Source organism: Astatotilapia calliptera, chromosome 20 (genome assembly GCF_964374335.1).
Source record: "Astatotilapia calliptera chromosome 20, fAstCal68.1, whole genome shotgun sequence".
NCBI classification, from domain to species: Eukaryota; Metazoa; Chordata; class Actinopteri; order Cichliformes; family Cichlidae; genus Astatotilapia; species Astatotilapia calliptera.
The window spans coordinates 1,418,294-1,489,708 of record NC_137441.1 but is presented as its reverse complement, the minus strand read 5'-3'; the positions used below and the strand labels follow the sequence as shown (position 1 = coordinate 1,489,708).

The 71,415-nt window shown below is 42.5% G+C and overlaps 3 protein-coding genes across 5 annotated transcripts; all 3 read right to left on the bottom strand.

Annotated features, from left to right (window-relative positions):
- Positions 1–4,651: 4,651 nt before the first annotated feature.
- Positions 4,652–17,544, bottom strand: LOC113013811 (L-rhamnose-binding lectin SML-like). Its single transcript, XM_026154991.2, has 12 exons — positions 17,443–17,544; positions 16,947–16,979; positions 12,303–12,404; positions 10,241–10,331; positions 10,032–10,135; positions 9,898–9,942; positions 9,672–9,807; positions 9,479–9,582; positions 5,729–5,814; positions 5,470–5,604; positions 5,068–5,179; positions 4,652–4,895 (listed from the first exon to the last, which is right to left on the bottom strand). Exons 1-12 carry the CDS (start codon positions 17,474–17,476, stop codon positions 4,804–4,806), a joined length of 1,074 nt encoding a protein of 357 aa, XP_026010776.2. The 5' UTR covers positions 17,477–17,544; the 3' UTR covers positions 4,652–4,803.
- A 10,096-nt stretch (positions 17,545–27,640) lies between these two features.
- On the bottom strand, positions 27,641–70,868 carry LOC113013813 (L-rhamnose-binding lectin SML-like). 2 transcript variants are annotated; one of them, XM_080294459.1, is made up of 12 exons: positions 70,649–70,855; positions 70,153–70,185; positions 68,885–68,986; positions 68,352–68,445; positions 68,093–68,187; positions 67,953–67,997; positions 67,725–67,863; positions 67,535–67,632; positions 61,674–61,759; positions 61,149–61,283; positions 60,744–60,858; positions 60,338–60,571 (listed from the first exon to the last, which is right to left on the bottom strand). In XM_080294459.1, the coding sequence occupies exons 1-12, from the start codon at positions 70,680–70,682 to the stop codon at positions 60,504–60,506; spliced, it is 1,044 nt and encodes a 347-aa protein (XP_080150585.1). In that variant the 5' UTR covers positions 70,683–70,855; the 3' UTR covers positions 60,338–60,503. The 2 variants fall into 2 exon arrangements, with proteins under 2 accessions (XP_080150586.1, XP_080150585.1); XM_080294460.1 differs by lacking the exons at positions 60,338–60,571; positions 60,744–60,858 and adding an exon at positions 27,641–28,898 and having other exon boundaries at positions 70,649–70,868.
- On the bottom strand, positions 29,586–39,887 carry LOC113013721 (L-rhamnose-binding lectin SML-like). 2 transcript variants are annotated; one of them, XM_080294467.1, is made up of 10 exons: positions 39,646–39,887; positions 38,785–38,846; positions 38,289–38,321; positions 35,603–35,704; positions 35,070–35,163; positions 34,811–34,905; positions 34,671–34,715; positions 34,447–34,582; positions 34,257–34,354; positions 29,586–29,994 (listed from the first exon to the last, which is right to left on the bottom strand). In XM_080294467.1, the coding sequence occupies exons 2-10, from the start codon at positions 38,816–38,818 to the stop codon at positions 29,984–29,986; spliced, it is 648 nt and encodes a 215-aa protein (XP_080150593.1). In that variant the 5' UTR covers positions 38,819–38,846; positions 39,646–39,887; the 3' UTR covers positions 29,586–29,983. The 2 variants fall into 2 exon arrangements, with proteins under 2 accessions (XP_080150593.1, XP_080150594.1); XM_080294468.1 differs by having other exon boundaries at positions 29,586–29,991.
- Positions 70,869–71,415: the final 547 nt, after the last annotated feature.

The window sequence follows — 71,415 nt, the reverse complement described above, 5'->3', positions numbered from 1 at the left end:
GTGTCCTGTGGGAGGTGTTGCGGGAATATGGGGTGTCTGGCCCATTGCTACGGGCCATTCGATCCCTATACAACCGTTGCAAGAGCTTGGTTCGCATTGCCGGCAATAAGTCGGACTCGTTCCTGGTGGGTGATGGGCTCCGCCAGGGCTGCCCTTTGTCTCCGGTTCTGTTCATAATTTTTATGGACAGAATTTCTAGGCGCAGCCAAGTGGCGGAGGGCTTTCGCTTTGGTGGCCTCAGAATCTCATCTCTGATTTTTGCAGATGATGTGGTTCTGTTGGCTTCCTGCCATAAAAGACATCTACAGGAAGTGGTATCTGAAAAGGGCTGGGAAAATCATCAAAGACCCCAGTCACCCATCACATGGACTCTTCACCCTCCTGCCCTCTAGGAAGCGCTACAGGAGCCTCCGGACTAAGACCACCAGGTACCGGAACAGCTTCTTCCCCACAGCTGTCAGACTCCTGAACTCTGCCTCCTGACATCTGACCCACGTTAAACTCATGGTCTGAACATACACACACCCACAACCACCTACACACCTTTCTCACTCACTGTATTAACAGACCTCTCTGCATTGAATCATATCTGTTATTAACCTCTGTCTCTCTTCCACAGCATGTCTTTATCCTGTCTTCCTTCTCTCACCCCAACCGGTCGCAGCAGATGGCCCCGCCCCTCCCTGAGCCTGGCTCTGCCAGAGGTTTCTTCCTGTTAAAATGGAGTTTTTCCTTCCCACTGTCGCCAATGTGCTTGCTCATAGGGGGTCATATGATTCTTGGGATTTTCTCTTTTTACCATAGGATCTACTTTACAATATAAATTGCCTTGAGACGACTGCTGTTGTGATTTGGCGCTGTATAAATAAAATGTATTCAAACTCAACTGAATTGAAAGCTGAAGGCTCTGCTTCCCATTGTATGGAGCAATCACATGTGAACCAGCAGTCTGAGAGCAAAGTGCTCTATTTGTCATACGGCACTGTAAGGTCATTAGGATAAGATGGGGCCTGATTATTCAGGACCCACAAAGTCACTTGGAGGGATTATTTTTCCTGGTTAAATGATGATCTTCTAAATGAGTGCATTTCCTGTGCAGCTTTTTCCAAGACTCCTTTTTTTGTCGTGCAGTGTTTGAATAAATCCTGTGATCTACATGCAAACCCATTGCCAGTTGACGGTAATAGACAGGGTGCGGCAGGAGTACAGCTGGGAACACATTTGTATGGAAAATATTCTGATTTGCATTGAAAATCTTTGTTCTAACTCACAAAGGAGAAAGTGTTTCAGTCCATGGGTCGAAAGCTGTAATGAAATCAGCTCGTTGGAAAAACATCTGTTAGAGAGTGGACTCAGGCGCAGAGCTTAGAAATAGAGACAGTGCGTTTATTTACAGTGCAGCAAGGTGACAACAGTTCAAATGTGTGTGACCAAGTGGTCGGCGGGGTTCTAAAAGAAATAATAAAATGACAACGCCACCTAGGGGAATTCCACCCCCAGGAAATATATGTTTAAGAAAAATAGATAAAAAGAGGCCGCACAGATTCAAGGATGCACACTGAGGCAGGTTGGCTCCAATATTAAAACAGTTTTATTTATAGTAAAAGAAATAAAGAATAAAATATTAGGAGAACAAAATGTTGACAGTGCCCTAGAAGTACAATAAAACAATGTTGGAACTTGGACTTACCAGCAGCCGTGGACCCAAAAGAAAATCACACAAAAAGAAAATCACTGCAGCCCACCCGGTGCTGTACAAAAGAAAGTGTGAAAGCGACCCACCACCTGAGGTCCCAGGGCCACTGGCACGTCCTCCGTTCACTGAAATAAAACAGAAAAATACGTTAAAGGAAGAAAAGGACGCTGAGCGTCTGGCTCGCTACACATCATAAAAAAACTAAAATACACTTTAATAACTTTAATAAAAGAAATCGCACACACACACACACACACACACACACACACACACACACACACACACACACACACACACACACACACACACACACAGATCTTCAGTCATGTATCCTGTGCTTCACAGTAACTGTAATTTTATTGGTTGTGTTTGTGTATATAACCCCCCACCCCCCACCCCTGTCCTGTATTTATTGTTCTTATTTGTCGCATCTGTGATTACAGCAAAAACATACACTCAACAAAAATATAAAGGCAACACCTTTGTTACTGCTCCCATTCCCCATGGGATGGACGTAGAGACCTAAAATTCATTTCAGATACACAATATAACCATCCCTCCCAAACAGTGGTCACAAATCAGTCCAAATGTGTGGTAGTGGGCACATCTGCTATATTGAGATAATCCATCCCACCTCACAGGTGTGCCACATCAGGATGCTGATCTGACATCATGAGTAGTGCACAGGTGTACCTCAGACTGCCCACAACAAAAGGCCACCCTGGAATGTGCAGTTTTTTGACCTGACTCCAGCTCGTCGCCGTAACAGACTTGTGTGGGCAAATGCTCACATTCGATGGCGTCTGGCACGTTGGAGAGGTGTGCGCTTCACGGATGAATCATGGTTCACATTGTTCAGGGCAGATGGCAGCTGAGAATGTCCCAGTTCTTGCATGGCCAGCATACTCACCGGACATGTCACCCATTGAGCATGTTCGGGATGTGCTTGACCGGCGTATACGACAGCGTGTACCAGTTCCCACGAATATCCAACAACCTCGCACAGCCATTGAAGTGGAGTGGACCAACATTCCACAGGCCACAATTGACAATCTGATAGACTCCATGCGACGATGTGTTGCACTGCATGAGGCAAATGGTGGTCACACCAGATACTGACCGGTTCTGGGTCCCCAGACCTCCAATAGCGCAAAAAACTGCACATTCCAGGGTGGCCTTTTGTTGTGGGCAGTCTGAGGTACACCTGTGCACTACTCATGATGTCAGATCAGCATCCTGATGTGGCACACCTGTGAGGTGGGATGGATTATCTCAATATAGCAGATGTGCCCACTACCACACATTTGGACTGATTTGTGACCACTGTTTGGGAGGGATGGTTATATTGTGTATCTGGAATGAATTTTAGGTCTCTACGTCCATCCCATGGGGAATGGGAGCAGTAACAAAGGTGTTGCGTTTATATTTTTGTTGAGTGTAGTTACAGGCTTTTTTTTACCTTTTAATTTTTAATGGTTTAATAAAGGTTCCATGAATTTTTCCCCCATCTGGTGGTACAAAGTGGTATTACAGCCCCATTTATGATGACCAGTACAGTACATGTGAGCATGACGTCACATTCTGTTAATGTTTGTTCATTTGGGAAAGTTTAGGTCACTGCTTTTGTAAGATCAAGTGGTTTGTAGCTTAAACCCACTCGCTGCAACGTTCAAGACAATTTACTACACAGCAAAAGCAAGATACAAGTAGGGAAAGTTCTTTGTGTTACTCATGCATGAGGGAGGCCTGCCTGGAAGTGTCGTTCCACCCACTTGACCTCCATCAGACTCTCGTCCGCTCCCCCGTAACACGGCTCTTTTATTGAGGTTACATGAATATACATAGGTTCATTAACATATCACGTATACATACACACACAGAGTACCTTGCCTGTGCGTTGTGTAAGTGTGTGTGTGTGGGGGGGGTACGACCTCTCCCATGCCCCCAGGGTGTGGGTGTGCATGACCAACATGACATTGATTATAAAACTCTGAGCATATATGAGAAGATATTTCTAAGCATAAATGACAATCCACTATATAAACCTGACATCAAGCTTCTTTCATCTGTGACAGCCAAAATAAAGCCCATCTTATCAAAGCAGCTTTTTGAGACTGTAATCCTGCCTTTGTTACATCTAGGCTGGATTACTGTAACGCACTTTACTGTGGGGTTAGTGATGCATCCATTAGATGTCTGCAGGTGGTGCAAACTGCTGCAGCGCGTCTTTTAACTGGGACAAAATAATCACATTACACCACTGGCTATGATGTTCACATCCTGGACAGGGAGGAACGCTGGTTTGAGGGCGGAGTCAAGGAGGCCATTTACATCTGTCACCATCTTACATGCTGTGATTGCAGCCATTCCTCAGCTCTCTGTGAATGGGACTCATGCTTATTGATCAGTGGTCATGAGAATTTGCATAATTAAGATTAAGGAACTGACCCCCCAGCCCATTGTTCCTCAGTGGGCTGGTTTCAGTCAGTAGATGCAGACGTGAGCGTGCATGTAAGACAGGCCTCTTCTCTTTCTGAGTTTAAAACTCTTCTTAAGACACATTTATTTGCTCTTGTAAGGGGCTGACTCAATATGACTTTTTAACATGTTGTATTATTTTATTTAATCATTTCATTTGTTGTTGTTGTTTGTATATGTGCAGCACTTTGTGATCTCTGGTTTTGTGTTAAAGTGCTTTATAAGTAAAGCTGGTAAAGTTGCAAAAAAAGATAAATATATAATTTTACACAAATACGATTAAGCTTATTCTTTTCTTCAGATTTAAACATAACTGCGTTATCAGCATCAGGTGATGAGATCCCAGCATCAGAAGTACTGATGGTGTATTTATGTCACACATGTTTTTCCATCACAGCTGCAGGGAGACAGAAAGCATTTTGAGGTTTATTAAAATGATCAGATGATGATTTGAAGCATGAATGACTCACTTTCAGGTCAACATTTCAGTTCCTTTAAATTTATTGAATTTATTTTCCTGTTTATTGTGATATGAAATCATATTTATCAACAGAATCCAGCAGTGATGTCATCGAGGCTTGACATCCTGCTGGAAGTGACATCAGCAGTGAGGCTGTGACATCATCATGTCAGACGTGTGAGGACACGAAGGAGCAGTTTGTGTCTCTGACACAAACAAACCCTCTCTGTGAGTTACATCCCACATCATTGACATAATCTCCTGTAAAGAATCAAAACAAAGAAATAAAATCAGAGGTCTGTGCAGTAAATGTTTTCTTCTTCTCTAATGTAAAAAGAACAAACACAGTTCTTATAAAGACCTAAGATCACATGACTTCAGTCAATATAAAAACCAAACACATTTCATCAACAGGCCCACTTTCAGTTTGTACCTTCACGGTTTATCTCCATACAATCTTCTCCTCCTCCAGAGTTGCTCGGTTGTCCATTACCCCAGTTTTTGAAGTCAAACTGGGAACCATCACTCCACTTCCACACAGTTTCCTGGAAGAATAAAGTTCAGTTTGTTCTGATGTACTTTGATGCATCTATGCTGAGAGTGCAGACATGAGACCTCTTACACCACTCGAACACAACGAAGGTTCATTTTGTTTGTGCAGGTAAAAAATGAAAAGAAAAGTCAAGTCAACAGCAACATCTGTCTCCAGGAACAAAGTCCTGATTAATCAGTCTGTCACATGTTGACCTTTGAATCAAACTGATGAATATGAAGAGAAACATATGAAATATCAGAAACAGCTGCAGCTCATCCTCTTTATCTGTGAAACACTTACAGTCTCTCTGTCGTTGCCTCCAACCCAAGCTCGTGTATATGACCCTGCTGCTGTGTAAATGAGCTTTCTGATGAAGGTGTACTCAGCTGTGCTGTGGAATGAGGCCAGATTTCCACCGAGTGTCTGACAGGAACTCTGAGGAGGAAGATGAGGTGCACAGAAGATGAAAAGTGTGAGAATGCATTTAAAATCAGTCAAAGACAGAAAGTCTTTATATCATCAGTGATGCAGCGACAGCTGCTGTTATTTCCTGATGTACCTCAGCATCAGTCCAGTTCTTCAAGCTGCTTTTAAAGATGAAACAGCGACCTCCAAACCAAGTCCAACCAGCAGGGCAGGAAGGAGCTGCAGCATGATTGTAAAGTTAAAAGGTCGGTGAACAGATTAATGGTTCCTCAAAAGAAAGTAATTTCTCCCCATAAACTTCAGAACAGAAGATGAAGAATTTCATAACAGACATCTGTTTCATTATTTTTCATGTGTTCCTAATAAACTGTCAGTTGAGTACACGCCAAAGCAAAGCAGTCGATCATCTCATGTTAGAAGAAGCTGAGCTTGAACAATGACTTTCATATTAACGGCTGGTTAATTATGTAACTGACTAACTACATCAGTACGACACTGCCTGGGTCTTTCTAAGGCCTCAGGTTTGTACAGCTTGTTGTACTTGTTAGGCGTCCCATCACACTTCTCTGCAGTTCTGATAGTTGGGTAACTTCCCTCCTTTCTGCCTCTAGTTTTCGTCTCCACTGAGGCTTCTGTTCTTGTGTTCATCTGATATTCAAGGATCCCTGTTGCTGTGTAGATCAGCTGGCTGTTTGCATTGATGGTCACAGAAGGAATTTTATTAGTGTGCGCTCAAATATAGGACTTTGTAGGAATGCTTCAGTGTTTTCACATTTAATTAGCAAATACAAGCACATTTTTGCTTTGCACACCGCAGAGTGAAGGCAAAGGACCAACAAGCGCTCAGCATCTCTGGGAACTCCTTCAAGACTGTTGGAAAACCATTTCAGGAGACGACCTCATGGAGCTCATGGAGACAAGGCCAAGAGTGTGCAAAGCAGAAATCAAAGCAAAGGGTGGCTGTTACCAAGAATCTAAAATATGAAACATATTTTGAGTTATAATTCTACATGTTCATTCATAGTTTTGATCCCTTCAGTGAGAATCTACAATGTAAATAGTCATGAAAATAAAAAAATAAATGAATAAGGTGTGTCCTGACTATGTTGATAAATCTTTCATGCTGAAATGAGCAAATGTAACAAGTTTTACATATTTTTATGTTTTTGTAAAATATATACAAGTATTACAAAAACAAAAAACATTGTTGTTTCTCAAACTGTATTTTGGGAAAGACATTCAAATTCATGTGTATTTTCAATTAAATACGCATAAATTTTCTAATTAAATATATTTTTAAATCATCCAAGCAGAAGGCTTGGATGATTTGACATGATATAACCTGTGTCTTTGTGCTTATCTAGTCTCTTTTTTCTGACTACCTAATTTTAATATTGTGTTGATCGGAGCTCCTGTCATTTTCTGTTTTGCATTTAACCTTTTTCTTTTAATTCTGTCTAGGGCTGTGTGATATGACCAAAATCTCATATCCCGATATAAAACATCTATCGTCCGATAACGATATAAATCACATAAATGTAACGTTTTCTGTAAATTCTGTGAATCTCGGGCAGCTCGACTTGCCTGAAGTGTTTCCAGCTGGGCGTCGTGTAGCTGGAGTCGAGTGTTTTAACCGATGCATGAAACGATAGATTTTTAGACACAAGTTGTAACGGCGCCGTTTTCTTTGTATTTATTACACGGCGTGCTGCGGGGAGAAGCCTGCTCTAACGTTTGAGTCTAAGGTTTATTTTTTAGCACCTGGCGGCTCTTTTTTAATTCTCATCCGTAAATAATCTGCATCTTTCACGTGATTCAGTTTATTTTGAAAAGTCTCAACAGGATCTTGAGCTTTATTGTGAAAGGTTTATGTGGAACAAGCGGACACACGGTGCTGTTACCGTCGTTGTTGCTAACGACAACGCATAAAAACAGGCGCTTGTCCGTCCGTAGTGTGGTGATATTAAATATAAGAGAAAGAGAGAACTTTAAGAAATGAATATAGCCACTACAGTGACCATCAAACCATGAACAAATATTGCCGTAAACCGTAACCAGGAAACAAACGACAGCGTAAAATGAAACGATCGACGTTTTTACATCGTCATCCGATATATATCGTTATATCGAACAGCCCTAATTCTGTCTGTTTGATTTTTACTTGTATGTGTCTTTAATTTGGTCAGAGGACTTTATAAACTCTCCCTTTTAATGTACTTTTATTGCAAAATGTGTTCATCTCTCAACTTCAGATTGTTATTAAAGAACTGTTACACTGATTTACTGCACCATCTTGTGGTATAAAGCGGTATCTCTGCCTTATCTTCAGTTGGTAAACACAACATACAGATGTTCTGTTCTCCACATTCTGTCGATGTTCAGGAAACATCAGCGAATAAAACAGAGACGTTTTTTATTTACGATGTCATTTTCATTAGCTTACTTGATAAGCTTATGAAAAAAAATTCAAATTCAAAATTTATTTGTATGGCACATTTAAGAACAACAGAGTTGACCAAAGTGCTTCACAATCAGTTAAAAACAAGAAAAAACTGTAGAGAAACAAATATACACATATGTGTGTGTGTGTGTGTGTGTGTGTGTGTGTGTGTGTGTGTGTGTGTGTGTGTGTGTGTGTGTATTCTTATATTTTGATTTGATCTGTATTATGGTTTTACTAGAAAGCACTTTGGTCTTTAAATGTGGTATACAAATAAATTTGATATGTTATGATATGAATTGTTGACAATGTAACAATGAAAGACTATTCGCCTCACAAATATAAACCTTACGTCACTCTAATTCATTGCTCACCAGTCTAAACAAAACATTCTTCGAGATTGTGGTTTGACTTTCAGAGCTCTTAGTGGACGATCAGTGAGCCTTTACAGCCATCAGCAGGTCCCTGAGGTCATGTGATCAAGAGCTACTTATTGAACATGACAGGAGGTTGAAAACTAAAGGAGACCGAGTTTTGACCACAGTGGTTCCCAGACTCTAAAACTCTCTCCCTCTGAGCCTGAGATCTCAGTCGTGTCTTTCAAGAACCAATAAAAACTCAGTATTTAGGCATGTGTTTGGATAACTTTTTTTTATGCTCTGTTATTTTTTGGTGAAGCACTTTTGATCTCTGTCTTGAAAGGTGTTTTATAAATAAACTTTTACTTACTTACTAAAGACGTTAGTAACAACAACTGAACAAAGTTTAAGCCACATGAATAATAAAATGTGGGATGAAGCTCAGTTCACATGAATTAGCCAATCCATGGTGCCCAGTCTTCCAAAAGTCCATACAGAGTCAGGCCTGTCATGTGTGAGAGCCTGGACCCTCTTCACTTTGTGTATAGAGGTTTTCCATGTGACATCATCACAGGGAGTCATATGATTGTTGAGATTTTCTCTGTTTTGTTTCTATTATTCTAAGGTCTCTACTTTTTTTATACAAAGCAACTTGAGGCAATCTGTTATTTGGATTTGGTGCTGTATAAATAAAACTGAATTGCAGCACTTTTAAAACTCAGAGGACTTTTCACACATCAAAGGAAAAACATCAGCTGTTGCAGTATTTTTTAAAGCAGGTCTAACACTGCAGCATTTAGGAGAAAACAGACTAATAGATTTTTACATTTTGTTTTGGAGTATCTATATATTGTGATCAGCATCACTGATTTCTTCATTAAATTACATTTTTCCATAATTAAGTTCTATAAAAATCACAGGATTCTGTTTTTTAAGACTTTCATAAACATCATTTCAATTTGTTCACTCAGGATCTGTAAAAATAAGCTGACAAGATATTCATGTCAGATTATTGAGTCTTTTTCAGCAATGACCTTTTTATGCGCACAGGAATGAATGCAGTCTAAAGGTTTCAGGTTCTTACCCTGACAAGTGTAAAACACCTCCAGGTACTTGTAGGTGCCGCCACAGGGGTCTCCAAACCCTGCGTTTGATGCTCCAACAGTACAGTTGTTCTGCCAGTTACACCTGTGAATGCAGGTCAAAGGTGAGTCAGCAGAGGACTGAAGTACGTCGTGTCATCTGAGAGAAGATGGAAAGAGAGTCAGCATCTCTACCTGTTAGTTACATATTCTGCACTACTGGGACTCGAACAGAGAACATTTTTGACGTGATCAGGATTTCCATCAGGGCACGTGGTGTTGTCACGGCGACCATAATTCGCCCAGGAGACGACTATAACCTGTCCTTCACCTGAGGAAGAGTTCATGAACTGTAACCATGTTTGTAGTTCTATCAAATGAATCCACTAAAGTTACAATAAATGAGAAAAATAAATCTGACCACACTGAAGGTTCGCCTGAGATCCTTCACATGTTACACTGTGGACTGACAAAGAAACGCATCACATTAGAAACTGTAATGATTCATGTACAGATGTGACTGATTGTTAGCTGATAATCACACATGTAACAGACTTGCAGGGACGCAGGTGTAGGTGGTGTCCAGGTAGGTGCAGACGCCGGGATCAGAAGCACTGATGATGTTCATATTTATGTCACACACTTTTCTTCCATCACAGCTGCAGGGACACAGAAAGCAGCTCGTTTTCAGCTTTGTTAAAGTGTTTCAGAGCTGCTGCTGTTTTTATTCAAACAGTCATTTGTTATTGAAGATCTTAAACTACCTGTTCTTGATGTGCTGAGTGCCAGTCTGAGAGCAGGTTTGTGTATCTGCACATCTGTACACAGCTGACTGCACAGTGATCACTCCCCTCTCTGTTATACACACACAGTATCAGAGAAAAGGAGAAACGACATGTAGTAAAGCAGGTTTGATGCACTTTGTGTTTTAGACCCAGCAGCTGCAGTCACATCCATAAATGTTAGTCCGACCTCTGTACACCACCACCGTGGATTTTACATCAAACCTTCTCTGATTGGTTGATTTATTTGTCATGTTAAGAGTTCCAGTGAACATCCAAGTACAAACTAAGATGTTTTATGTGCTAAAGTTTGAATGAACTGAGGGAACAGTGTCATGGTCCGGGTGAGTACAGCTGTTTTGCCTCTGAGCTGCTGTCTCCACCTTGGGGTGGAGTTACTGTACAGTGGCGTCTCCTCAGCTGTGAGCGACTGAGCTGTCAACATTTATGGACCAGCGCTCACTTCACTCTTCGCCACAAGTTCTGCTTCACCTAGTCAGTGTTGCTTCAGACAATTAACAGGTGATTGTGCAGACTGAGACTCACTGTGTTTTGCCCATAGCTCACTATCTGGGCCCACGTCCTCATGTTAGGTTTGACAGCGTTTAGTATTGAAAGTTGAATGCTTGGACATTAATTGTGCTGCGGTTTTGGGAAGGCCTGGAAGGGGACTGGCGACGGCTCCCGGGCCGGGCAGATCCCCATGCACTAAATAGGAGTGAATCTGCCCCTCACCCGGACCTAGTACTCCCTTTGTGTCCGCCCTCCGCCCGGCAACATTCGGTGATGTTTTCCTGGACACTTTCCCCCAGGCCTAGGCACTAAATCCACTCTCCTCCCGTTACAGCGCACTGAGACTCCCGGTGCATTTCCAGCGTCTCCCCTCTGTGCTCTCGAACAGAGTGTTTTTGTTTCCATGAAGGTTTCAATTACGCTGATTCATAGCAGCAGTCAAGCCCTTGTTCCATGTTAGGTTTATATGCTTAGAAGACAACGTTAGTTCATAGTACGTTGCAAATCATATCTTGACGTTTTTGCTTTTGAGAATAAATCCTTGTTCATGTTTTCGTGGGCGACTCTCACGGTTACCATGCAGGTTACCATGGAAATAAAAACTGAATTTAAATGTGTGGCTGTACTTTTTTAACCAGTAACATCTGGATTACTAGAGATTTGAATGGTAAAACTGATTTTCTGTGTATGCACTCAGACCTGTCTGAGGTCAAAGTTCAGCATCATGAAGATAAACTGCCATTTTTCTCCGCTGAGATAAGAAAGCAGGCGCAGCCCGAAGGAGGATCTAGATGCAGTTTTTACCCCGACAGAAAAACATGGCAGAAAAATGTTCTGTTTTCACAGTGAGTGGGAGGCAGAGCTCTTTGCTACAACGGCTAAAGAAACGTGTGTGTGTCTCACTTGTGGGACGACTGTGGCGACGAGAAAGTGACACAGTGGAGACACACTTCAGTGCATGTCACACAAGCCTCCGTGCTAACTACCCACCTGACACACAAGCAGAAAAAGTCTGTGAGGCAGCTTTGAGCAAACGTGAGTTTTTTGAGGGGCAAGAAAACCAACCATGGAGCTGTTATTGAACAATCTGTAACCTCAACATATCAAAAACCAAGGAACCAACTGTGGACTTCAGAAAAGCTCCCAACATGTCTGATGCCACAAACATTAAGGTGGAATATGTGCAACCCTATAAATATTTCGAGACGATTGTTGATTCAAGACTGTCTCCGTGTTTGTTTTACTTAAGGAAGCTGCCTTAGACTGTTTCTCTAACAGCATTAGAGAAACAGCTTTGTCCAGGCTGCTGCTGTTTATTGACTAATCTGTAGCAACTTGCACACGTTTATCTCTTTTTAGGTATTAATGTTTTAAACACTTTATTATTTAGTAAATGTAATTTTATTAACTCTCAGCTGGCCTGGTAACGCTTTGGTGTCCCCCAGACAAGCTAAAGGAGCTGGCTGGGGAGGAGGAGGTCTGGGCTTCTCTGCTTAGGCTGCTGGTTTTTGGAGACTATTTTCCATCTTACCACAGCTCAGGCGTTGAACACTGAGGCTGCTAAAGGTGATCACTCTTCCTCTGGATATGGCCGTCACAGCAGGAGGAACGGGAAGTTGTGCTCTGATAAAGCCTGAAATCAAAATATTAAAAAACGTAATATGAGGGTAAAGCAATGGAGGGAAATGTAAAAGTAACACAGAGAAGGCCGGCCGTCTTTTTTTCTCAAAAGGTTTGATGATGTAGTGAAAAGGCTATTTGGTTAGCTAACGTAGCTGTTTAACTGCTAACAGGCAGGAACACGCTGTGTGCATTTTTTTAAGTGATTAAAGTCAGTAAAAGATTACAGAAACACAGAAACTGCATTGAGCTGTAAGTTTATTCAAATATGGTCTCTAAGCAGATTCTTACTCTGGATGGCATTACCTCGGCCTCCAGTAACGCTGTGAGGAACCTTGGAGTCATTTTTGACCAGGACACGTCCTTCAACGCACATATTGTTAGGATGCCTGGGTCGTTGACCCGGGGTTTTTGAGTTTATTATATTATTTAGAATTTCTAGTCTTTGGTTTCTTTGAGTTCTGTCTTATGGTTTATGTCTGTCTTCTCTAGTTGCTCTGTCTCCCCTGTCAGCTGTATCCCCTTGTCTAGTTGGCGTCTCTGTGTATCCTTAGATGCTATATCCCCGTGTCCAGTGTGTCTGCCCTGGTCCCACGTCTCTGTTCCCTCTGTTGCAGTGCCTGCGAGTCTGTGTCTTTAGTTCAGACTGTGTCATGTTTCCTGTTTTATTTTGAAGGTCCTTGTCTGAGGTTAATGTATCTGGTTTCGCTTCCCCTGGTCTCGTTAGGCCTGATTTGCCCCAGCTGTGTTTCCCTCCTGTTACCCATTCCCTGATTGCTCCCTCTGTGTATTTAAGCCTTGTGTTTCTCTGTCTGTGTCGTGATCTACTGGTTTTCTAGCTGTGTGTTCTGTAAGTCCTCTGGTGTAAGTTTATTTTGATTTCCCCCCCCCCCTGTTATGTTATATTTGAGTTTAACATTAAAGCTGTTTTGAGTTCACATCTGTCTCCGGAGTCTGCACCTTGGGTCCTATTCCTGTCTGCACACAGCCGCTCATAACACATATTAAACAAATATGTAAGACTGCTTTCTTCCATTTGTGCAACATCTCTAAAATTAGAAATATCCTGTCTCAGAGTGACGCTGAAAAACTAGTTCATGCATTTATTACTTCCAGGCTGGACGACTGTAATTCATTATTATCAGGACGTCCTAAAAACTCCCTGAAAAGCCTTCAGCTGATCCAAAATGCTGCAGCAAGAGTCCTGACAGGGACTAGAAAGAGAGAGCAGATTTCTCCTGTAGTGGCTTCCTGTTAAATCCAGAATTCAAAATCCTGCTCCTCACATACAAGGTCTTAAATAATCAGGCCCCATCTTATCTTAATGACCTTGTAGTACCATATCACCCTATTAGAGCACTTCGCTCTCGCTCTGCAGGCCTACTTGTTGTTCCTAGAGTATTTAAAAGTAGAATGGGAGGCAGAGCCTTCAGTTTTCAGGCCCCTCTTCTGTGGAACCAGCTTCCAGTTTGGATTCGGGAGACAGACACTATCTCTACTTTCAAGATTAGGCTTCAAACTTTCCTTTTTGCTAAAGCACATTCACTAAACATTGAACGTTGGATAGATGTTAAGATCTTCTCAATATTTGGTCTGCCGGTCCATCATCTGAACTTAATCTACAATTTGGACGTCCAACCATGACCCAACCTGGACGTCAATATGACGTTTAACATTTGAACTTTGGACTTGGTAATTTTTTTGGACATCATGTGCACGTCTATGACAGGAGCAGGGAATTTACATGATTAAAAGATGTAATATATATATTTTTATTTACAAATAACATTGCTGTTATCAACATGATACACGTGAATATAAATATTTTTTTATTTTAAACTTAAACTTTGAAATAAAAACATTCTTATGTGTTAACCTGTTGATTTATTGAGAACATGTGGGGTTTTTATTTGTTATGTTACATTTTCCAGTTTTCATTTAACTGGTTCTGATTTAGTGCTCACAATGCATGCGCGTATCGAGGCTTGCTTCATTTATGGGAGGAGCTGAAAATGATGACGTCCGAAGCCTCGCTGCCCGGCTGTACCACGTGACTGGTTCATGAAGTGGTTTGAACTTTGCCGCGAGCTATGACAGCGATATAAACCCTCAGACTTCATTCAAAATGTGGGTGTTTGATGGAGAGTTGCGGTTAGTGAGAGTTTGGAGACAGTTTGGAGGTTTATGAGAGTGAGGAGAGAAAGTCAGGAGAGAATGGAGCCAGCTAAGAAGAGGAGGATGTCCTCCCCTGTGTGGGAACATTTTGATCTTATTCCTCCCAACAAGGTATGTAAATTTCTACAGAAGATGTATTTTCATAACACTGATGGTGCAATAAAACCTATGTTAAGCTGTCTGTACTTTTGTACAAGGTGAAGTGTTTGCTATGTGCCAGGGAGCTGGGATATAACAACAACACCTCATCCATGCTTAGGCACTACAGAGCTTTGCATGAGAATAAGGGGAACACCGATTGTGGAGCAAGACCAGGTGAGCCATCAAATGCAATGATAATATAGCATGCAGTAATGTTACTAAATGATATAACAATATTATACAACTGTTATAAGTTACGTGTGTGATATTTATATTTGTGCTTTGTCTTTATTGTCTTTCCTCAGGAGAACAATCTCAAATAGATGAAGACCTGGTCAGCATGGTGATTGAGGACTCCCAGCCATTTAGCATTGTGGAGGACAAAGGATTTAAAAGATTTGTTAAATCATTAAATTCTAGCTATGTTCTCCCCACTAAAAAGGCCATAAAAGCAGTGAAAATTTAGTTTTTACAGAATAAAATGTGAACAGGCAGGACTGAGGCTCAAAGCCTCAGTGTGTAGCTGTCCATACCTCAACGTTACAAAAGCACAACTACTGTCCACACCCCAACCACACCTCACCTCACAGTAAATGATCATTTCCATTTCAAGCATTTCTAAATGATCATTTCCCATACTGCCAGTATAAATATACACAGTATACTGCCATCACTACAATATACATGTTTTACACACTCCTTTTGTTGTTGACATTTACAGGCTGTGTGCAAAAGGCCACACTCTTCAAATTCATGCCAACTAATATTTTTACGTCCAGTAGGTGTCCTACTAGAGCAAATGAAGCTTCATGAAGCTTTGCGCTGGGGTGAACCAATTGGATGAAAAGCTTCAGTGCTTCATGAAGCTTCATCTGCCCATCACTACATTATAGGTCATGGATTTGCTGTGTGGCAGGCAGCATGTTGGACCAAAAAGCAGGACTCATAAGCAAAAGGGTTAACTAAAAGAGGCAGCTTTACTCTAGTGGCAAATAACTCACTTCAAATACAAAATTTAACTAGAAAAGAGAAAACAAACCAGGAACTGTGACTAGAAAATGGCTGGAAACACAGAGGGTGTAAGACAACAACAGACAGAGGAAAACACAGGGCTTAAATACACCAGGGAGTAACGAGGGAATGGAAAGAAGGAGGGAAGCACAGCCGGGACTAATCTGAAATAAAGAGATAAAGGAAGCAAAGCAGAACACACTGACATAGGACACAGACTGTCAAAGTAAAACAGGAAGTACGAGGCATCCACAAAGACGCAGACTAGACAGAGACGTGGAAACACGACAGACTCTGGAACAGAGACAACAAGAAACACAGAAACAAAAGTACCAAGATGTGGGACACAGGGAAGAGAGAAAAATAAGACTACACATACAACACACGGAGAACAGAATTAAACGTTCATCAAGAACATGGAGGAGGCACAGAAACAGAAGAGACACCTAGAAACCAGGAACTACAAATAATATACAAACAGGAAACCATAATTCAAAGAGTTTAACTTCAACCAAAAACACAAACACGGGGTCACCAGACTCAGTGCCGTGACAATATTAGACTCAGTGGGCTTCTGTCAAACTGTAAAAGAACCCACTTTAATCACACTCTAGATCTTGTGTTAACATATGGCAGAGAAACTGAACACGTAACAGAGTTTCCTGAAAACCCTCTGCTGTCTGATCATTTCCTGATAACATTTACATTTACACAGCAGTGGAGAGTAGACTTTATCACAGTAGATGTCTTTCTGAAAGCGCTGTAACTAAGTTTAAGAATATAATCCACCCACTGTTATCATCTTCAATGCCCTGTACCAACACAGAGCAGAGCAGCTATCTGAACGCTGCTCCAACAGAGGTCGATCATCTTGTTAATAATATTACGTCTTCACTGTGTACGACTGTAGACACTGTAGCATCTCTCAAAAGAAAACCTCAAATCAGAGGAAGGACTTGACTCCTTGCTGTCGCTCAAACGTGCATCTAGATAACTCGCAAGCTGGAGAGGACATGGCTCCTCTGATATAAAAGATCATCAGCCTGGAAAAGTTGTTTTTGCTTTATAAAAACCTCTCTGGTGGAGAGAAATAAAAACTAGTGATATGTGAAGGTTGTTCAGTAGTTGCACAAGCAGAAGAAGAGCTCAGGTTCAATGATTAGCATGATGGAAGTATAAAGTTAACAGCAAGGCTGAGAAATATAAGAAGCAGTAAAACAGCATTTACCTGAAGTGATGAGTGAACAGGTTGCTGCCAGCACTGAAAGAGACAGAAAGAAAGCTCAGTGTCAGACTGTGTGTTTGATATCAAGTTGAATTCACCTCAAAACATGAAACAGAAATGAAAAGCAAACAGGAGAAAGCTGCTGCTTTCATTCACACCTGGATTCTTTGGAAACTCTTTCTAAACAGCAGATTTCAATGACACATTTATTCTCTTCATCTTTCCAACTTTTGTCAATAAACTTATTTGTGTTGACAGTTTGACTTCAACTCTTCAAAGTAAATGATCAGCCATGAATTGCTCTCAGGACTCTGTGAAGCCTAACTGTCCTGCTGAGGTGATGCAAACATGTATTTAGGATGTTAGATGAACTGATCCAATAAAGCAGAAAGAAAAGCATGTCACAGTACAGCACAGTGAAAAGCTAGAAAAGGATTAGACTGAACATGTGCAGCTGATTTCATGTATAAATAAAGGATGATCAGTGTGTTGTACTCACACAGTGTGCTGCTGAGTCCGGAGCAGAGCATCATGTTAGGAGATCTGGATTACAGTGAAGAGCTGATGGAGGATCAAACAGCTGCTGTCCAGAATAAAACTGTGTATGCAAAACTGTAGCCAATGGAAAAATGGGAATGTCTCCACAGACCAAACAAGGAAGCAAACCTACTTGATAGATAGATAGATAGATAGATAGATAGATAGATAGATAGATAGATAGATAGATAGATAGATAGATAGATAGATAGATAGATAGATAGATAGATAGATAGATAGATAGATAGATAGATAGATAGATAGATAGATAGATAGATAGATAGATAGATAGATAGATAGATAGAACTTTATTAATCCCTCGGGTGGGTTCCTCTGGGAAATTCGATTTCCAAAAAAGCACAGCACCGACAGAAGTTACAGAGTTACAGAATATTATATATATACACACACACACACACACACACACACACACACACACACACACACACACACACACATATATATAAATACAGAGACAATATAAATAAAATATACGAAGGGGATAAATAGAATAAATAGGAATAAAAAATAAAAATACAAGTGAATTGCACATTTCAAGTATTGAGTCTATTGCACTGTTGACTATTTACAAAAGTATTGCACAAAAGGTATTGCACAGTGAGGTGAAGAGGCACTACAGCTTAGTTGTTCCCCCCTCCTTTGTCCTCCTGTTTCCCCTCCCTCTCCCCTCCAGAGAGGAGTTAAACAGTCTGATGGCGTGTGGGACAAAGATTATAGGTGCGCGGCTCAGCTCAGTTGGGGACAGCTGTGACCAGATCTGCCCTTTATCCTGAATTAGAAAAGTAGTTAAGAAATGAATGGATGGGAATCGAGTATCAAGCTGAAATAAACATCCATCCATCCATTCGCTTCTGCTTATCCTTTTCAGGGTCGCGGGGGGCGACCAGCTGTCATGGGGCGAGAGGCGGGGTACACCCTGGACAGGTCGCCAGTCTGTCGCAGGGCCAACACACAGGGACAGACAACCATTCGCACTCACATTCACACCTAGTGACAATTTGGATTATCCAATTAACCTATCCCCACAAGTTGCATGTCTTTGGACGGTGGGAGGAAGCCGGAGTACCCGGAGGGAACCCACACAAACACGGGGAGAACATGCAAACTCCACACAGAAAGACCCCGGCCTGATGTTGGAATTGAACTCAGGACCTTCTTGCTGGGCGGCAACAGAGCTAACCACCGTGCCACCGTGCTGCCCATCAAAATATGATAGTTTAATAAGAGAAGAAAATACTATCTTTAGGTTTTAAAATTTTAAATGTTGCCGGTCTTTCATTTTACTTTTGGCCTCTTCAGCCTTTGTAGGACAGTACAGAGACCATCCTAACGTCACTGTACAGCTCTTAGCCCTGCTGCTGTTCTTCACACAGCAGGTGGACAGTGCCAGGATTGTGTTGCCACAGTAAGGGAACTTTGCTTCCTCGTGCCTGATTTGCATGAAACACTACTGGAAATTCCAGGAATCGAGTTTCTCTGGGTTGCTGGATGCTATTCGAAACAATGAGCGGTTTGTAAATGTGACGCACACCAGCAACACACACACCAAGTTTTACACAAAATGCAAAATGTGGCTACAAAAATAGCAGCAGCAGAAAGTCAGAACTGAATGTTGCTGATCTCCAGGAACTACACACTGCAAAAACTCAAAATCTTACCAAGGATATTTGTCTAATTTCTAGTCAAAATATCTCATTACACTTAAAATAAGACACAATCAGCTACAAAGTAACAATTCAGTGAGATATAGGAACTTGTTTTTAGACAGTGCATCTTGGATCTGGAGAATTTTCACTTGTTGCATTGGCAGATTTTTCGCTTGATACAAGATTTTTTTTTTTTTTTTTTTTTTTAAACGATGATTTATTGATTTTGTCAGAACAACACGAACAGCAACAAGTCAGCACAGCCAAGCACAAAAAAAAAAAAAACAAAGCAAATGCAGGTATATGAGTTACCAGTACACACGCCTGGGACAGAATATGTAAAGCGTTTCACATTCGAAGTCAAGGGAAACAATAAATAAAAAAAAAAAAAAAAAAAACGGGGGGAAAACACAGACATTAATCAGTGTGTTTAAAAACAAACTGCGAGTCCCCTTTATGTAATAGCACAGTAAGGTCATGAGGTAGGTGATCAAGCAGAGGCTGCCATATGCTACAGAATGCATTACAATTGCCCTTTATGATGGCACTGAGGCGCTCCATCGGCAGCACCCTGAGCAGTTCTCTGTACCACTGTGTAACAGTAGGGGGCCGTCTCTGAATCCATTGAAACAGTACACATCGCCTCGCCAAATGTAAAAGTTTACTTAACAAAAGCATCTGTACAGAAGACAGAGAGAGCCCTTCTATAGATAGACCCAGAACAAACAGCATAGGGTTCAGTGGGATCGTTCGGTGGAAAATAGAGCAAAGCTCTATAGCAATATTCTTCCAAAATCTAGTAATTAAAGGACATTGCCATATGCAGTGGTAATAGGTCCCTACAGCCGTGTTGCACTTCACACAAAGAGCAGAAATCTGAGGGTGAATTTTATTTAGGAACTCCGGCGTACGCTGTAGTCTATGTAAGATTTTGTACTGGCTTTCCTTTAGTCTGTTACAGGGAAACAATTTCATGGCAGATCTGAAAGTTTTGGACCATGCTTCCGCACCAACCTGAGCTTCGAGGTCGGTTTCCCACCGAACCCTGGCCTTATCAGTGGTTATAAAGTTCAAAGACAACAATTTCCCATAACAAAGAGAAATAAATTTCTTTTTTGTAGTCATTTCCTCGTTAACTTTGAGAAGAAAGCTTTCAACAGGGTTCAAAACTGGTTGATTGGCTGGAAATTTAAGGGAGTTCACATAATGCCTTACTTGCAGGAATCCAAAGAAGTGTTTCTGTGGTAAATTATACTTAACTTGAACTTGATTAAAGGCCATAAAACTACCCCTTTCGAACAGATCACAAATAAACCTTATACTTTTAGAATACCAATCATCAAATATATTAATGCCAATACCCGGGGGGAAAGCTTTATTCCTAGTTAGAGGCTGCAGTGCACTAGAGAAACCTCTTCTTCCGACGTGGGCAGTAATATTACGCCAAACCTTTAAAGTGGGCATCAAGACGGAATTAGTTCTGACACCAAGAGGGAGGTCCGCCAGGTCAGTGGATAAGAGACTAAGAGGTGAGAGAGGGTCACAGCACCAGGCATCTACCGATGGTTCGCCCCGGTGAAGGAAGGAATGTAACCACCCTGAGATTATTTGTGCATGGCAAGCCCAGTAGTAATATAAAAAGTTAGGCAGTGCCTGACCCCCCTCATCCGTGGGCAGTTGTAAAATCTGTATCTTTAGTCTAGATTTCTTCCCACGCCATATGAATTTAGAAAGACATCCCTCAATCTCTATGAATGTTTTTCTGTTGATCCTGAGAGGCAACATTTGAATGGGGTATAATATTCTGGGTAGCACATTCATCTTGATTAAACTTATTCTACCCGTCCAAGACAGGGGGAGGTCAAACCACCTATTGAGGTCATTCTTGATTGAGGCCACAATCGGCTTGAAGTTCAACTTGTACAACTCCGCTGTGTCTGCGGACACCCTGATACCTAAATATGTGAAACCTGTGGTCGACCACCTGAAAGGGAAATTAGGAGGAGCGTCCCACCTCCCCCCGTCACCCAGTGGCAAAGCTTCAGATTTATCATAATTTATCTTATACCCTGAGAAGAGGCCGAATTGGTTGATGATATGTGTCAGTGCAGGAATAGAAGTTTCTGGCTTAGTGAGAAAGAGCAACACGTCATCTGCATAAAGGGAAATCCTGTATTCAGTATTCGACAAGGTCACCCCACAGATCTCAGGATCAGTTCTTATAGCCTCTGCCAGTGGCTCCAAAGCAAGTGCAAACAACAGGGGAGAGAGGGGGCATCCTTGCCGCGTTCCCCTACCCAGTGGGAAGACATCCGAGACCGAGCCATTAACCAAGACCCTTGCAGCTGGGGCCCCATACAGCAGCTTGACCCACTTGACAAATTCAGATCCCAAACCAAACCTGTCCAAAACATCAAATAGATACTCCCACTCCACCCGATCAAATGCTTTCTCAGCATCCAAAGAGATCGCAAGAGCCCTATAATTGGTGTTCTGAGAGAACTGCGCAACATTTATGAGTCGGTGGACATTGGAGCGGGAGTATCTATTCTTGACGAATCCCGTCTGGTCAGGCTTTATCAGAACCGGCAGAACCTCCTCCAAACGTCTGGATAAAATTTTGGACAGAATCTTACAATCCACACTAAGTTGACTTATAGGTCTGTAGGATGTACACAGATCCGCAGGTTTATCCTTCTTTAAGATCAGGGATATATGGGCAAGGTTTAGGGTGGGTGGAAGCATGCCCCTCTCAAGAGATTCTGTATACATTCCCAACAAAGGACCCGCCACATGTTTGGCCATTTTTTTATAAAACTCTGGCCCAAACCCATCAGGGCCCGGAGCCTTCCCACTCTGTAAGGATTTAATTGCATCCAAGACCTCCTGCACCCTGATAGGGCTGCATAGATCCAATCGACTTTCCTCTGACAGTATAGGGAGGTTAACAGTGTCAAGAAACAGTTTCCTGGCGTCTACAGTATTTTGACACTCAGGGGAATATAAGTCTTGATAGAACTCTTTCATTATTTTGCTGATAAGTTTAGCCTCAAACTGTAAGACACCTGCCTTATCTTTTAGAGAGGGTATTGCATAAGAGCCCCGTTTCCCTTGGGCAAGTCGGGCGAGCAAGCGTCCAGGTTTGTTGCCTGATTCAAATAATCTATGCTTCGCATAGAATATTGCAGTTTCCGCTTTCTGAGTTAACAGTTGGTCCAGGGCCGATCTAGCTGCATCCAACTTCCGAAGCACAGAAATAGACGAGGATTTCTTAAACTCCCTTTCCAAGTCAGTGATATCGCGTTCAAGCACTAATTGTTTGGCTAAGTTGCTCTTCTTTTTTGCCGAGGTAAAAGAGATAACGGAGCCCCTGAGAAATGCCTTACCCGCCTCCCATAGAGTAGAAGCACTAACCCCCGGTAAGTCATTTGTAGAAAGATAGAGTTCCCACTGATCTTCTAAATACTTTACAAATTTAGGGTCACTAAGGAGAGCTGGGTTTAGCCGCCAATGTCTAGACGAAGGGTCATAATAAGGTGGTGATAGCTCCATTGAAACTGATGAGTGGTCCGAAAGCATGTGTGGATCAAACAGCCCCGAGTTCTGTCAAGGACAGATCCAGAAACAAACATGTAGTCAATTCTGGAAAAGGAAAAATGGGGGCGTGAGAAAAATGTGAAGTCCTTCACATGTGGATTACAAACTCTCCAAGCATCAAAGAGACCAAGATCTGAACAGAGGTCCGTTGTAGCCTTTGCCATTTTTGAAGATGGTTGAGATTTTGGTGGATTATAATCAGTTTCAGGATTCAAGCCACAGTTAAAATCCCCACCAATTATTACGTGGTTCGGACACACAGGGGAGGTTTTTGCCAGAAAATTTGAATAGAACGATCTATCAAAAGTATTTGGTGCATAAACACTTCCCAATAGAATTAATTCCCCATATAGAAGCCCAGTAATCAAAATAAATCGTCCGTCCGTATCCCTTACAATAGTATGTAGCGTGAATGGTAGATTTTTATGGACCAATATTGCGACGCCTCTACTTTTAGAGTTAAAGGAGGAATAATAAATTTGTCCCACCCAATCACGTTTGAGTTTTAGGTGTTCGGAATCTGTGAGGTGAGTCTCTTGCAGTAATGCAATCTGCACTCTATCTTTTTTGAGTAAGGAAATTATCTTGCGCCTCTTAATGACGTGGTTAATTCCCTTGACATTAAGAGTAATAATTTTAGTGTTACTCATTGCAAAAGTAATCTGTCATTGGACAAGAATCGTCAACCCAAGGCAAACAGAAAGAGCCATCATAATAAAAGACATGTGAAAGACTTAACCCATGGCCTGAACCGGCCGTGCTGACATGAACAAAACCATCACAAAAAGATGGCAAAGGAACCTTCACCCACACAACAAATTGCATACAATAACAGAATTAAGATAAACGTCAAGGTATCACGAACTAAGAACAGACAAACAAGAAACAAACAAAAATGAAAATGCCACCCACCGGGTGGTGTCACAAGCCCAGTGCAGCCAAAAGAAGTTTCACTCCACGGGAGAGAAGGAGAGAGAAGACAAGAAAAAGAAAAAAAGGAACAAAGCAAAACCCCGACCCCGCTCCCCAAACCTGAATGGAATCGGGTTACTGTCAGTTGTGAATCAAAATTAGAGACTGAGTAAACAATTAGGCTATTTTCCCCGTTAAACCGTCTCTGCCTCCTCAAACTGCGTTAAACGCTGCGGACTCAGGCGTCCAATGACACGGTCCCAGTTAAGTCCGGCAGTGCCACAGTTTGTACGGGGCAAGCATCTATTAATCCAGCGCATTGATGAAACGTTGTGCATCTTTAGGCGATTCAAACTTGTGCTCATTGCCATTGTAAGTCAGCACAAGCGTCGCTGGATAGCGCATCCTAAAGCGGATGCCCTTGTCGATTAAGGCACGGCAAGAAGCATTAAATCCCCGTCGTTTCTCACGGATCGCGTAGGAGAAATCCTGATGTATGAAGATCCGCTGCCCGTCGTGGCGGAGTTCGGGGGCCGCTTTCACTGCAGCCATAATCCGCTGTTTATCTCCGGAGTTGTGGAGCTTGATGATCACCGGCCTGGGGTGAGCACCCCGCGGGCCGAGGCCCCGGTGTGCGCGGTCAATTTTAATGCGGGCTTTACCCGCGGAGCCGTGTCCCAGCCCGAGTGTGGCAGGCAGCCAAGCCTCAAAAAACTGAGTAGGGCTCTCACCCTCCGCACCTTCTTTCAGGTTAATGATGCGAATATTGTCGCGCCTGCTGCGGTTCTCTAAGTCGTCCAAACCTTTTGCCATAACCTTAATCCTCCCCTCCGCTTCAGCCAGCCTCCCCGCGAGGTCAGTCACCCCACCTTCCATATCTGAGATTCTCTGCTCTGCCTCCGTGACGCGTTTGGAGACGTTTTCCAGCGAGGACGAAATTTTCTCCAGTGTCCCCGACAGTGCAGACAGTTTTTGGTCAATTACCTCACTGATGCTATCGGTCACCTCACGGACGAGAGTTGCGGTGTCCACCGGGGGCGAGGGCTGGTCGCCCATTGCTACTAGCATGTCAGTTTGGCTAGCATTGTTCATCACGACGGCCGTGGTCTTTCGAGATTGTATCTTCGTCTGCTTCGACATTATTTAACTTCCAAAAAGCGTATTTAGGACTGCTGAGTATTCCCAAAGCTCTCAGTCACTAGTTTAGGTAAAAATATAGACAGTAGTGCGCATTACACTGTGATAATTACAGGTGGGAGCGGGAGCACAGTGAAAGCACGTCTTCTAGCCTACCATATTCACCGGAACTCCCCCAGATTTTTTTTTTTTAAATTGATGAAAAAAAAATCTGCCAATCTGTTGCAGGCCACAGCAGAGGCGTGTCATGGTTGTGGCCGCTGTTGTCAGGGAAGGCACAGATGGCAGCACTGTTTAAACTGAGCTGTTTAAAGGGAGCCTCATGGAGCCCAGCCTGTGCAGAGCCATCCTGCACAGGCTGGGCTCCATGAGGAATCACAACATACAGTAGTAAATGTCAGCGACCGGCCCTGTGTGTTTGTTCGGCAACTTCATAATGTGGCAGTGCAGTGGCTTTGGCCAAGGTCACACGCCCACCGCACGTGACAGGACATCTGCAATCGTCGTGCCGTTATCGTTAGCTGAGGTGCTGATCGTACGCCACTCGTGCCATGAGATCAGCTGACTTTGCGTGTGCATGCACTGTGCACAGCGGTGTGTACTGGGAACGCAGGCATCTGTTTAAAGAAAATGGATTTAATTTTAACAAGTCAGGGGTGAAACTGATTGAAATTCACTGATGAGATGATGGAGCTGGTCTATGCTGGGCTCACATCTACCCCCTGGCCCAATCCCTTTTTGTCCCCCATAAACCCCCCACCAGAGCAGCCAAAGGTTCGCCATCGAGCCCCGCCCTCAACAGAGCAATCGAAGTTACATTCCTCAGGCAGGTAAGTGACGGAAGTGACGGACAAGGTAAGCGACTCATGTTGTAACTGACGTCAGACGCTGGAGATTTTGGCGGAAAATTAAAGCGAATGGTAGTTTAGATTTGAACAAATTCATTTAAGCTTCAGTATTACCAAATACACTTATCAATTGTCTTATAACAACAACATTTGTCTAAATCATCTCCAACACTCTGGAGAACAACGGGGAGAGTTTAGAGGCTCTCCAAGATTACATTGATCAGTGCTGCCAGGATCTCGTAATGAAGAAGGCCCAGAGTGCAGCTTCCCCGGCCAAATCTGAGACGCCGTCGTCGAAAAGACAACGCCCGGCAGATTCCCCCGGCCAGCTGGCAAAGATATTGTCGACATACTGGAGTCAATCGACAAATGATTGTCCAGTTTCGATGCAAGGCTGTCCTTGGTGGAGATTCTTCACTGGGAATTTAAATGCTTGCGAGAATCCCTGGAGTTCAGCCAGCAGCAGGTGGAAACGCTCGCTGCTGAAAATACCACGCTAAGGGAGTCGGTGAAATGTCTCACAGAAAATGTTACCCAGCTCAATAGAGAAAATAAAAAAATAAAAGAAACAGTTATCGATCTACAAGCTCGTAGCATGCGTGATAATCCAGAAAATACCAGTTTCACACCTTGGCTCAGGCGATTAGAGGATCATCAGGGGTCCTTTTGTCCCTCTGTGGGGGGAAACTCCCACTAGGTTTATATCTGGGACTCTCCACCATTTGACCTTAGAACTGAAGAAGCTTCTCGGATGAGAGGTGAAACGTCTTCAAGCAACTTAAAGAAGTCCAGACGCTTTTCTTTGCAAGCTCCTTTGACAATGAGAGGTGGTGGATTGGCCAGATGCAGGTCGATGTGTAAAAATAACTCCGTTGTTTGGTGGTGGCTATGGCGGGGCTTCCACAGAGGCCAGCAGGTGGATGAGGGAAGGGGAGGCAGTAGGAGAGACCCGAGGCAGCCGCCAGTCCGAGTGTCAGGTGAACTGAACTTCAGGTAAGAAGTTATGACCTGCAGTCTCTCTGGGTCAGATATAAACCAAGTTTAGGTGGAGTTTATTTTTGTTGTGCTGACTTTTTACCCTCAGTTGCAATAACTCGTACTGCGTTCTAGCCAGCTTGATGGAGTTTCTATACAGCTGGGTGGGTGCTATGATGTTACTGATAGTGAACTTTATTTTATTCATACGTTTAGTTAGTAGAGTTGCCAACAGCTCCTTAAAAAAATGGAATTACACGTTTCATATTGAGCTGAGAAGAGACGCAGTTTGTCCCGGACTTTAGTTAGAATGGAAAAAGGCACAAAGCTGGAGTTATTCTGTCTTTACGCTGCACAGCTGTCTCTTCTTCTCTCGTTCTCTCCCCTCCCTCTCCTGTTGCTACTTCAATCATGAAACTGATCAATGATCAGCTGATCGGCTTTTCTCTCTTGTTTGTTTATCGCCCACTTTGCGCCGAAAGAGGAAACCAGCAGATGTCGCGCTAAACAACAGCAGCACGTTTAAGCTTGATCAGCTGTTGTTAGAGTTTATTTAATATTAATTTCTAGTATCAGCTGATGTTTGCTGGAGCCACAGCTGTAAAGCTGCTGGTCATGATGGTTTGGATATGTGGTGAGAGGGAAACATGAAGATGAAACCAGGAGATGTCCTTACTGAACCATCAGAGCTGTGATGGAGAAACAGGTTTACCTTTTAGGTGACATGGATGAGTTGAAGTTATGAACTGTTTCTGAGAGACAAATAACACCAGGATCCTTTTTTATGTAGCTGACAGCTGGTAACTGTGCAGGGGCGGGTCTAGCAAAGTTTTGCCAGGGGGCCAGGTAGGGCATTAACAGGGAAAGGTGGGCACAAAGAAATACTTTTCTTTCTTATTCTCATTTAAAATATCTCGCTTTTATTAAATAATTATCTGAATCTTACAACCAAAGTTTTTATCTGACGTAAAATGTATAGAAATCATACATATACCAACAAGACTGTACATCACTGTCACAACAGGGTTTGTTTTCATTCAAAGTCTTTATGGCTTTACTACCTGGTGGGCCGGTCTGTAGTGAAAATGCCCGATTTTCTGTCCCAGTCCAGCCCTGCAGGTTAATACTGGCAGTGTCACCATGCCAGCTGACTGTATTTCATCATCAGCCAGTGTTGTTCTTTATCAATATTACCACAGTTTACCATAAGGCAGCATAGAAAGTATTTACTTGCTTTCAGGTTTTATTCAAATGTTAGTCTTTTCAGTTGTTTCCCCACTTTTTTCCTGTTTCAAAATCAAACACCAGTTTGTGAGAAGATTATCTTCTTTTTTTAACAGGCAGATAAAGTTTTGCATTGGAACTGGCTAATTTGTCAATTGTTTGTTACAAATGTTCGTATTTTAATATTCAAAAATGTTTTTGCCCAAAACATATGTGCACTACATGTCAGTAAAAATGCTATGCAAATATTGATGTCCTTGAATGCTGAGTAAACACTGACAGAGCACTGATTGTATCTCTTGTACTTTATCAACGCAGTATCTAAAAACTTTGCACCGTAGTGGTTAAAATCTCATTCTAATAAGAGTTAAAAGTGCATTTGGTTATTAGGTTTATAGGATTATTGAATTATGGTTAACGGTTGGTAGAATTTTTTTTTAAACATCTGCCAATTACATCTGCCACCCTTCTCCAAATCTGTGCCCCTACCTGCCCCCCCCCCCCAACAAAAATTTTCTAGACACGCCACTGCTGTTACCTTGTTGGTAATTTCTGGTAAATAAATAAATACAAGAGAATGAAACATCAGTATATAAAAACAAAATATTGAGAAGAATTTAATAAAAAAAATAAAAAAAACGATGAATGGCTCAGAGAGACTGTATGGATTTCTGACATTGAACTGCTGTGATTTTCTTTAAGACATTTTTAACAGCAGAGGGAATTTTGGATTGTCATCTGTTCTGTATATGCACTGCTCAATCTCGTCCCGTAAAGAAGAATCAAAATGAAGAAGAACAGAAATAAAATCAGAGGTCTGTGCAGTAAATGTTTTCTTCTTCTCTAATGTAAAAAGAACAAACACAGTTCTTATAAAGACCTAAGATCACATGACTTCAGGCAATGTATAAACCAAACTCATTTCATCAACAGGCTCACATTTAGTTTGTACCATCACGGTTTATCTGTATACAATATACTGGTGGATTGTTTGGTTCTCCACTGGCCCAGTTTGTGAAGTCAAACTGGGAACCATCACTCCACTTCCACACAGTTTCCTGGAAGAATAAAGTTCAGTTTGTTCTGATGTACTTTGATGCATCTATGCTGAGAGTGCAGACATGAGACCTCTTACACCACTCGAACACAACGAAGGTTCATTTTGTTTGTGCAGGTAAAAAATGAAAAGAAAAGTCAAGTCAACAGCAACATCTGTCTCCAGGAACAAAGTCCAAGACCAGTAATGTTCTGGGGACAGAGCTGGGCTCCCTTAAGGTGGTGTCAGAGAGGCGGATGCTGTCCAGGATAAGGACAATACCTCCCACCCACTCCATGACGTGCTGGCCAATCACAGGAACATGCTCAGTGAGAGACTGAGATTACCCATAATGCACCGCTGAACAGCACAGAAATCAATCCTACCTGTGGATCTCTCTGCACAGCTCCTCCATTGAATGCACAGTGAAGTGTAGTAGGTGGACAGCCTACTATCTGCATCTCTCTACAGAGACAAAAACTACTACTATGATAAGAGGGGCACCTTAATTTCAGCTTAATGTTTTATTACTTTTGTGTAATATATCAGGGACTGTGATATATTAGAGCTATTGCATTTTATTCAGGGCTTCACCTATCAATAATTCTAGTCTATCAATTGTTCCATCGATTGAAGAATCAAATAGCAATAATTAATATTCAAAAGAGGAAGAAAAGGTCTTTCAAAATAAACTGGTCAGTGGTTTCCGTTTTAGAAATGTGTTTTAATAGTTGTACTGCATACATATAACCATGCATACCTAAATTATTTCATTTCACACACGATATTAAAATCAAAGAAAGCTTAGATGCAAAAATGAATAAACAATAATAATAATCAAGTACAGCAATGTCAAATAAAACAAGGTTTACATGTACCTGAAATAATGCATTAAATGTTTTACAGTGTTGTAACTCCTGGGTGACGTAGGTTATAGTGTTTTTTAATAGTTTATATGTGCAGTGAGTGAGTTTGTGACTGTAAGCCTCTAAAGGACTATGTGGTGGCTGCAGAGAAGAAATGTGAGCATGTCAGCATTCTGATGTTGTCCTGTGCTTTCATGACTTCATTTGATGGTGTAGACGTTGTACTGTCCCATGTCCAACTTTATTGGCCTGCTGAGGGAAAAAAAGGTTTTACAAAATGTAAAATTTAATACAGTTTATTAATATAATATATTGTTTCTCTTTAAATATGAAAAAAATGTTCCAAAAAACTTACAAAAAATAAATAATCTAGTGAATATGTGCCCTTGCTTGCTACATGTACCTCAGTGAGCTACTTGATTTAAACATCAAATGAGATTACATAGATCAAAGTTAAATTTTAAAGGAGGCGACATTAACAAACATGTGCAGCAGGACAAATCTTAATGTGCTGAATTTACTGAAGAGCCTCAGTGTCAGTTTTGTGACTGAACGTTATGTGTTTTTTTGCAACTGATGGCAAATGTACTTGTTTCTGTTTCAGGAGGACAATATTTAAACGAGTCATAAAAATGTGAATTAATAGTCTGTGGAACACAATTTAATGTAAATTGGATGAAATGTAATCATGAAAATCCTGTCCTCTGCCTGTTGTGGTTGTGATAGCTGCTGATAGGTTTATTTTCAGTAGCGTAATATATTATAGTTTGCTCAATATTCACTTGCATGGATGCTCAAAGCTGTTATCGCAGTGCCAAAACGTTGTTTGTCCTAAAACTTCACACAGTCATGATCCGCGCTGAGTGTTCAGAGGTGAACGCCATTTATAACCGCTTTCATGAATCAAAGCAGAAATGAAGTAAAATAAGCATCGTTTGCCAGCAGTGTGCACAGAGCGAACAACTATCTATAAGAAACTAAAAATGTTAGAATAATGGCTGAATGCTGCGATGTGCTATTAAAGCCAAGAAGCGATGCATGTTTCACACACGTCGCAGTAGTAGCTGCATGGCTGTTTTCAGAGAGAATTTATTGTGTGAAACCTGAGGTTGGATAAGATTCTGGTTTTCTTATTTTTCCTGCTGTGACCCAGTTTAGCTCCTTTCCTCTTCATCTTTAAGGAATTCTGTGATTGCAGTAAAATTCCCTCCATCATCACTGATCCCAGCTGACCTGTACTGAACTAAACATGAATCCTAAAGCCTGTAATACAACAAAGAACATTACTAATGAACACTGATTACACAGAACCTTTGATCAGTTAATATATAACTACATAGATTTTATTGCAGCAGCGTGATGTTCAGAGTTTGGCTGTGAGTTTAACAAATTGTTGTTAAAAACCATAAAAACCACAAAGTTTAGGCATGAAGTGTAAAATAAAGTTAGAATCAACATACATGATCTGTACAACTTGTTTACATCCTGCACACATCCTGTTCACTTCGTTGCCTTTTGAACACCTACTGCTGATTTAGAAAACACACCCATATTCACTGGTGATGGTCACAGTTTAATGTAACGTCACAATAGCCTGCACAAAATAAGCAAATGTAGCTCGTTTCCTCTGCTGCAGCTTGTGTTTACCCTCAAGGTGTTCTTACTGTCTTGGAGCAACTGGGGTTAAAAGTCTTTTAATCGTGTAGGACTTAATTAGATCTTCCCTCCAATCTGGACGACACCAAACTTCCACTGAAATGTGAAAAAAAATGTTTTCTTTGTCTTTGTTATTATTATTTTTTGTTTTTCATCTAATCTTTTTGTTTCTGTGTCCACATCATAACTTTTTCTGTCCTTTTTGATTTTCTGTTTGAATTATACAAAACTACATTTTGCTTGTTAAAATTACTTTGTAAACAGTTTGTCATGGTCCTGGGTCGTTACACCCAGCATTTTGTGTTATATTGGTGTCATCGTATGCTTAGGGTTTATTCTTGTTTTCTTAGCTCCTAGGGTTTTGGTTCTTGTGCTTAGTGTGCTGTCCTCCCCCCAGGTGTTCTGTTTGTGTATCTGAGTTTGTGTTTGTAAAACAGCCTGTGATCTTCCTGTTTTACTTTGAAGGTCCTGTCTCATTATGCCCATTAGTTTCAACTGTGTTCACCCCATACGTGTCATTTCAATACAATACAATTTTATTTATATTGCACATCTAAAAACCAGATGTATGCCAAAGGGCTTCACAGAAACCAAATAAGAGCAATGATAAATACAAGTAAATAAAATGAAAAAATAAAATATGTACAAAAAAAATGTACTATATACTAACAGGTGGGAGACATAACTAACCAATCATACAGCAGGCATAATCATAAATACAATAATAAAAGCAAAAAAGATAAGTTACAGTTCACTTAAAAATGCGAGCTCTAGGAGGCAGGGAAGGCAAGGCTAAATAACTACGTTTTTAATCAAGATTTAAAAGATTGAATTGAATCAGACGTGTGAAGAGCTTGACGGAGATTATTCTAGAGGTAGGATGCAATAGAGGCGAATACGTGGTCACCTCTGCTCTCCCACGGGTATTAAAAGCTGAGGACATCCGTAAGAAAGCTGGGCGTGGTGTTATTTATGATTTTAAAAGTGAGCTATAAGATTTTAAAATCAATGCAATATTAAATGTAAAGCCAGTGCAGGTCGCAGAGAACTGGAGTAATAGACTCAAACCTACCAGTTCCGGTTAAGAGACGTGCAGCAGCATTTTGAACGAGCTGCAGTCTGTAAACAAGGGCAGAATGGAGACCAGTATAGAGGGAATTAGAGTAATCTAATCTTGATGTAACAAAGGCATGGATACGTTTTTCCAGGTCCTTACGTGGTAAGCAGGGCTTGGCCTTAAAGATTAGATGCAATTGATAGAAACCAGATTTAACTACAGAGGACACATGTTTGTCCAGCTTGAAGGAACTGTCCAAGACAACACCCAAGTTCCTCACAGTGTCAGAAAGGGAGTCAGCAAAGAGCCCAAATATACCAGTTACTTCAGCCCGAGAGGAGGGAGAATCAAAGATTACAATTTCTGTCTTCTTATCATTTAAAATGAGGGAATTGCTCAGTAGCCAGTTTTTAACTTCACTCATACATTTAAAGAAGTGTTGCAATGACGATGTGACATCACCAGCCAGTTTAAAATAGATTAGAATGTCATCCGCATAAAAGTGAAAAGAAAAGTCGTATTTATCAAAGATTTGGCCCAAGGGTAACAAGTACAGAGAGAACAGCATAGGACCCGGCACAGACCCCTGGGGGACACCAGAGGTAAGAGGGGCAATGGAGGAGGTGTAGGTACCCATGGTGACAGAAAAGGACCTTTCTGATAGATAGGATTTAAATCAGCTAAGGGCACTGCCCGTGATGCTCAAGCTTCATTAAAAGGACATTACAGTCCACCTAATCAAAAGGACAAATCAAGCAAAACTAAGACCACAGGGCGCCCTGAGTCAGCAATTGAGAGAAAGTCATTAAGATTCTCAGTAATGCAGTTTCCGTGCTATGGCGTGGCTTAAACCCTGAATGAAATTTTCCCCGATATTATTTGCATCCAAATAAGTTGGTAATGAACAATCTTCTCTAGGACTTTAGACAGAAAGTTAGTGAGTGGACTGAGGCAGCTCTTTTTGAGTATAGGTTGCACTACAGCGTTTAAAAGTAGCTGGAACATAGCCCAATAACAATGACAGATGCATTAGAGATAAAATACAGGGCCCGATAACGTTAAACCCATCTTTAATAATGTAAGATGGAAGGATGTCAACAGCGTTTCCTGTCAATAGGTCCGGGTTTGTGGTGGGGCGTGGTCTGCGGATGCCATGCGGATGCACCTGCATGGCGTCCGCAATCACGCCCAACGAGTTAAAGACACGGGGATTCAGGGTTGTTGGTGTGTGTGTGGTGGCAAGGAGTATGTGTGGCCTGCAGCTGAGAGCTGTAGTCACACTGTGTGAATGAAGTTCGCTCTCAAATCAGACCTCTGGACCCGTCATGTGTCTTCCTTGCCACACATGGTTTCAGGTTTTGTTTGTTATTTAGTTTAAGTTTATGTTTAGTTCTGTCCTTGCTTTTGTCATTTCCAACTAAAGCTTCCTTGCATCACAGCAAGTGCCTGAATTTTGGGTTCTTTCACACAAACCCCACATGACTGCTGCTGCAGCTATAAATGTCAAATTGGTTTAATTAATTTTTTATTATTATTATTTTATTATATTTGTATTTTTTTGATGACTAAATCACATTTCTGTTATTAAGTATTGTGATAATAATGTGCGCGTTCACTCAGGATCTAAAACAAACTGACGAAATCTTCGTGACTGATGATTTTCTGATGATTCTTTTCAGCACAGAAAGGCTCATCTTTTAAAAATGATGAAGAATTTTCATTTTCATTCACTTCAAAAACAAGTCTGAATGTACCGACCCTAAAAGATTATCTTTAGAAGTTTATTATTTGAGTTACTTACTCTGACAAGTGTAAAACACCTCCAGGTACTTATAAATGCCACGACACGGGTCTTCTGAGATATTTGCATCAACAGTACAGCTGTTTTTCCCATTGCACCTGTGAATGCAGGTCAAAGGTGAATCAGCAAAAATTCACTGCATCATCTGAGAGAAGATGGAGAGCTGAAGAAACAGAGTCAGCATCTGTACCTGGTAGTTACATAGTTCATGCTTTCTGACCAGGCGCAGTTAACGTTGTTGACGTGATTAGCATATCCATGAGAGCACGTGGTCGTGTCACGGCGACCATAATTCGCCCAGGAGACGACTATAACCTGTCCTTCATCTGAGGAAGAGTTCATAGAGTCAAACTGTAACCATGGTGATATTTTTACTGCATTAAATGTAGAAAGACATAGAAGCTGTGTTCTCACCACACTGAAGGTTTGACTGGAAGTTTTGACATGTTACACTTTGGCCTGAAACAGACACAGATCCCATAGAAACTGTAATCATTCATGTACAGATTGGGTTCATCAGTCATTTCTAATCACAGGTTTAACAGAGTCGTTACGTGGGAAGCAGTCGTAGGTGGTCTCCAGGTATTTGCAGACTCCAGGATCATAAGTAATGTTTGACTGTATGTCACACTCGGTTTTTCCATCACAGCTGCAGGGAGACAGAAACAGCTGGTTTTCAGCTCAAAGATATGAAACAAGTTACTTTCAGGTAATCATTTACTTCCTGTTAGTTTGAGTAAAGCTGTTCAACAGGTTTTAGTTTGTTTCTTCTTTTGAATCAAAGGCTCACTTCTACCATCCCACAGTGCTCACCTGTTCCTCACGTTGTTCACAGCGTCACCGTGAGAGCAGATTACTTCACCTCCACATCTGTACTCAGCTGACCTCACAATGATCATTCCACCCACTGTTATACAGACACAGTATGAGAGAAAAGGAACAACTCAACACAACATGCAATAATCCAGGTTTCAGGCTTCAGTTTCAGACTCAGATGCTGCAGATCCATAAATAATGAGGATTGTACCTCTGTACACCACCACAGTGGATATTACATTAACTCTGATCAAGGAGGAAACTTTAAGTCAGTGTTTTTGTTTCTAATCTACATCAAATGTTTCTGAACTTTTATACACAGTCCAACATCCTCAGAGCTTTTTTAAAGAATAAATGCACTGTTGGTTTGTTGATCAGGAAAATACAATTTAAACTGAAAAGAAGCAGCTGTGCATAAAAAGGCTATAAACTATAAACAGTTCATCCAATACTTGTTAAGTTTGTTGAATTTAGCCTGAGAGTCTGAATTTGATCTGCAGTGAATTCTTGGACACTATTTTCCATCTTACCACAGCTCAGGCGAGGAACACTGAGGCCGTTAGAGGTGACCACTCTCCCTGTGGATATGGGGGTCACCTTGGAAGGAAAGGAAACTTGAGCTCTGATAAAGCCTGAAATAAAAATAAATGTATAATAATGTAATAATGTAAATGTATAATGTAAAATAAATGCTAGGTTTAAGCCCGGGTCATCTTTTCAGAAGCCCGGGGTCTTTTGGAGTGTAATTTGTTTCATAGTTAGAGGCCTGACTGACAACTGTATAAAACAAAAACCACACACAATATTCGAAGCACATAGCGCACAGTCGTAAATTCCCCCTAATTTTGGTATCAATCAATCAATCAATCAATCAATCAATCAATCAATCAATCAATCAATCAATCAATCAATCAATCAATCAATCAAGGCTTTATTCACCACGTGCAGGTTGCCCTTGTTAAGGTTCAAATATTGAGGAAGGAGAGTACAAACAACCATGGTCCAACAAGAGCTTGGTCAGACAATTGATTTTAATGAAATACACGCGTGGGAAGACCAGCTCCGTTCGCAGACAGGGCTGATCTCCGACTTAATCAAAGCATAAACAGATATTTCATACCATCAGGGCTTGTATCTCATGCGTCATCAGATACAATATATGCATACGTCAATTCAAAACCACAATGACTTTTAACACAGTTTAAAAAGGAACATTGTCTCTATCTTCATGGCAGCTGTTTCCTGTCAACCTGCACTTCGGTTTCAGTTCTGCAAAAGGCACACTCTGCAAACCTGCAACTTCCTGTCAGCCTGCCACTTAGTCTTTCTGAAAGACACACACTGTTTAAACCTCTGAATGCAATATCAATACTGTAGATTATATTATTAGTGCAATGGTAATGATGATGATTATTAACAATAGCAGTAAAATAATTTCCCTGATCTCCACACTTCCCCTTTTGACCCTCTTTTGCTAAAAAGAGGGTCACTACACTTTACTTGTTCCATTTCTTTGACACCCATCCTCTGGCTCAGCAAATCAGACAACAACCTCATGTCATCTAAGTGGTCCAATAATAAAATGCCAGCTCCCACTCGAGAACACTCCATGCGTAAGATTAGGTTTTTCTGGGTCCCTCTCTTGTGGTCCATCAGGCCTCAGGCCTCCATCATCCTCACCCCCCTGTGGTCGCCGAGATCTTCTGCAAAGGAAACAAAACACCTTTTCCTGCACCTCCCTAACTTATCATGTTTGGGACTCTTTAATCAAAAACATGATCCTAATTATGTCCTTGACTCATTGACTTGTATTTATATAAATTCTTCAACGTTACTCATCATTTTAAAACTCTTAAAGCGCTGCTTTCACGTCCCTGCATACGTTTCCTGTCATCTTATCTGATCATCAACATCCTGTACACAAAACTGTCGCTGCTGCAAGTTCCTCCACTCTGATCTAAAGTCACCTTTCACAAGAAAATCATTATAAGCGCCTATTCTAATAAAAGATCCAAAAGAAAACAACCACTTTAATCAATTAAGTTTAAACATATAAGCAGTGAAATTTGAGCAGCTACCAAAGCAAATCATTGGTACTGTACAAATAATGTAAATATGACGGTGTATCACAAAAGATTGATATCAAACTGATCACTTGACCCATTTTGACTCTATCCAGTCCTTTAAATCCAGATTGAAAGCATATCTATTTGATTTGGCTTTCCTGACCAGTTAATACCCTTTTAAATCTATTAAATTTTTTCTAGAATTTTATTAAACTTATGATTTTATTATTAATGTGCCTGCTGTTTTTGTCTTCTTAGTGGATTTTGTATTTATCTAGCTCTTCTGGTCTGTTAGTGCCTGATTTGTACCCTGTTATTGACTTATGCTGACTCTCCATATTACTGTGAAGCACTTTGCTTTGGTTTTTAAATGTGCTATATAAATAAAACTGTACTATATTACATTACTTGTTCTTCGAGTGAATCAACAAATGGCGAAATGAAAAGCCGAACAACAACAATGCTGTTTCTTTAGAGAGTCTCAGCTTACATGTGTTTATTTCATATTTGTGAGAACGCTCACAGGCATTCACACATTTCTGCTAAATCATAGTAATTCTGCTCAATGATAGAATTTCTGCTACGTTTGACTATTTTTGCTAGATTATAGTATTTCTGCTAAGTCAAAGGAGTTCATGTAAATCATAGTATCTCTACCAAGTCACAGTGTTTCTGCTAAATCGTTGTATTTCTGCAGATTCATAGTATTTGACACTGCAAAGTATTTCTGGGTGTGGACGAGGACGAGGGGTGCGTTTCCTTCTGAGGTTGGAACCCCCCCTCCAGACCTGCTCCTTAAAGAAGTGGAGCCCCCCCCCCCCCCCCCCCCCCACCAGGTTGCAATCCAAAGCCTCTATCCCTGATTTCCTCACATGTCAACAAGGAGCCCCACAACATCCAGAACCCCCCACCCCCCCCCCCCCCCCCACCCGCCCAGCAGCCACCAGACAGGTTTCATTTCATTTTCACTGGGAACAGAAATAAGATTTTAAAAAGGTGTGTGTGAAGGATAGAGTTTAGATTTTAGATCACACAAATACAATATTTAGTAGTTACAGACAGAAGAAGAAGAGGTGAGCTCTAATAATGAGAAAGTTCACAGAAAGGCTCTTTGTGACCAGAATATAAGAAGCAGTAAAACAGCATTTACCTGAAGTGATGAGTGAACAGGTTGCTGCCAGCACTGAAAGAGACAGAAAGAAAGCTCAGTGTCAGACTGTGTGTTTGATATCAAGTTGAATTCACCTCAAAACATGAAACAGAAATGAAAAGCAAACAGGAGAAAGCTGCTGCTTTCATTCACACCTGGATTCTTTGGAAACTCTTTCTAAACAGCAGATTTCAATGACACATTTATTCTCTTCATCTTTCCAACTTTTGTCAATAAACTTATTTGTGTTGACAGTTTGACTTCAACTCTTCAAAGTAAATGATCAGCCATGAATTGCTCTCAGGACTCTGTGAAGCCTAACTGTCCTGCTGAGGTGATGCAAACATGTATTTAGGATGTTAGATGAACTGATCCAATAAAGCAGAAAGAAAAGCATGTCACAGTACAGCACAGTGGAAAGCTAGAAAAGGATTAGACTGAACATGTGCAGCTGATTTCATGTATAAATAAAGGATGATCAGTGTGTTGTACTCACACAGTGTGCTGCTGAGTCCGGAGCAGAGCATCATGTTAGGAGATCTGGATTACAGTGAAGAGCTGATGGAGGATCAAACACAGAGCTGCTGGATTTACTCTGTTTGAATAAAACTTGTAATGTATATGCAAAGTGCAAAAAACCCAAAATGTGGATTATCTTCTATCTCAGATGTAAATGAATAAGGAAATAAAACTACTTTACATTAAAAGTTATGTAAGCCTGGATCAGCTGACCCAGTGACAGCTGGGAGAGGCTCACATCTCATATTTGTTGATTGGTTAAATCAGTTTAGCAACTGGTAAGAATTTTCTTTTTTCTTAAAACACGATACAAATTATTGCAACTTTTTTTGTAATGATTCAGATGTCGTGAAGAGCTGTTCCAAAGTTTAGGAGCTACAGTTTGAAAATGTGATCACGTCTGGATTTAAATGAAGAGCACAGAACAGTTCAAAGAGCCTGATCAGCTCAGAGAGAAAGTGACACTCCCCTGTTCATTAACAGCGTCCTAAAGAGGGAACAAAGAGGACGGAGACCAAGTGGACGACACAGACACACATGCAGCAACAGCTGTGGGTGTTCAACACACCAGTGTTTACAGTGGTTTAAATGGGGTGGCAGCAGGTGGATGTTTTAGCTGCTTGATGTTTGTAGTGATAAAACGATTATTAAAAAAGAAAAACAGGGTGCAGCATGAGTGCAGCAGGAACACATTTGTATAGAAAATTTTCACATTTGCATGGATTATCTCCGCACGTCTCTCTGGTCAAAGCACGCAAAGGAGAAAGATTTGAGAAAGTGGGTGAAAATGTGTTCTGAAGCCAGTTCACGAGGAAAACAGAGTTTCAAAAACACTCACAGTATTTAGACAGAAGTGTTACTTCAACTCTGACTGCGTGAAGAACTTTTCAGGTCCAGCTGTGCAGCAGGTAGAGTGAGGATCCAAATTACAGGGCGCAGATACAAAAGGATGAACTGAAAGAGGCAGCTTTATTGCTGTGGCAAAAACACTCAAAGACACAAAAACTCAGGAGAGAACTGGAGACTCAAAAATATGGAATACAGGGAAACACAGAGGCCAACAGAACAACAAGCAGAGGACGACAGAGGACTTAAATACACCTAGGCTAAGGCGAGGATGTGAAACAAGAGGGAACACAGCTGGGACTAATTGAGGCTAACGGGACGAGGGAAGCCAAACTGTGCACACTGACACAGGACAAGAGAGCGCCAAAACAAAATAGGAAAAATACTGAAAAACATAACATGTCACTGTACACAGCTACACCTTCATGCAAAAGGTTTCTGGAGTTTCCACTTTCATCCAAGAGGCGTCTTCTTTTTTAAAGCCTGTCCTGTCTGACAGCTTTTCCCATCACAATTGTGACCTGAATGTGATCTTGTGGCAAACACATTTGCTTTTTTAAGATGAGCTCTATGAAGCTCCTCTTGTTCACGTGTTGCCTTTATGTATTTCTTCATTCATTTCACTTCCATCACTACAGTACATGTGCAATATGGAAACATGGCCTCTGTCAGGGTCCTGGGTCGGTGATGCAGTGTTTGTGTTCTGAATTATTGATAGTCTTTGCTTTTGTAACATGCACTGCCTGGCTAAACAAAAAGTCTCCACCCAAAAAAAAGGTCACACACTCTGATATTTCATTGGACCGCCTTTATCTTTGATTACTCGCTCATTCGCTGTGGCATTGTTTCGAGAAGCTTCTGCAGTGTCACAAGATTTATCTCCATCCAGTGTTGCATTAACTTTTTACCAACAACCCGAGTCTGCTGCACAAAGCCTTCTCCAGCACAGCCAAAGATTCTCAATGGGGTTTAGGTTTGGACTCAGTGGTGGCTAATCCATGTGTGACAATGATGTCTCATGCTGGAAGAACAACTCTTTCACAATTTGAGCTCGATGAATCCTAGCATTATCGTCTTGGAATATGCTCATGCCATCAGGGAAGAAAAAATCCATTGATGGGATAACCTGGTCATTCAGTATAGTCAGGTAGTCAGCTGACCTCATTCTTGGAGCACATACTATTGCTGAACCTCGACCTGACCAACTGCAGCAGTCCTAGAGCACTGCCCCCACAGGCTTGTACAGTAGGCACCAAGCATGGTGGGTGCATCACTTCACCTGCCTCTCTTCTTACCCTGATGTGCCATCATTCTGGAAGAGAGTAAATCTGGACTCAGACCACATGACCTTCTTCCAGTGCTCCAGAATCCAATCTTTATGCTCCCTCGCAAATTACATTTTTTTCTGGCCACATTCCTACCTCTAAGATGCTCTGTCCCCACTGTCCACTAGCTGTTTTCTCTGCTTGATGCATGACAATGGTTTGACCCTTTTTACACACACTATCATCTTTTCCACGACCACGAGATGTGTCTTTCAACAAGGTTGTTTAAGAAATGAGAAGCAACTCATTGCATCATTTGGGCAACTTGTTGCCAACTGAAAGATAATCACCATTCAGTATTTGTCCAATAGGAGGCTCATACCTAATTGATTAGTTACATCCAGTTGGCGAAGCAGTGTAGTTAAAAAGGTTTGAAGTTAAATCCTGCTAAATGGGACAATGGCATCACCTACTATTGCAAATGTCACCCTGCATTGACTATGAAGGGCAAAGAATTGTGAGTAATCTTCAGAGTGATGAAGGATTCCCACAGAGGTAACGAATGTAAATGTTGTGGAAAGAAATCATGTTGCTAGTCCATAACATTAATAGAAATTGACGTGGTTATTTTTGGTTAAATATCATTTGCTGTGGGTTACTTCTGTCATCCTTATGTTGGGTTAGATGTTCGTTCCATGTGAGACTTCGTTACCAGGAAAGAGACTAGCGAACTATGCCGTCTTTTCACACAGGGCTCACACTGGTTGTTCACCAAAATTAACCATTCTACTTTGTTGGTCTTTGTCATGAATGCAGGTATGTGACTGTGCACTGCTGTTAGAGTTTGATACACAGCCCTCCTCTTTGCATTTTTATAATACGTTATTGTTCCATGTGTCCTCTCAGGTTCCCTGTTTTTGTGTTCCTTTGCGGTACTCTCTGTAGTTGCCTCCCAGTTTAGACTGTCGAGGTACGGCTGTGCAGCACGCAGGATGTTGGACCCAAACGCAAAACACTCGATGGAGCAGTAAACTTGGTGTTGGCACAAGACATTGAGGAAGATAACAGTGGAGGAATTATATCCTTAAAATTATTCATAGCACTTTCAGAAAGACATTTACTGTGATGTACCTTGAAGTTCTTAAAATATTCACTCAGAGGGCTTATGAGGCGATGAGAGGAGCAAGGGAGTGGCTGGAAATGGCTCAGGTTTCAGATGAGGTGAGGTTGTGACCTTTAAGTGGGGAAGCAGGGGGCGAGAAGGTCCACAGCTCTGTGAATCCATAGAGGAGGGAGCCATCAAAGGATGAGCAGGCAGGTGAATTGTTGAGGTGAGTATCCCAGTGGATAGGAAACCACTTCTTGAGACTAGAGGATGGAAGCACACTCGGAAACACAAGGAGAAATGCTCTTACTAGCACTCATAAACTATAAATCTAAGGAACACAAACTAGGCCTGGTTTCTGCTTTGAGAGATAGATCATCTGGCAGAGACTGGATGGTCCATATACAGTGAGTGGAAAGGGCTATGGGGCGATTGCCACCCAGCTTGGTGAAAAAAGAACAACTGTTGGAGCAATTTTCAGGAAATGGAAGAGGCTAATGATGACTGTCAATGTCCCTCGGACTGGGGCCAGGCGTGGGGTTTCAATGATGCCAAGAATGGTGAAGAATCAGCCCAGAACTACACGGGAGGAGCTGGTCAATGCCATGAAGAGAGCTGGGACCATCGTTTCCAAGGCTACTATCAGTAATACACTAAGACGTCATGGTTTAAAATCTTGCATCGCATGGAAGGTTCCCCTGCTTAAGTCAGCCCATGTCCAGGCCCATGTGAAGTTTGCCAGGGACCATCTGGATGGTCCAGAGGAGTCATGGGAGAAGGTCCTGTGGTTAGATGAGACAAAAGTAGAACATTTTGGTCTTAACTCCATTCGCCATGTTTGGAGGAAGAAGCATGATGAGTATCATCCCAATAATACCATACCTACAGTGAAGCATGGGGCTGGAAGCATCAAGCTCTGGGGGTGTTTTTCTGCACAGGGGACAGGACGACTGCACTGTATTAAGGAGAGGATGAATGGGGCCATGTATTGTGACATATTGGGTAAAAACCTCCTTCCCTCAGTCAGAGCATTAAAGATGGGTCGTGGCTGGGTCTTCCAACATGACAATGACCCAAAGCACACAGCCAGCAAAACCAAGGAGTGGCTCCGTAAGAAGCATATCAAGGTTCAGGAGTAGCCTAGCCAGTCTCCAGACCTAAATCAAATAGAAAATCTTTGGAGGGAGCTGAAACTCCATGTTGCTCAGCGACAGCCCCGAAATCTGACAGATCTAGAGAAGATCTTTATGTATGAGTGGGCCAAAATCCCTCCTGCAGTGTGTGCAAACCTGGTGAAGAACTACAGGAACCGCTTGACCTCGGTAATTGTTAACAAAGGCTTCTGTACTAAATATTATTATTTTTTGACTCAAGTGATCAAATACTTATTTGACACAGTAATTCACAAATAAATTGTTCAAAAATCATACAATGTGATTTCTGGATTTTTCTTTTTAGATTCTGTCTCTCACAGTGGAAATCTAACCTATGCTGAAAACTGTAGACCCCTCCATGATTTCTAAGTAAGAGAACGCGCAAAATCACAGGGTGATCAAATACTTATTGACCTCACTGTATACTGCTGCTGATGAGACAGAGCTGATCCAGCCAGGGAGTGGAAGGGCCCCAATCTCATTATCAGGCACTCAGATTTTACACATTTTTTTATTGAAAGGTCAAATTCAAAGGTCAAGCCTCTAGGAAGTAGATCTAAATACAAGCACAAGAGACTCCAGACCACCAAATTAAAACAGGAAGTAACAGATGACAAATACACTGCATGCATATTCGACTGAGTTTAAAATAAAGAAGACTGAGTGAACAGAATACAAACAAAAGGATCTCAGAAACTCAGAAGTAAAGGAATGTAATAAAAAACAAGGAAATTGTATCAGTAAGGAGATAACAAGACCTATGGACACTAAGAAAAACAGGAAGCTAAATGCAAACACCACAGAATACAGAATCATAAGACAATCAAGAAAATAAAACTAGAACGAACAATGAATGCACTTGAAACAATTCAGGGTTCAGTATCTTGTCCAAGGTTACTTTGGCATGCAGGCTGGAGCGGCCAGGGATTGGACAACCAAATGCTCCAATTACTAGATCTCCTGCGCCACAACCCCAGCAAGAATCACAAAAACAAAACAATTTTTTTTTTAAAAAACTAGGTCGAATGTATGGTAATCGACAGGGTGCGGCAGGAGGCCAGCAAGGAACACATTTGTTTGGATTTGCATGGAAAATGTCCATGTGAGAGAGAGCACGAAAAGGAGACAGTATTTTGGAGAATGAGTTAAAATGTGTAATTGAGTTGGTTACTGGGGAAAGCATCATTATTGCTTCAAAAATCTTTAGTATTATTGAGAAAGCGGTTTGCATCAACTGTGACTGTGTGAAGAAATGTTGAACTAGTCCATGAAAAACACAACATACCATTGAACATACCAGCTACAGCAACATGCAAAAGTTAAACATGTGACTGAGAATGGTTACAATCCAAGTCTAATGGTGTGATAAAGTGTTTGTCCCTTTGCTGATTTCTTGTATGTTTGTCATACTTAAATGTTTCAGATCATCAAAGAAATTTAAATATCAGACAAAGATACAAGTAAACAGAAAATGCAGTTTCTAAATGAAAGTGTTGGGGTCACTTTTTCATACCACTGTAAGTAGGTTCAGAAAAAGTGACCTTTCTGCAGACAAACTCCTCAGCTCCAAGTGTAGAAACCATCCAAAATATTCCAGTACCAGCAACTAAAATAGGTTAATGAGCTTCTGTGCCAAGGCCGAGTGGCCGGTGATACTCGGAGTTACTCGCCAAGGGGGCAAGGACTCTTTGTGGTCACACGGCAAGTGGGAGATGTTGACTAGGACAAGGGAGGAACCACACAAACAAAGCATGGAGAAAGGCTGAAACCACTTCTCTGGTGAGCATGGTGAAAGAAAGAGATGAGTTGGGTCCGGAGGTGCCAAATTCCACAATTCCCACCTCCCTCCATTTTGATAACCATCTCACACAGGCCCAGAAAGCGGATGTTGCTGCATTGCAACAACGTTTTGCAGATGTGCACCAATTTAACACACTTCTGTTCGGCGTGTTCAGAGCCCCGGTCACTTTTCAGCGTGTCATGGACTGGGTGCTGCAGCTGCACGCTGCATATACTGCTGCCTACCTGGATGATGTTATCATCTACAGTGACACGTGGGTGGAGCATGTACAAGAGGCGGCAGTGGTCCTGGGGTCCCTGTAGATCAGGTGTTCAAGGCTCGCCCCAGAGGAGAGGGAGAGGCGTTTCCACGCTTGGGAATATCTCTATTGCTGCTGTGCTGGGCAATTTCGTAGCAGCCTTAAGATCCCGCCTGCTGGGAATCTCGGAAATACTGGTGGGTGGTTCATCTTTTCCTAAGCCCTGATTTTTGCTCTCTGTAAGATTCTATCACCAACAAACCTCACATCTCCTACGTGCTTTTGTGGACATTTCTCTGACACCTCTTTAGCTTCCCATACCCACCACCACTCTGAACAACAAGGTTTTTGCAATGATCATCCACAACACTGAACCTGTACGGTTAATCCCCTCTAATTTTCGCTCTTTTGGCTCTTAACAGAGGTGGTTGCATCTTTTTCCCTCTCTTATCTTTCCTGTTTGGCTCTTTGTCTTTGTCTAGTCTCGTCTGATACTCTCTCAGTCTTTTTCTGTAAAAACTAAGGAATTATGGATTTGATCAACTGCTCTCTTAATGAAATTGACACCTTCTTATCGATGAGAAGCCTGGGCTCGAGGAAGCCCAATCATCCTGCAGAGACGTTTGCTGCTGGACATGCAACAGCTGGCAAAGTGGAGTGTCGTGTGCCTGGCAACGTTCTCAACAGAGGACATTTGAAAGACATCCAACTATTCGGAACCATGATAGGTTCCATCAGGTTTTGCCTGATCAGAATTGGCTCAAACCTGGCTTATCGAAGAATAAAGAAGCTGCTCAAAATCCCACAAGGGCTGGCCGGCACTGCAATGGGCAAGGCCATGAGTACTCAGACTTTGCTTATTGAACATAACATGGATAAGATCTTGGAGAAGCTCACGACTCTGCAACAGGGAATCGATAGATCTGGGGACCAGTGATGGACATTAGATCAGCTGGAAAATTGGATGAGCTTTGTTCGCACTAAACCAAACCCAAACAACCATTATCTTCATGCGGCTGCCCGGGGCCAGCCAGGAGATGGCTGTGTTCAGCGCCGGAAAGATGGCTGCAGGATCGTATGGGGCTGTTGTGTACCTCAGCTAACTCCATACCCGATACCACCCCTGTTGCAAGTCACATGTTGTTTTCTATGGTGTAAGACATGAAGATCCATGTGCTTTTCTGTGCTGAGGTGTTTTTTTCTGTTCTCAAACTGCTCTCCTGTAGGAGCACAGTGTGGGAGCCTCTCCCCTTGTGTATTACTTTCAGTGTTTTCTTACCTTCCTACCTGTTTCCGACCTGTCTTCCCAATGTGAGGTTTGTGCAATGTAAGTATGGTCAGAAGGGGGTCAAATTTTCACTGCAGGTAACATGTATATGTAACATTGCATGTGACAAATAAAGGTTTGATTGATTGATTGATTGATTGATTGATTGATTGATTGATTGATTGATTGATTGATTGATTGATTGATTGATTGATTGATTGATTGATTGATTGATTGACAACCGACCACTGGGAAACTAAAACTTTCTCCACACCTACATCCCCAGATACTGGGACAGTAGCAACTGGAGTTTATTCTGCCATGCCCACTGTCTCAAGTTTACTTTTCCTTCAGGTCCCCGGAAGTGTCACCCCCTGCTCTACTGACCTTTTTCTCCAGGCCAAGAAATACCTAGCAACAATATAGCCCTATCTTTACCACCACATTCCCCCTATGACTGTACCATTGGTCTCCTTCCTGGCGCCATGCTCTCCACTCATACAAGCTTTGTATGAGTGGAGGGAGGGAGGCGATGGAGAAAGGTATCAAGGAGTCATTGGCGGCAGGAACCATTTGCCACTCTACCTCCCCAGTAGGGACAGAATTTTTGACAGGCAATGGAAGTCTCGTACTGCTGACCTCCGACTATAAAAAATTCCAGGGGTATCCCACCTTTGAGACTGCAGCACAAAGGCCTTGTTGTCCAGGCCTTTGTTTGAGGGCTCCAACCAAAAAGACTGCAGGAACACATTCACCTATATGTACCAAAAAATTTAACAACAGCCCTAATTGAAGCAGTACGAGCTGAACATGTGCTTGGCTCAGAGGAATATACCTTCAGCACAAGTCATTGAGTGCGCCAGGCAGACTGTGAGGGGAGCAACAACAAAGAAATGACCCACCAAATCTCCAGTATGCCCCCTCGATGGCTACAATGGGGGACTTGAAGAGCTCCCTGGCAAGCTAGAGGTGAATGCTACCAGTGTGGTTAGCTGGGCCACATCGCATGCTACTGTCCAGCACCGAGTGCATAAACCCCAGCACCACAGTCAAAGTAAGGTTGGGTGGCATAAAGTAGGAACTGCCACCCACAACAAACCCTCCCAACCTCACTAAGCCACAATTGCAGGTTGGTTGGGTTGGCGTCTAGAAGCCGGATCCAGACTGTCCCTGGTTTGCACTAGTACCCTTCCCGGTATTGATGGCCCAAGTCCACAGGATTTGAAGCCCACAGATCTCCGTATCACAGCAGTCACTGGTGAACGGGCCAGAGTGGTAGGAAAAAGATCTCTCCAGATAACTGTTTCTACCTGCACTGTTGACCACAAGTTCTGTTTAGCCAACATACAAGACCCCTGCATCATTGGTCCAAACATGCTGACCAAATAGGAGGCCACAGTGGATGTACCCAGAGCTACTCTATATTTGGGCACTAAGGCTGTGGAACTTCACACCACGGAAGAAGTGTGGCAGCTTGTTCCCACCTCTAAAGCCAGTATTGGAGAGCCTGAAGTATAACCATGTTGTAAGCACAGGAGGGGTTTCCACTGACCCCTCAAAGGTGGTCGCATTGAGGAACTGGCCCATTCCTCGCAACGTTGCAGAGCTGCGGAGCTTCCTTGACCAGGCATTGTATTACAGGCGGCTCATCAAGGACTCTGCTACCATTGCAAGCTCCCTGCACCAGCTCACACAGAAAGGCTGTGCATTCCATCTCACCGAGGACTGTGCCACACCCTTTAAACGGCTTCAATCTGCACTGATTTAGGTCCCTGTGCTGGCCTATCCAGACCTGCAGTGCCCATTTATTGTGGACATGGATTCCAACAACACGGGTCTGGGAGGCAGTGAGAATGATGAGCAGGCCATCTCCTACTACAGCCATTCTCTCAGCAGAGCAGACAGTAACTACTGCATCACCCGTCGAGAGTTCCTAGGTCTCCGCCACTTCTGACCATATTTCTATGGGAAGAAATTACTTCTGCCCACTGACCACGCCTCTCTCACCTCGCTCTTGAATTTTAAGAAACCAGAGGGTCAGCTGGCTGGGTCACTGGAGATGCTGCAAGTCTGGTTGGCTCCATCTTAATGAGGTTTGTACCCGACCAGAGTGTTGCTACCACAGCTGAGCGTCTGGTCAATGAGATGTTCTGCCACTTTGTTATACCCAAGGAACTACACAGCAATTAAGACTGAAATTTTGAGGATGCAGTGAGTGATGGGCTGGTGGAGCACTTTACCCACACACTGGCCACCCAGCTTGCCATGCTTCCTGACCAGAAGCAGTTAACATTTTCGAGCTGAGAATTAGGATTTCCATCAGGGCACGTTGTGTTGTCACGGCGACCATAATTAGGCCAGGATTTGGCTAAAACCTGTCCTTTACCTGAGGAAGAGTTCATAGAGTCAAACTGTAACCTTGACCTCCCGCCAGCAGCAAAAGTGGGACAGGCACCTCCCCCTTGTAATAATGGCCTACTGCATGTCAGTCCAAGAGTCTACTAAGCGTACTCCTGCAGCCCTAATGTTTGGACATGAGCTTCGTACTCCAGTGGACTTGGCAACTGGGCCTCTCCTTGAGTGGGAGTTGTGCAGTGAACCCAGATTGGACTACCTTCACAATCTCCATGAACGGTCACGTGAGGTACAAGAGCTGACCAGACATGGCCCCCTTGAGGTAGGATCATGGGAGAAACAAGTTTATAATATTTGCTGCAGGGGGGAGGTCTTGCACCTGGGCAGCAAATGTAGGTTTAAAGCCCAGAGAGGAAGAAAGGCCTTTTTCCTAAACTGATGAGCCAGTGGGTTGTCATGATTGTCTTGGACCTTTCCAGCCCTTGATGCCATGTGATGGTGGGTCAGGGCCCCAGTTCCAACCCCAGACTCAAAACCCAACTAAGTGAGGGTTGTGTGGTGTGTTGGGAGTGGCTAAATGTAATCTCCCATCAGGCTTCTGGTAAACTGTGCTTTATGTTAAGTTTAAGAAAATTGTGTTTAGCTGTATCTGTTATTGTTGTGTAACTCTTTTAGTCTAGTCTTAGTGTTACATCATGAGCAAAGTTATGTGGAGGGTTTTATATCCTTTTGGAAACATAGTGTTAGGGTGTCTTCTAAAATGTGAAGAAATGAGGTTCCCCTTGTGCCTCAGTGGGGTAAGAGGATAATCTAAAGAGCCATATAATTGTGAGGCCCAATCTATATAATTCCTCAGCTAGCCACAATATGATTTAATTTGGTAATTTAACTTGTTTGCTACTGTGCTTACTGTCTTGGACCAACTGTGACCACGTCGTTTCTTCTGGGATTAATAAAGTCTTCTGATTCTATTTCAGAGTAGGATCCAATTCGATCTTCCCTTCAATCTTGACTATACCAAACTTCCACTGAAATGTAAGAATATCAATTTGTGACCTTTTCCCTTCTGTTTTATTTTGTTAGTCTTTGTTTTGTCAATTTCTGTATTGCATCTAAGTTTTTTGTTTTAGCTTTGTCTCCACATTATAATTTTATCTGTTCTTTTGACTTTCTGTTTGAATTTTACTTCTAAGTGCTTTTTCAAAGGACTTTGTAAACTTTAAATGTACTTTTATTGCAGACAGTAATGATAACCACCAGGGGTCGGCATTTTAAAAGGTCTATTCACATGTGTTCATCTCTTAACTTCAGATGGTTGTTCAAGAACTGTTACACTGATTTACTGCACCATCTTGTGGTATAAAGCGGTAGCTTGGACTTATCTAATCTTCAGTTGGTAAACACAACGTAAAGATGTTCTGGACATAAACTCACAGCTGTGAATTCTCCACATTCTGTCGATGTTCAGGAAACATCAGTGAATAAAACACAGACATAAGTGAAAACAATCAACAGTGATGCTCCGTGCAGGAAAAAGAGGTTGAACTCTAAGCTTTAATAACTTTATTTATTAATTTTTATGTACAATTTTCATTTTTATTATCTGACATGATAACCTGATGTAAAAAATGATGCTGATATATTTTCAAGATCTTTTTCATAAATGTGATTTCAATCTTTTAGGATCTGGAAACAAAATGATGATGATCAATCTTTTCACACAGAAAATGTAATCTTTTAAAAATTATGAAAGATTATCATTTTTATTCACTTCAAAAATATCTGAATGTACAGACCCAAAAAGATACTACTACTACTACTAGCTACTTACCCTGACAAGTGTAAAGGGTAAAAGGGAATAAAATGCCTTTTGTCATTATATAATCTGCGGTATAATCATTGCTTTAACAATGTAACAGAAAGCTTTAAGATGGCCTTAAAATGTTTACGGTTATCATATTAACCTTTTATTCCAGATGATTCATTGTTATCTTTCATTCATTTATGTCTTTTCATTAAGCTTTGAAGTAGTGGCATTCATTTACAGCATTTATTCCATCTATTATATATATATAGTTTTAGTAAACTGCTAACACATTTGAGGGTGGCCTCTGTTTGACTGTGAGCGTTAGTGGGTGAGGTGAGAGGTGAAACTGAGTGCATTTCATGCCGACACACACACACACACACACACACACACACACACACACGGTAGATAGACTCATTTATAGGTGAGAGGTTAATCATGTTTTCTTGCAACTGCAAAAATTGTCTCTGCAAAAAAGAACAGTTTCTTGCACAATGTGGGCCTGATGTTCCAGACGAGAAGCGAGGGTCAGAAGATTGACAGGAAGCACCTGCCGTGGAGTCGGAGACAATGTTGTTTTCAAACTGTGTTAAAAGTCATTGTGGTTTTGATTTGACGTATGCATATATTGTATTGTCGTGGCTCAAAGAGTTGGCAGTTCGTCTTGTAAGGAAGGTCATAATCATTCATGTACAGATTGGGTTCATCAGTCATTTCTAATCACAGGTTTAACAGAGTCGTTACGTGGGAAGCAGTCGTAGGTGGTCTCCAGGTATTTGCAGACTATGAAACAAGTTACTTTCAGGTGATCATTTACTTCCTGTTAGTTTGAGTAAAGCTGTTCAACAGGTTTTAGTTTGTTTCTTCTTTTGAATCAAAGGCTCACTTCTACCATCCCACAGTGCTCACCTGTTCCTCACGTTGTTCACAGCGTCACCGTGAGACCAGGTTACTCCACCTCCACATCTGTACTCAGCTGACCTCACAATGATCATTCCACCCACTGTTATACAGACACAGTATGAGAGAAAAGGAACAACTCAACACAACATGCAATAATCCAGGTTTCAGGCTTCAGTTTCAGACTCAGATGCTGCAGATCCATAAATAATGAGGATTGTACCTCTGTACACCACCACAGTGGTTTTGACATCAAATAAAAATGTTTTTAAAGTGCAAATTTCAGCTTTAATATAAGGTTTTCTTCTGAAATGCATTAACTGTTTTGAAGTTTTTTTACACAGACCCACATTTTTGGAGCGTTTTTTTCAGATTTCTTTATTTTATTTTATTTTTTATTAGGAAAATACAATTTCAACTCCAGCTTTTTTTGTGTGAGTACACAGCTGAGCTTAATCTAACTGATGACACACTGGAAGTAGAACTAGAACATAATGCACCAGCAAAGGACTAAAATAGTACAACTGGAAATGTGAACATGTGGAAACTAAAGAGAGAACATGAATAAACTAAAAAGACTGGTTCAAAGACCCAGGAACCCTGACACATAGTTTGAACTCAACACAGTGAATTCTTGGACTCTATTTTCCATCTGACCACAGCTCAGGCGATGAACACTGAGGCCGTTAGAGGTGACCACTCTCTTTGTGTCCGGGGATGGGCGTCCAGGTACACACCGGCTCACTCTCGGCCTGGGGCTCGGTCACTCAGGCACGGCTGGCTGCCGGCGGAGCTCACGGGCGCGTCACTGCAACTCCCCCTGGCTTCTGCTCCGCGGCTGCTGAGTGAGCCCTCATCTGGGACTCTCCTCAGCTCTTTCTGGGACAGTGGCGCGGCTGCCCCTCTGTTGGTCTTCCTTGGTCTCTTGTGTTCTGGGGGCCTCTGGATGTCTGGAGTTTTGATCTCCTCCATACCTGCTTCATACCCTGGAGGACGGGGCTGTGGCTCCCCACACTCCCTAGCAGATCGTTACATGGAGAAACCTTTGGAATGCAAGCATGCTGATCCACACAGGTGTGCACACAGGTGTACACACGGGTATTCACAGATGCGGACTACAGCTTTCTTGGCTGCTGCCTCAAAGCACATTGTGCGCTGTCGATCTTGCGTGCTGCACAATATCGTTTATTATTTAGTATCTACTGTTATCTACTGCTAGCTAGTTTATTGTGATGGTGCTGTTTTTTTTTTTATTATGTTGCTCTTTGTTGTTTGCTTTCTCTTCTGTTTTTTTTCTTCATACAGGTGACCCAGGTGTTTTGTTTTTTTTGTTTGTTTTTTTGACGAGACTAGGGAGGCAAACTGAAAACACTCACATAAGACGCAGACCTTCACAATAAAACAGGAAACACATACACGCAATGACATAACCCACCAACTTAACACAGACTGGGGGACACAGAACATAGGAACATGAACCATGAAACAGAAGAGTACAAACACCCAAGGCAACCAAAACCACAGAATACTAATAAACTAAACATAAACACGGAGTCGCAGACTCCGGACCATGACAATTTGTCTGTAAAGCACAAGCAAGTGAAAATGTAATGCGCTACCATTAATTTGTCCACTAGAGGGAAATGTTTAGCCGGTGATACTTCTGTTATCCTGTTATTTTGTTTTATACGATTGTGAAATGTATTTTTATGGGTTATGTTAAGAAATATACTCTAAACACTTCTTCAGTAAAGACTCAGAGAAGAGAAACACACAGAACTTCTTGCTAGCAAGGGCGGCCTCCAGACTGAGACTCGCACTGAGAAACTGCCCGGTTTTTATTTATACTTCAGTGGGTGCGTGTGTGTGTGTGTGTGTGTGTGTGTGTGTGTGTGTGTTCCTGCTGATCAAAGGGTCATATAACATGAAAGCACAAAAGGTACATCCTTGGTCAGGAAGAGGGTAGTCTCCCCCTCACCCTAGATGGTTCACCCTAGATAACACAGTGAAGAAGTCCAGCAGTTCATCTAAAGGTTCAAGGTTCAAGGGTTCAAGGTTCTTTATTTTTCACATGCATAGTTATACAAGTATAACACACAGTGAAATGTAGCCTGACACGCTCCTCGACATGTGCAAAAATGGGGGGGGGGGGGGGGGGGGGGGTGTAGAGGAAGAACATTATATATATATATATATATATATATATAAAAAACACCCAGCACGCCCCTGCGGGCGGTTTATCCTTCAAGCTCGGGTCCTCTACCAGAGGCCTGGGAGCTTGAGGGTCCTGCGCAGTATCTTAGCTGTTCCCAGGACTGCGCTCTTCTGGACAGAGATCTCCGATGTTGTTCCCGGGATCTGCTGGAGCCACTCGCCTAGCTTGGGAGTCACCGCACCTAGTGCTCCGATTACCACGGGGACCACCGTTACCTTCACCCTCCACATCCTCTCGAGCTCTTCTCTGAGCCCTTGGTATTTCTCCAGCTTCTCGTGTTCCTTCTTCCTGATATTGCTGTCATTCGGAACCGCTACATCGATCACTACGGCCGTCTTCTTCTGTTTGTCTACCACCACTATGTCCGGTTGGTTAGCCACCACCATTTTGTCCGTCTGTATCTGGAAGTCCCACAGGATCTTAGCTCGGTCATTCTCCACCACTCTTGGGGGCATCTCCCATTTTGACCTCGGGACTTCCAGGTTATACTCGGCACAGATGTTCCTGTACACTATGCCGGCCACTTGGTTATGGCGTTCCATGTATGCCTTGCCTGCTAGCATCTTGCACCCTGCTGTTATGTGCTGGATTGTCTCTGGGGCATCTTTACACAGCCTGCACCTGGGGTCTTGCCTGGTGTGATAGACCCCAGCCTCTATGGATCTTGTGCTCAGAGCTTGTTCTTGTGCTGCCATGATTAGTGCCTCTGTGCTGTCTTTCAGTCCAGCTTTGTCCAGCCACTGGTAGGATTTCTGGATATCAGCCACCTCCTCTATCTGCCGGTGGTACATACCGTGCAGGGGCCTGTCCTTCCATGATGGTTCCTCGTCTCCCTCCTCTTTCTTGGGTTTCTGCTGCCTGAGGTATTCACTGAGCACTCGGTCAGTTGGGGCCATCTTCCCAATGTATTCTTGGATGTTCCTTGTCTCATCCTGGACTGTGGTGCTGACACTCACCAGTCCCCGGCCCCCTTCCTTCCGCTTAGCGTACAGCCTCAGGGTGCTGGACTTGGGGTGAAACCCTCCATGCATGGTAAGGAGCTTTCTTGTCTTTATGTCAGTGGCTTCTATCTCCTCCTTTGGCCAGCCTATTACCCCAGCAGGGTACCTGATCACGGGCAGGGCGTACGTGTTGATGGCCCGGATCTTGTTCTTACCATTCAGCTGACTCCTCAGGACTTGCCTGACCCTCTGCAGGTACTTGGTGGTTGCAGCTTTTCTAGCGGCCTCTTCATGGTTCCCATTCGCCTGCGGGATCCCCAGGTACTTGTAACTGTCCTCTATGTCTGCAATGTTGCCTTCTGGTAGTTCAATCCCCTCAGTTCTGACTACCTTCCCTCTCTTTGTTACCATCCGACTACACTTCTCCAGTCCGAACGACATTCCAATGTCATTGCTGTATAGCCTGGTAGTGTGGATCAGTGAATCGATGTCTCGTTCACTCTTGGCATACAGCTTGATGTCATCCATGTACAGGAGGTGGCTGACAACTGCTCCGTTCCGTAGTCGGTATCCGTAGCCAGTCTTGTTAATGATCTCACTGAGGGGGTTCAGGCCTATGCAGAACAGCAGTGGGGACAGAGCATCTCCTTGGTAGATCCCGCACTTGATGGTGACTTGTGCTATGGGCTTGGAGTTGGCCTCTAGTGTTGTACGCCACATCCCCATTGAGTTCCTGATGAAGGCTCTTAGGGTCCCCTTGATGTTGTACAATTCTAGGCATTCCAGTATCCAGCTGTGGGGCATTGAGTCATAGGCCTTCTTGTAATCAATCCAGGCAGTGCACAGGTTGGTCAGTCTGGTCTTGCAGTCTCGGCTGATTGTTCTGTCTACCAGTAGCTGGTGTTTTGCGCCTCTGGTATTCTTGCCAATTCCTTTCTGTGTCCCGCTCATGTATTGACCCATGTGCCTGTTCATCTTAGCCGATATGATGCCTGACAGGAGCTTCCATGTAGTACTGAGGCCGGTTATTGGTCGGTAGTTGGAGGGGACCGGTCCCTTCTTGGGGTCCTTGGGGATCAGGACCGTCCGACCTTCGATTAGCCATTCCGGGTGTCTCTCGTTAACTAGCAGCTGGTTCATTTGTGCTGCCAGGCACTCGTGGAGTGCAGTCAGCTTCTTCAGCCAGTAGGCAGGAACCATGTCGGGCCCTGGTGCTGTCCAACTCTTCATACTGGAGACCCTTTCTTGGATATCTGCCACTGTGATGGTTACTGGACCCTGTTCAGGGAGGTCGCTGTGGTCAGCCCTCAGATCCTCTAGCCAGTGAGCATTGCCGTTATGGGTTGCATCCTTCTCCCATATGCTCTTCCAGTATTGCTCTGTCTCCAGCCTCAGTGGTGCTGTTCTCATATTGTTCACCTGCCACTGAGAGTACACCTTGGCTGGTTCTGTGGAGAACCGCTCGTTTATTCTCCTGCATTCTATCTCTCTGGTGTACCTCCTCAAGCATCTAGCCAAGGCTGTGAGTCTTTGCTTGGCAGTTTCCAAGGCCTCAGGTATGGACAGCTTGCTATACTTCTTAGGTACCTTCTTTGTTGCACCTTTCTCCTTCTCCATTGAGGGTATTGCTCCTTGTGGCTGTTCAACTTATACCCCAGCATCTCACTGATCACATAAGAGCATAAGAGCCAAGTTGAGCACACAGCCCTGTGGCGTGGCCATGTTCAGGATCCGTGTGGAAGATGTCCAGCTCCCCATTCTCACCACCTAAAGCCTGTTTAAGAGAAAGTCTCTGATCCAGTGGCACAACTGTGTCGACAAACCCAGGTTACGAAGCTTTACAGCCAGCTGAACTGGGCTCACCATGATGAAAGCCAAGCTTAAGTCAACAAATAGCATCCTAAAATGAGAGTTGTGTTCAGGGTGGGTCAGGGCTTAATGCAGGGCTAATGCGACCACATCCTCTGTTGAACGGTTCCACATGTGTGCAAACTGATGTCTGTCCAGACCAACAGGAATGACGTCCTTGATCCCCAAATGTTGATTCTGTTCATCTGGACGTAGCGTTTTCAGTGGGTCGCTTTGTCACTCATCCAAGCAGTAGCGGTTTTTGATAGTGGCGACATGGGCGGTTGCCCAGGGCGGCATCGCGGTGAGGGTGGTATCACGGGCATCTCCAAAAAGAAGTTGCTCGTACTCATGCTGCCCCAACATCAGCCAGCGCATTTTGAAGTTGGCATAGGCACCGGTCGGTTTTCTGCCGCCCATTTGCTGGGTGTAAGGGCGCCCTCCGTTTGCGAGGTGCGCCTGCTGCTTGCGGCACAGGGAGGAGAGGGTGGGGCGACGGGGGATTCTCTGGCTGGAGCAGCAGCTAATAACCAACTCGCAAAATAAAACAAAATAAAAACAAACCAACAATCACAAAACCACCAGATGTTATGATACAGAGTTATGATTTGCACCAATGTTTTTTTTTAATTCTATAAAGTGAGCGCGAGAGCCCTCGGTGCGCCTGCTCGCTGCTGTGGTGAAGTCAAAGTAAACACTATTGTCATCTCCGCTACATTCAGTCCAGTTTATAGAGCGATGAGACGACCAGTTACAGTAGTGCAAGTAAACAAACAATAAATATAAGAAGAGTAAGAAAATAAATATACACTTTAGGACTCGGGGTAAAGGGATCAATAACAATTTAAAATTTACATTTTGATGATTTAAAGTCTCACACACAACCTGTCAAAAGGGGAGGGGTCAGCTGCTTCCAAATAGAGCACATTTCATTCATAATGTTTTAAATCCAAGCCCATTATGTATTCCTGATTTGAATCCTGGGTTAGGTTATGTTGTGGTGATCCTCGGGTTGGGGGATGGGTGCAAAATTAAAACCAATGGAAGGTGGACAAGACAAGTTTAAAGCCATCAGGTCTTCAGTTTAGAAAAACAAGAAAAAAAGAGGAGGGGAAACGAGCAAAAGATACAGGTAAGCAGATGTGTGATTGGATAATGGCAGGTTATCCTGGAACAATCAGAATCAGAATACTTTATTAATCCCTAAGGAAATTATGTGGGTTACAGTTGGTCCAAGAAGAAATTCTAAAAATAGTAACAGTAACAGACTAAACTTTGTTTGTTAGCCACTTGGCTATGATAGTAAACCGTAGAAACTGATGTAGCTTACTGAATCTTTTGGACTGTGTTCAGCACAATATTCACCCTCTGGAGTCCAGGGTATAATTGGCTGTTTTTGACTACTTTTGATTTTACCTCTATATTTCACCTTTAAAATATGTTTTTCTTGCCTTGTTTGGTATCATTATTTTCAGCACAACCTCAAATATCTGACATTTGAGTTATTTTTTCATTTTGGCATACTATATTATATTATATTATATTATTATATATACACAATTGATCTAAATTCAGACAAAAAAATTCAAAATCCGAGTAGAAAACATGTTTAACAAATCATTTTCATAACTTGAAATGCAAATAGAAATTGTACACTTCTAAAGATATGCACAAATTTTGCAAACAACAAAGTTATATGGTACTATTTACCTAAAAATGTGTGAATGGGTGGATGACTGGATATGTAGAGCGCTTTGGGGTCCTTAGGGACTAGTAAAGCGCTATATAAATACAGGCCATTTACCATTTAAAAATGCAGCCATGTCCTCAGGCGTTTTTTTATATAACCATTTAAATCTATTTACAGAACAATCAGCTGTGCTGCATCAAATAAGAAGGCACACAAATTATTTGTGCCAGTCCAAAAAAATAGTTTGTGTTCAGTATAAGACAGAAGATAACAGCACAGGCCTAAACCCTGCAGGTCTGACAGCAGGAGGTGCATCAGTCCAGTTTTCCATGTGGGAACAGCGTTTACACTGGAATCTGCCTTTTATGGCTTTTTGGGGGCAAATATGAATTTCAGCAGTCTCACTGACACACAATACAAAACAATAACTACACAACACACTAACTACAGCCTTCAAACACGCTAAACGTCACTAATGTCTCACATATGAAAACTTGCTCTCTCTCTTTTTTTCGCTCGCCCGCTTTCCGTTGCGGGTGTCACTCCTAAAAACTTCCCCTTCTGCCTAAACAACAAGTGACACATGTTGCCATATCATTTTTTTGATTGGCTGACATGTTAAAATCTAGCACAAATAGGGAAGGGGTGTTATTTCTTTTTCTTTTTTCTGTCATGGTCCTGAGTCCTTACTCAGTGATTTTGTGTTTAGTGTATTTATTGATGTTATTATTATTATTATTATTATTTATGGGCTGTTTTGTGTTTTGGGGTTTTGGATGCTGGGTTCCTGGGTTTGTGCTCCCCCTGTTGGTCCCTGGTGTTAGTGTTCCCCTGTCTCGTCAGGTTAATCAGGCCCAGCTGTGTCTCCCACCTGTGTGTGATTTCCCAGTGTGTCTCTGTGTATTTATAGTGTGTGTCTGCCTCTGTTCCTCGTCGCGTCGTCTGTGTTCATCCTCTGTGTCACCCTGTGTTTCTGCGTTGCTCCGTGAACCTCTCTGTGTCTCCACTATGTGCTCTCCCTGCAGTTCTCCTCTCGTGTTTCAGGTTTGCCATTCTATAGTTTAGTTTTCCCAGTTTAGGTTATCCTCAGTTCTGTTTTGCCATCCCCACTTTGTGTTCTGTCTTCTCTAATAAACCTCCCTGCTTCTCAAGTAAGTGCTGCAAAGTCCTCCTTCTCCGAACTTCACACGGCTGCAGCCCCAGTCGTGACATTTTCACTCGCAAGCGGAGAGTGTTTGCTAGCGCTGTCCGTAGAAAACGTCATTTTTACTGTTGTTCCCGCTGTAAACACCACTGTTTTGTTCAGAAAAAAACATTGTGTGTATTTTTTAGCATAACTCTGGTTTTACGTGGCCCATCGACACAATTCAAAAACTGGCGTATAGTTTGAAGACCGCAGTTTCGACCCAAGTTGAAATGGAGACTCTGAGTCGCTGCATCTTGTAGCTGTGTTGTCTTAAATTGGTCATGTGATTTTGATGCACCGGCGCGTCCGTCGACCCCAGAGGTTAATTAGCCATTGTCAGTTGTTTATTTGTTAAAATAACAGTTTTTACAGTAAAATATGTTAATGTACAATCCTTAATATATTTTATGTGTGGGTGTGGGGTGGGGTAGAGAGTACAGGGGACGGGGTGGGGAGGCACCAGAGGGGGTGTTCGCCCAGGGCACCAAACAGGCTAGGACCGCCACTGCATCCAAGTGACTTCTTCAGTCTCAGCTGACTGCAGGTTTCCCCATTCTTATAAACATACATTTGCATAATGAGTGAAACCAGCCCACTGAATAAACAATGGGCTGGGAGGTGTTGAGGTTTAAATTTATTATCTTAAATGTTTATATGCTGATTATATTGCTTCATATGAGAAAGGCCTAACTCTGAGTACACTCTGTGCCAAAAAAGTGCTGACAGGAAACTGCATGCTTTTGCAGAAGCGTGCTTTTACAGCTAGGAAGTGAAACCAGCTAGACTGTTTGAATTTTCTAAATTATATTCTATATTGTGTCACTTACACAAACCTGTGTGTGTGGCTTTACTAAATTATTTTCAGTATATTACACAAAGTGAGAATGAAATTAGGAAAACAGGTGAGACTGATTGCTGCTCAGGATATCTATTTATTCATGTTTATTGTGATAGGAAATCATATTGATCAATACCCTCCAGCAGTGATGTCATCGAGGCTTGACATCCTGCTGGAAGTGACATCAGCAGTGAGGCTGTGACATCATCATGTCAGACGTGTCAGGACACGAAGGAGCAGTTATGGACCTCTGACACAAACAAACCCTCTCTGTGAGTTACATCCCACATCATTGACATAATCTCCTCCTGTAAAGAATCAAAATAAAGAAATAAAATCAGAGGTCTGTGCTGTAAATGTTTTCTTCTTCTCTAATGTAAAAAGAACAAACACAGTTCTTATAAAGACCTAAGATCACATGACTTCAGTCAATATAAAAACCAAACACATTTCATCAACAGGCCCACTTTCAGTTTGTACCTCCAAAGTTTATCTCCATACAATCTTCTCCTCCTCCTCCAGAGTTGTCAGGTTGTCCATTACCCCAGTTTTTGAAGTCAAACTGGGAACCATCACTCCACTTCCACACAGTTTCCTGGAAGAATAAAGTTCAGTTTGTTCTGATGTACTTTGATGCATCTATGCTGAGAGTGCAGACATGAGACCTCTTACACCACTCGAACACAACGAAGGTTCATTTTGTTTGTGCAGGTAAAAAATGAAAAGAAAAGTCAAGTCAACAGCAACATCTGTCTCCAGGAACAAAGTCCTGATTAATCAGTCTGTCACATGTTGACCTTTGAATCAAACTGATGAATATGAAGAGAAACATATGAAATATCAGAAACAGCTGCAGCTCATCCTCTTTATCTGTGAAACACTTACAGTCTCTCTGTCGTTGCCTCCAACCCAAGCTGTCGGATACGACCCTGCTGCTGTGCGAGTGAGCTTTCTGATGAAGGTGTACTCATCTGTGCTGTGGTATGAGGCCAGATTTCCACCGAGTGTCTGACAGGAACTCTGAGGAGGAAGATGAGGTGCACAGAAGATGAAAAGTGTGAGAATGCATTTAAAATCAAAGATAAAGTGAGTTTGATGAAGGCAGCAAAGAGAGAGCTGATGAATAGAAGAGACACGAGGAGGGAATGTTTGCTCTGAATTCTGAACATCACTGCATGAACATTACTGCACTGCATGTATCAGCATGAAGCTGTTAGTGCAGGGCTGTGACGCCGCAGCAATAATCAGCTAAGAACAGAAGTCCTGTGTATTTACTCATGCACTTCCAACTGTGTGTGAATATGAATATAAAGCAAGTCTTCTTTCACTGAATGATTCTCACAGCAGGAAGCTTTTTATATGTCCCACATATAACATGTACACATACAGCTGCTGTTATTTCTGATGTACCTTAGCATCAGTCCAGTTCTTCATGCTGCTTTTAAAGATGAAACAGCGACCTCCAAACCAAGTCCAACCAGCAGGGCAGGGAGGAGCTGCAAAATAATTGTTAAGGTAGAAGGTCGATAATCAGATTAATAATTCCTCAAAAGACAAAGAAAATACCTAGCCGTGTTCCACTACTGAGTCTATTTGAATTTAAGCTGATGAGGTTCATTTGACATTATTCCTTCTGCGATACCTGGTTACAGACTCAGCACTCTATGCCTTCATAGCCACCTTGGATGACTTCCACTACATCACTTTGAATGCTATACTTCCAACTTTCACACAGTATGTCGTCTGTTTTACCAGCTGAGAGAGAACTTGTTATGAGGCAACAGGCAGATACGTTGTGAGCCCCACAGGACACTGAGTGTATCAGTGATTACATAACCATCTGCTCAGACTCCATTATCTCAGCTCGGACTATACATTGTTATTCGGATAACAAGCCGTGGGTGAAAGAACATCACAGCTCTCCTCAACGATAAAAAGAGGGCCACAGAGAGGAGGTGGAAAGGGTTTCGTTTTTATTGAAGGGCACGATCAGAGAGGCTATGGACAGTTGCAGGAGAAAGCTGGAGTGGGAACTCCAGCAGAACAACATGAGAAAGCTCTGGAGTGGCATGAAGATATGTCTTTGTAGGTTCTCAGTCACCCAGGTCACGGTAGTCTAAGGAGCTTGAAAAGTCCTGAAAAGCGTCACTGGACTCACGCCATTCAAAAGCAGAGCTGAGGGCCAACAGGTTGAATTTGTTCTTCTACAGATTTGACACTGCAGCTAACGCTCACCCCCCGACTGACTTAACTGTAGTCAGCCTACAGTCCAAAGCCACACCACTCTCTCTCCCTCTTTCTTCTCATTGCACCTGAGCATACTGTGAAAGTCCTGACACTCCTGCTCCACCTGTAACTTTTACCTAGGACCAGGTTCAGAGACAAATGAACGACTCCACTAAAAAAGCCTGAAAGACCAGACAGGGCGAGTCCCGGTGTCCTCGAGGCCTGTGCACCAGTGCTGTGGAAGACGTCATCCCTCTTTCCTGTACCAAACACGCTCAGTCGTGTCTACGCCCACCTGGACCAACCGGTGAGCACTGGGAGGGTCGTGTTTTTTGACTATCCAGTGCATTCAACACCATCAGGCCGACCCTCCTGGGTGATAAACTGATAGTGATGCAGGTAGATGCCTCTGCGGTGTCCTGGATTGTTGATTACCTGACAGGAAGACCACAATATGTGCGTCTTCAACAATTTGTGTCTGACAATGTGATCAGGAACACAGAGGCAACACAAGGGACCATGCTCTCCCCTCTTCACTTTCTACGCCACAGACTTCAGCCACTGCACAGAGACCTCCATCTTCAGAAGGTTGCTGATGACTCTGCAGCGGTTGGATGCATCAGTGAGAGTGATGAGATGGAGTACCAGGCTGTGGTCGACTCCTCTGTCACATGGTGCGAGCAGAATCATCTGCAGCTCAGTGTGACAAAAGCCCTGATTGTGGACTTTAGGAGGACCAGGAAAGCTGCGACCTGTGTTTCAAACCAGGGGGTCAACGTGGACACGGTGAAGGACTATAAATACCTCAGAGTACACATTAAATAAACTAGACTGGGTACTCTACAGTAAGGCCAGAGATATCTGTATTTTCTGCGTCTTTTAGCGTGTTTGGGACAGTGCTCAGGATTTTCTATCAGTCTGTTGTGGCCAGTCCTGTCCTCTATGCTCTTGCATGCTGGGACAACAGGTTGAGGTTCACAGATGCTAACAGACTAAATAAACTGATCTGCAAGGCCAGTAATGTTGTGGGGATGGAGCCGGACTCCCTTAAGGTGGTGTCTGAGACGTGGATGTTGTCCAAGAGAAGGACGATGTTGGACGACACCTCCCACCCACTCCACGACATGCTGGCCAGTTAAAGAGCCAGCACGGAAGCCCACACGCAGAATAGGTGAGAACAATACCAGGAACTCAGGGAAACCGACTGGATGATGAGGATGATTAGAAACCGGTAAGAACACAGCTGAACTAACTAATGAGAAACTGGGAAGTAGAAATGAACAAAGTACACACAGACAAAAGGCTAACACAATAAAACAGGAAACCAACATGAAAACTAAACACTGACAGAAGACCAAACTGAAAACGCTGGGTCAGCGGCCCAGGAACCCTGACAGTGGCGCTGTAACATAGTAACTGGATGGCTCTGTTTTTTAATCAGCTTATAACAACACATTATAAATAAACTGTGACAACATTCCTCATAACACACCTGGTTATGAGGAATCCATAATCCAGTTATTTGAGCAGAACTTATTGAGATACGCCTGCACCAATCCATCGATGTGCGTCATTAAATGTAGAACATCCTGATGGTGTTACTTTACAGGGCGCACACAGCTGAAAACGTTAAACTGTGACTGTCACCAGTTAACATGGGCGTGTTTCTTAAATCAGCAGCAGGTGTTCAACAGCTGACGGAGTGAACATGTCACGTCCCCGTGTCTACCCAGCCGGCCCCGCAAGGCTACATGTGTATTGTTTCTCTCTCACTCTCTCCTCACCGCTCTGCCTGGGCGGAGCTCACTGTGGGCTCCCACCCTTGGCCCACACACCTGTTCGCAATTAAGCTGCCATTATCTTCCCACCATTTAAGGCCGGGACGCTGTGCTTCTGGTCGCTGGACGGTTGTGCGAGACACGTTAGTGATTCTCTCAGCTCCGTGAATTTGTGCTTGTTTTTCAGACTGTGAGTAATTTTCCTCTCCTGTGTGACAGTTGTGTGACTTCCAAAACCATGAAGTATGGTGAACAGCGTACACTGTACTCTATAGCACCCAGGAGTATTAGCTTATTATGTACACGTTGGTCAGTTGTCTTGTGGCAACTGACGAATTGAAACAAATGAGCGTGCTGTGCGTAACAATACGACAAACATTACCTGTCCTCTTATTAACTGCACAAGTAGTGCTGGTCCAAGGAATCAAAGCACCCCAAAGATGTCTTACTTTTTTTGACAATATTTGCTGTTTGTGTGACACACTACTAAAAATAGAAAAACCATACAGTACTTGGTTGAGACGTAATATTCTAAAGACAAACGTATGCAGTGGGGCAAAAAAGTATTTAGTCAGCCACCGATTGTGCAAGTTCCCCCACTTAAAATGATGACAGAGGTCAGTAATTTGCACCAGAGGTACACTTCAACTGTGAGAGACAGAATGTGAACAAAAAAATCCATGAATCCACATGGTAGGATTTGTAAAGAATTTATTGGTAAATCAGGGTGGAAAATAAGTATTTGGTCACCTCAAACAAGGAAAATCTCTGGCTCTCACAGACCTGTAACGTCTTCTGTAAGAAGCTTTTCTGTCCCCCACTCGTTACCTGTATGAATGGCACCTGTTTGAACTCATCATCTGTATAAAAGACACCTGTCCACAGCCTCAAACAGTCAGACTCCAAACTCCGCCATGGCCAAGACCAAAGAGCTTTCGAAGGACACCAGGAAAAGTATTGTAGACCTGCACCAGACTGGGAAGAGTGAATCTACAATAGGCAAGCAGCTTGGTGTGAAAAAATCAACTGTGGGAGCAATCATCAGAAAATGGAAGACATACAAGACCACTGATAATCTCCCTCGATCTGGGGCTCCACGCAAGATCTCATCCCGTGGGGTCAAAATGATCATGAGAACGGTGAGCAAAGATCCCAGAACCACACGGGGGGACCTGGTGAATGACCTGCAGAGAGCTGGGACCAAAGTAACAAAGGTCACCATCAGTAACACACTACAACGGCAGGGAATCAAATCCCGCAGTGCCAGACGTGTTCCGCTGCTGAAGCCAGTGCATGTCCAGGCCCGTCTGAAGTTTGCCAGAGAGCACATGGATGATACAGCAGAGGATTGGGAGAATGTCATGTGGTCAGATGAAACCAAAGTAGAACTTTTTGGTATAAACTCAACTCGTCGTGTTTGGAGGAAGAAGAATACTGAGTTGCATCCCAAGAACACCATACCTACTGTGAAGCATGGGGGTGGAAACATCATGCTATGGGGCTGTTTTTCTGCCAAGGGGACAGGACCACTGATCCGTGTTAAGGACAGAATGCATGGGGCCATGTATCGTGAGATTTTGAGCCAAAACCTCCTTCCATCAGTGAGAACTTTGAAGATGAAACGAGGCTGGGTCTTCCAACATGACAATGATCCAAAACACACCGCCCGGGCAACAAAGGAGTGGCTCCGTAAGAAGCATTTGAAAGTCCTGGAGTGGCCTAGCCAGTCTCCAGACCTCAACCCCATAGAAAATCTGTGGCGGGAGTTGAAAGTCCGTGTTGCTCGGCGACAGCCCCAAAACATCACTGCTCTCGAGAAGATCTGCATGGAGGAATGGGCCAAAATACCAGCTACTGTGTGTGCAAACCTGGTAAAGACCTATAGTAAACGTTTGACCTCTGTTATTGCCAACAAAGGTTATGTTACAAAGTATTGAGTTGTATTTTTGTTATTGACCAAATACTTATTTTCCACCCTGATTTACGAATAAATTCTTTACAAATCCTACCATGTGGATTCATGGATTTTTTCTTTCACATTCTGTCTCTCACAGTTGAAGTGTACCTCTGGTGCAAATTACTGACCTCTGTCATCATTTTAGGTGGGGGAACTTGCACAATCGGTGGCTGACTAAATACTTTTTTGCCCCACTGTAGATACCCCCCCCCAAAAGAAATGGTTTGTTCCAGCTCGCCTCTCCCCTGCTCTGCTCTAGCGCCCTTTCTGCCAGAGAGATGGTGGCTGAGACGCAGCAGAGCGGAGGTGTGAGCGCCTGGCTTAACCTTCAGTTACTCTTTATATAGTTAGATAGGAGTCAGACCATGTTTCAGTAAAGCATTACACCAGGTAACCTGCAGTGTTGAAAACGTGTTTTCCGACGATGTTTGCTACCCTACAATCAGAGCTGGGCTGGCCATCCGGTATGCCCGATGGTGATTTTTCGTTTTTATGGGCCGATGGGGTTTTTTTTCTTTTTTTTTTGTTGTTGTAACAGTATAAACAATGAAAGCTGGTGGATTGGCAGATTTGTAAAAATAACTCAGTTGTTTGGTGGTGGCTGTGGCAGAGCTTCCACCAGGTGGATGAGGGAAAGGTGAGGCAGGAGGAGCAGAGACCCGAGGAGGCCGCCGGTCCGAGTGTCAGGTGAACTGAACTTCAGGTAAGAAGTTATGACCTGCAGTCTATCTGGGTCAGATATAAACCAAGTTTAGGTGGAGTTTATTTTAGCTGTGCTGACTTTTTACAGTCAGTTACAATAACTCGTACTAGCTAGCATGACGGGGTTTCTATACAGCTGGGTGGGTGCTGTGATGTTACTGATAGTGAACTTTATTTTGTTCATAAGGTTAGTTAGTAGAGTTGCCAATCGTCTCGCATTCAGAGGAAATATTACGAAAGTACGAAGTACGAATAAAAGTACCTTTTGTTCGTTCAAATGACTTTGTAAACACTTTTTGAATTCTGTTTTTAAATGTCAGCTGATTTTAATTTTAAATGTAACTTTGACTGGTTTTATTTTTATTTTATCATTATTTTATAATATTTGTATTTATTTGATGATTAAATCACGAGGTGTTCACTCAGGATCTAAAACAAACTGACGAAATCTTCGTGACTGATGATTTTTCTGTTGATTCTTTTCAGCACAGAAAGGCTCATCTTTTAAAAATTATGAAGAATTTTCATTTTCATTCACTTCAAAAACAAGTCTGAATGTACCGACCCTAAAAGATTATCTTTAGAAGTTTATTATTTGAGTTACTTACCCTGACAAGTGTAAAACACCTCCAGGTACTTATAAATGTTTACACACGGGTCTTCTGAGATATTTGCATCAACAGTACAGCTGTTTGTCCCATTGCACCTGTGAATGCAGGTCAAAGGTGAATCAGCAAAAATTCACTGCATCATCTGAGAGAAGATGGAGAGCTGAAGAATCAGAGTCAGCATCTGTACCTGTTAGTTACATAGTTCATGCTTTCTGACCAGGTGCAGTTAACGTTGTTGAGATTTACGATAGTATATGTGCCAGGGCACGTGGTCGTGTCACGGCGACCATAATTCGCCCAGGAGACGACTATAACCTGTCCTTCATCTGAGGAAGAGTTCAGAGAGTCAAACTGTAACCATGGTGATATTTTTAACTGCATTAAATGTAGAAAGACATAGAAGCTGTGTTCTCACCACACTGAAGGTTTGACTGGAAGTTTTGACATGTTACACTTTGGCCTGAAACAGACACAGATCCCATAGAAACTGTAATCATTCATGTACAGATTGGGTTCATCAGTCATTTCTAATCACAGGTTTAACAGAGTCGTTACGTGGGAAGCAGTCGTAGGTGGTCTCCAGGTATTTGCAGACTCCAGGATCATAAGTAATGTTTGACTGTATGTCACACTCGGTTTTTCCATCACAGCTGCAGGGAGACAGAAACAGCTGGTTTTCAGCTCAAAGATATGAAAAAAGTTACTTTCAGGTAATCATTTACTTCCTGTTAGTTTGAGTAAAGCTGTTCAACAGGTTTTAGTTTGTTTCTTCTTTTGAATCAAAGGCTCACTTCTACCATCCCACAGTGCTCACCTGTTCCTCACGTTGTTCACAGCGTCACCGTGAGAGCAGATTACTTCACCTCCACATCTGTACTCAGCTGACCTCACAATGATCATTCCACCCACTGTTATACAGACACAGTATGAGAGAAAAGGAACAACTCAACACAACATGCAATAATCCAGGTTTCAGGCTTCAGTTTCAGACTCAGATGCTGCAGATCCATAAATAATGAGGATTGTACCTCTGTACACCACCACAGTGGATATTACATTAACTCTGATCAAGGAGGAAACTTTAAGTCAGTGTTTTTGTTTCTAATCTACATCAAATGTTTCTGAACTTTTATACACAGTCCAACATCCTCAGAGCTTTTTTAAAGAATAAATGCACTGTTGGTTTGTTGATCAGGAAAATACAATTTAAACTGAAAAGAAGCAGCTGTGCATAAAAAGGCTGTAAACTATAAACAGTTCATCCAATACTTGTTAAGTTTGTTGAATTTAGCCTGAGAGTCTGAATTTGATCTGCAGTGAATTCTTGGACACTATTTTCCATCTTACCACAGCTCAGGCGATGAACACTGAGGCCGTTAGAGGTGACCACTCTCCCTGTGGATATGGGGGTCACAGGAGGAGGAACGGAAACTTGAGCTCTGATAAAGCCTGAAATAAAAAATAAATTGTACATTTCTGATAAATTAATGGGGAATGTGTTGATCATTTTCTTGCTGAAGGTGAAGCTACAGCTGGTCCCTCATCTTACTTTAGTTTTCCCTGATGGATGTGAAACACGGTTAGTGTCAGCGAAGCTTACAGTAACCTCTGTCTGCTGAAGCTGCTGGCTGATTTAGCTCCAGGGTGGACAACAAAGATCACATTTTGTAAAGAGTGCAGAGACATAATATCTATTATGTTATTATATATCTATATTCAACATTGCATCAATACATTTGTCAAAAAATGTCTCTCTGAGCAAAATGGGTTCAAAAACATAAACAGCTGTGGGATCCTGTTAGTCCGTGATTTGAACCGAGGGAACAAATCGTGGCAGGATCAGCCTGATGTTATTTGTATCCTGCTGTAACTTTACTGTATAAAGAGCTAACATCTCCAACATGTCAGGAGCAGTTAGTCATTACAACAAGTGTTTGTGAACTAAAGATCAAGAATGTGGGATCCTGTTTGTCCGTGATTTGAACAGCCCAGCGCTGCTCCCGACGCAGGGAAACCAGTTCTGCAGGGAGACCGACCTCAGCACCTGTGCAGGTGAAGCCAAAGGGCAGATTTGCTTCACCATATTTTCTCGTCTTTGGCTCAGAATGAAGTTGGTTTGGAAACTTATTCAGCGACGCTTCATCTCCTGCTTTGCGTTTCTGTGGCCGCCCCGTGCTAGCAGTGTCCAAGCGTTTTGTATCTCCCCCCCCCCCCCCCCCCTTTTCATACCCCCCTGCAATGGCTCTGTGCCCCCTCCTAGGGGGCGGACCCCACACTTTGAGAAGGTCTGCTTTAAATCAAAATTGATTTAAAGGATTGCAATCCAAAGCCTCTATCCCTGATTTCCTCACATGTCAACAAGGAGCCCCACAACATCCAGAACCCCCCCCCCCCCCCCCCCCCCCCCACCAGACAGGTTTCATTTCATTTTCACTGGGAACAGAAATAAGATTTTAAAAAGGTGTGTGTGAAGGATAGAGTTTAGATTTTAGATCACACAAATACAATATTTAGTAGTTACAGACAGAAGAAGAAGAGGTGAGCTCTAATAATGAGAAAGTTCACAGAAAGGCTCTTTGTGACCAGAATATAAGAAGCAGTAAAACAGCATTTACCTGAAGTGATGAGTGAACAGGTTGCTGCCAGCACTGAAAGAGACAGAAAGAAAGCTCAGTGTCAGACTGTGTGTTTGATATCAAGTTGAATTCACCTCAAAACATGAAACAGAAATGAAAAGCAAACAGGAGAAAGCTGCTGCTTTCATTCACACCTGGATTCTTTGGAAACTCTTTCTAAACAGCAGATTTCAATGACACATTTATTCTCTTCATCTTTCCAACTTTTGTCAATAAACTTATTTGTGTTGACAGTTTGACTTCAACTCTTCAAAGTAAATGATCAGCCATGAATTGCTCTCAGGACTCTGTGAAGCCTAACTGTCCTGCTGAGGTGATGCAAACATGTATTTAGGATGTTAGATGAACTGATCCAATAAAGCAGAAAGAAAAGCATGTCACAGTACAGCACAGTGGAAAGCTAGAAAAGGATTAGACTGAACATGTGCAGCTGATTTCATGTATAAATAAAGGATGATCAGTGTGTTGTACTCACACAGTGTGCTGCTGAGTCCGGAGCAGAGCATCATGTTAGGAGATCTGGATTACAGTGAAGAGCTGATGGAGGATCAAACACAGAGCTGCTGGATTCACTCTGTTTCAGTAACACCTGTGATGTACATGCAAAGCACAGCCAATGGAAAAGCAGAGTATCCTCCTTCTCACGTGCAGGATGTTGGATGTTTGGAATGGAAAAAGTATGAGAAAAAGAAAAAACCAGGATGTGAATAAACAACATGTAAAACAGGGTGCAGCAGGAACACAGCAGGAATATATTTGTATGGAAAATTTTCATATTTACATGGAACATCTCCACATGTCTCTCTGGTCAGAGAACACAAACGAGACAGTGTTTGTGATGCTGAGTCAACAGTATTATATTGTAAGTGTTTAAAGAGAGGTTTCCATTGACTGTGACTGTGTGAAGAACTGTTGAAAGTTCCTGAACAACACAACATGCCATTGTATGGCAGCTGCACCATTGTACACTATCTCTACTTTTAACTTTCCTTTTTGCTAAAGCATATAGTTGGGACCAAACACTCCAGGAACAAGTAGGCCTGCAGAGTGAGAGCGAAGTGCTCTAATAGGGTGATATGGTACTACAAGGTCATTAAGATAAGATGGGGCCTGATTATTTAAGACCTTGTATGTGAGGAGCAGGATTTTACATTCAATTCTGGATTTAACAGGGAGCCAATGAAGGGAAGCCAATACAGGAGAAATACAGCATTTTGGATTAACTGAAGGCTTTTCAGTTAA

Bases quoted from the DNA above. Each gene is read 5' to 3' on its own strand.
- LOC113013811 (XM_026154991.2), bottom strand. From the start codon at position 17,476: ATGATGCTCTGCTCCGGACTCAGCAGCACACTGT. The intron at 10,136-10,240 runs GTAGTTTAAGAT...GTGTCCCTGCAG, and splicing joins ACTCAGCACATCAAGAACAG to CTGTGATGGAAGAAAAGTGT. The intron at 9,808-9,897 runs GTCAGATTTATT...ACTCTTCCTCAG, and splicing joins TCAGGCGAACCTTCAGTGTG to GTGAAGGACAGGTTATAGTC.
- LOC113013721 (XM_080294467.1), bottom strand. From the start codon at position 38,818: ATGATGCTCTGCTCCGGACTCAGCAGCACACTGT. The intron at 34,583-34,670 runs GTGAGAACACAG...ACTCTTCCTCAG, and splicing joins CCAGTCAAACCTTCAGTGTG to ATGAAGGACAGGTTATAGTC. The intron at 34,355-34,446 runs GTACAGATGCTG...CTGCATTCACAG, and splicing joins ATGAACTATGTAACTACCAG to GTGCAATGGGAAAAACAGCT.
- LOC113013813 (XM_080294459.1), bottom strand. From the start codon at position 70,682: ATGATGCTCTGCTCCGGACTCAGCAGCACACTGT. The intron at 68,987-70,152 runs GTAAATGCTGTT...TTTTTATTTCAG, and splicing joins CTGTTCACTCATCACTTCAG to GCTTTATCAGAGCTCAAGTT. The intron at 67,633-67,724 runs GTACAGATGCTG...CTGCATTCACAG, and splicing joins ATGAACTATGTAACTAACAG to GTGCAATGGGACAAACAGCT.